The following is a 72089-nucleotide window of genomic DNA, read 5'->3' on the forward strand; positions in this document are numbered from 1 at the left end:
TTATTTCTTTTAAACTGATCTCAGTCTCAGCAGTGCACACATGCAAGTGAAGAAAAGGACTGCTGGCCTCTAAACTGCCATGCGCTATTATATGCTAGTTCGTTTTAATCCCCTGCCTTATTATGTACTAGGGCCTAACAGGGGAGGTCATGCCAACCACAGGGGTATCCCAACCCATAGTATACCCTAGTGTATGTAGGTGTTTTCACTGTATTCTAACTGTATTTCAGCATGGCACTGACTCCAGGCATGGTTAGGCAGAGCCCAGGGTCAGTCAGAGTCAGTTACCACCAGTACCAGTCAGCAAAAAGTTGGGGAGTGCCCAGGGCATAGGATGACTTTGCAACAAGGCCTATTTATGCACCTCTGTTGGTTCTTTCTACACATCTCTTCCTTCTTTCTGAACCTTTCTTACTTTTTGTGGACTTCTGTTGCTTCTTTCTGCATTTCTATCGCTTCTTTCTGCACCTTTCTTCCTCTTTCTGCACATGTCCTATCTATGTAGGCATAGTTGGAAATTAGTATTTAAAAAACTATTGAAATTCACTGTAAAAAACATAGGTTTCAGGGACGTTATAGTAAATTGGACATTTCACTCGGACAAAACCAGAGAAATTCAGTTGTTATAGTTAGTTGAGCTAACTATAACTCACACCCCTGCAATGCACTGCTGATGACGTCACATATCATATCACTCATAACATGGTCAGTGGCATTACTGATTACATCACTGATGACATCTCAAATGACATACTGATAACATCATTAACGTCATAATCTGATGCACCTCCTCAAACCCTAATATAACCTTTGATACACCTACTCTAAAACATAGACTACCATTTTCGAAACTAAAGACACACCATTACCAGTTACTATATACCCATTCACTGATTCCTAGGTCTACACACACATCTACTCAATTACCCATACAGTCACTCATATTCACTCATACACCTTTACAGACACTCACACACCACCACTCAGCCATAGAGTTACTCACACACATAGTCAGTCATACAAAGAATCAATCGCACTCCCATTTACTCACCTACACAAATATACACACACACCACCTCACTTATTCATACCAATACTAACACATACTTACTCTCTTATACAATCACTGCCACAAGCACACACTCATCCATACAGCCAGTCTCACAATCACTCACTCTCACATATAGTCATTTATATAGTCCAACACTCACATATACTGCCTTTCACATATGTACTTACTCACACATGTACCACTGAGACATCTAAACACTCACCAACACACCCATCCACACGCTCACCCACCCATACAGCCCTTCACAGATGCACTCTTGAGCCCATACACCCAGTGAATCACTCACACACATCTACGCACAAATTCACTCACCTACACCCACACACAGACACTCAGACAACCAATCAATAACCCATGTAGATACTCATGTAGCTACTCACCTACCTATGCAGTTGCTTACACACCAACTGACAGACTGATACAGACATTCACCCAGTTTAGTCACTAAACCATGCATTCAGTAAGACACATTTAATCACTCACTTATACAGTCAGTCACACACCTACTAAATCATCCATACAGACACTCATACACCCACTCATTCTTCAATGCATCTTGGCATATATATATATATATATATATATGTATATAAAAATATTTAAACTTTTTAGAAACACTCAGTCACTGTATAATGTCATCAATGATGTCATCAGTGATATCATTTGAGATGCCATCAGTGATGTCACTGACCATGTCATGAGTAATATAATATGTGACGTCATCAGCAGTGCATTGCGGGGGCCTGAGTTATAGTTAGCTCAATTAACTATAACGGCTGAATTGCTCTTGTTTTGTACAAGTGAAATATCCAACTAACTATAGGGTCCCTGAAACCTGCGTTTTTTTCAGTGAATTTCTAAGGTTTTTTAAATGCTAGTTTCTAACTATAACATTCATGAAATCTATGTTTTTTTCAGTGAATATATATAGGTATATGTATAAAAATTCAGTTTCCTCCTGGACACCCTGGCTATAGTGCACATTAGAGTAGACATTAACATCATTCATTTGTGTAATTATGATGATTATTCAATTCCCCCTGAACCACATTGACTACCATAAGTGCACATAATCTCCATTTTTTAAATGTCTACTATTCCGTTCACCCATTCAGTTCCCCAAGTGCCACATGTGTCTCCTCTAGAATATAAACAAGCACACGAGGTTCGGAAGATTTTCAAAAAACATTGGCATGTCCTACAAACCGACAGCCATCTCAAGAAATACCTTAGTGATAATCCCCAACTTACATTTCGGAAAGGGAGATCACTAAGAGATGAACTTAGTCATAATCATGTAACCTCCAAAATTAGCTCAATTAAGGAAGACGATATGGGTTTTAAATGTTGACGGAAGTGTAAGGCTTGTAAATTCAGCAAAGATTGTAAAACACTGATGGTTCCCAACAGTAAGAGAGTGTTCACAATTCGAAAGCGACTGACATGCAATACTCCATATAGCATATACATATTGATTTGTCCCTGCAACAAATGGTACGTGGGTAGCACCAAACACACAGCAAAAAAAAGGGTGTTAGAACACTTACGTGCTATACATAACAACAACAGGCAATATCCAGTTGCGAGACATTTCTCTGCTATGCATATGCAAAATGAAAAATTGGTGCAGTTGGTTGTAATTGACAGTGTTGATCTTGGAGTAAGAGGTGGCAACAGGGAATTGTCCCTCAGAAAGTTGGAGTCCAAATATATTGTAGAATTTGAATGTTTAACACCAATTGGTCTAAATATTACTGAAAAATTATCAATTCACTTATATGAATGAAAATTGACTGATATGAATATCCGCGGTTTCTTGATTTTAATGTAACTCAATTTATTTTAAGATTTCACACATCACGAGGTGGCGGAAGAACTTGGATTTGTAAACATTGTCTTTTACGTTTAGAGTTCGTCCAATGAAAAGTATATATTCAATCTTTGTAGTTCATGATGACTCAGAAATCCATTTGGACAATTGTAAAACTTATAGACACTTAGCCCACTGGGGCAATAGTACCTTTTGGCAACTTAACATGGTGACATTGCGTGATAAAAGCATGCACAATCGCCCACTGGGGCAAGACTGACTAATGATCAAAAATGGGACAATGATCAAAAATGGGACAATATCATGAACTTCAACATGTTCCTTGCTATATACAAACGGATCAGTTACGTGATTATTATTATGTACGTTTCCCAGCAACGAGACGGCAACCAATCAAATTAAAGCCGGGTCGCAACATCCAATGGAAGAGCGACATTACGTACAATGACGTTTCTTTTATATTTCATTGTTATGGAAATATCATCACTTTATATATTAGTGTGAGCCTAATGATATGCACAATTAATTGTGTTTTAACATTTGACATCACATGATGTAATTGCGGATATTTCCGAAAACGAACTGAAAAAATGGTGATCTATTTGATGAATGTAATATTACTAGACAGACAAGTCTTCCTGAGCATTTGATATAATTGGATGTATAATTGTACTATATCATCTAAGTTCATGAATTGTCATAAGAACCAACATGTTATAATATGGCCGCCACCATTACCGTGATAGAAACTAAGTGCACTTGGGCGTTGTGTTTAAAAAATGGCAACCAATACCACTAGATGAGCGTGACCAAGCCGTAATGGCGAAAGGCGTCGTGGAGATTTTTTCATCTGCCTAATAAATCTTCAAAATTGGAGCTCTGGGTGTCTTGTTTTCATCATAATTTTGATGTTTTTTGGAGCGAATATATATATATGTGAACAAGGCTCCGTTGAGCCGAAACGTCTGTGACACTTTCTGCTTGAATAAAGTTTGAAGTACCTCGAGGTCCGTGTCCGGTGTCCTGTTTTGCCGGCTGGAAAAGCAGCGTGTGCTGGAGTGATACGGAGTTCACGATATATATATATATATATATATATAAAAATATTTAAACTTTTTAGAAACACTCAGTCACTGTATAATGTCATCAATGATGTCATCAGTGATATCATTTGAGATGTCATCAGTGATGTCACTGACCATGTCATGAGTAATATACTATGTGACATCATCAGCAGTGCATTGCGGGGGCCTGAGTTATAGTTAGCTCAATTAACTATAACGGCTGAATTGCTCTTGTTTTGTACAAGTGAAATATCCAACTAACTATAGGGTCCCTGAAACCTGCGTTTTTTGCAGTGAATTTCTAAGGTTTTTTAAATGCTAATTTCTAACTATAACATCCATGAAATCTATGGTTTTTTCAGTGAATATATATAGGTATATGTATAAAAATGTAGTTTCCTCCTGGACACCCTGGCTATAGTGTACATTAGAGTAGACATTAACATCATTCATTTGTGTAATTATGATGATTATTCAATTCCCCCTGAACCAAATTGGCTACCATAAGTGCACATAATCTCCATTTTTTAAATGTCTACTATTCCGTTCACCCATTCAGTTCCCCAAGTGCCACATGTGTCTCCTCTAGAATATTTGGACATAAAGGAAAGAGCTCTATCATTCTGTATATTGTATGTTATTATGATTGGGAATTATGGTATGGTGGTGTGGTTTGACTTTAAGGTGGTTACCTAAATTAACAAAACAACCACATCAATATTGCCCTTGTCTGTAGTAATTCAAACTGTAAACAGTGCCACATTTCACACTAAATGTTTTTCTTGCTTGTTTGCTTTCTAGGTGTACCAGAGAAGAGACATCACTTGATGTACTGCCAAACAGAAGGCCTGTGCAGTCACACGTCAGTCGTCCAATGTCTTCCGATTGCAGCTTAGTGCAACTGCCAACTGAGAGCTTTAAGATATCCCCAAAGAAAGATGATTCCAAGAAAATGGTCAGTGCGAAGAAGCAACTTCAGACCAGTAGCATGTCGCCCTAAATCTAAGGGGCTCATTAGGATGGCGCACGGAAGTGCCTCCGCAGCCCCGGAGCATGCGGAACATGCCTATTCTGCGTCCGTCCATCGCGGACACTCCGTCCTCCAGATCAGGATAGGAAATATGGGCCAAAATCCATCCGCGGCGGAAGATCACGCTCCGCCGCCCAACTACACCCGACCACGTGGCATACGTAACCAATCCATAGACTCCGCCGTACGGACTGACGTCCAGGACCGGCCTCCAAATCAAGATGGCGGAAAATACACATAAAAGCGCTGCGGAAAAACAACCTGCCTGAACACTGCGGATGCCCCACAGCGACCATACCCACCACGAGCCACTCGCCGACATGGACCCAGCACTACACGCTTACCCGATACTCTTCGCGATCCACCATGTCCTAGTCTTGGCCCACCATCGAGGACGACGCAGGTAGGCTACAAACCATTCGCTGTCTGGAGAGGAGTACCTGCAAGGGCCGTGACGTAGGGAGGGGGGAGTGACATGTACCTGAAACCACTGATTCGTGTGGAGGGGAGCACCTGCAAGGGTCGTGACGTAGGGAGGGGGGAGTGACATGTATCTGAACCCACTGACTTGAAGTACATACAAATACACACCAGCATCACACACGCAAGAATGACTCCGACAACCCACAACACATGATTGACAAGTTTATTCACACATAATCGGGGTAACATCACAGTGTAGGCTTGAGCATGGGCATAGTGGACACCAGAGCAGGTACATCAGAGGCAGCACATGAGAGGGCATACAGCAGTATCAGAACATCAACAGGGCATTGTGGACACCAGAGCAGGTACATCAGAGGCAGCACATGAGAGGGGCTAAGTGCACCAACAGTCCATGGCAAGGCAGAGGTCCATCAGAGGCAGCACATGAGAGGGGCTAAGTGCACCAACAGTCCATGGCAAGGCAGAGGTCCATCAGAGGCAGCACATGAGAGGGGCTAAGTGCACCAACAGTCCATGGCAAGGCAGAGGTCCATCAGAGGCAGCACATGAGAGGGGCTAAGTGCACCAACAGTCCATGGCAAGGCAGAGGTCCATCAGAGGCAGCACATGAGAGGGGCTAAGTGCACCAACAGTCCATGGCAAGGCAGAGGTCCATCAGAGGCAGCACATGAGAGGGGCTAAGTGCACCAACAGTCCATGGCAAGGCAGAGGTCCATCAGAGGTAGCACATGAGAGGGGCTAAGTGCACCAACAGTCCATGGCAAGGCAGAGGTCCATCAGAGGCAGCACATGAGCGGGGCTAAGTGCACCAACAGTCCATGGCAAGGCAGAGGTCCATCAGAGGCAGCACATGAGAGGGGCTAAGTGCACCAACAGTCCATGGCAAGGCAGAGGTCCATCAGAGGCAGCACATGAGAGGGGCTAAGTGCACCAACAGTCCATGGCAAGGCAGAGGTCCATCAGAGGCAGCACATGAGATGGGCTAAGTGCACCAACAGTCCATGGCAAGGCAGAGGTCCATCAGAGGCAGCACATGAGAGGGCATACAGCAGTATCAGAACATCAACAGGGCATTGTGGACACCAGAGCAGGTACATCAGAGGCAGCACATGAGAGGGCATACAGCAGTATCAGAACATCAACAGGGCATTGTGGACACCAGAGCAGGTAAATCAGAGGCAGCACATGAGAGGGCATACAGCAGCATCAGAACAGCAACAGGGCATTGTGGACACCAGAGCAGGTAAATCAGAGGCAGCACATGAGAGGGCATACAGCAGTATCAGAACATCAACAGAGCATTGTGGACACCAGAGCAGGTACATCAGAGGCAGCACATGAGAGGGCATACAGCAGTATCAGAACATCAACAGGGCATTGTGGACACCAGAGCAGGTAAATCAGAGGCAGCACATGAGAGGGCATACAGCAGTATCAGAACATCAACAGGGCATTGTGGACACCAGAGCAGGTACATCAGAGGCAGCACATGAGAGGGCATACAGCAGTATCAGAACATCAACAGGGCATTGTGGACACCAGAGCAGGTACATCAGAGGCAGCACATGAGAGGGCATACAGCAGTATCAGAACATTAACAGGGCATTGTGGACACCAGAGCAGGTACATCAGAGGCAGTACATGAGAGGGCACAATGCAGTATCTGAGGCACCACAAGTACCAATCACAATGAACCCGTCCCAAGGACCACAGCAGTGGAAGACTGTTTACAATGGACAATGTACACACCATGTCCAATGACATGTGAGTGAAGTCAACAGCACCTTACATCACACTATCAGGTGGATTGCGTGAAGTACCCGCATCGGACAGACTGCCAGCACCAGAAACTGGAGTATGAGACACAGCCACGGCTCGAGTTACTGCCACATGTGCCACAGACCCAGACACACTGCCAGCACCAGAAACTGGAGTATGAGACACAGCCACGGCTCGAGTTACTGACACATGCGCCACAGACCCAGACACACTGCCAGCACCAGAAACAGGAGTGTGACACACAGCTACAGATGTAGTGACTGACACGTGAGCCACAGACCCAGACACACTGCCAGCACCTGATACAGGAGTGTGAGACACAGCCACAGCCCGAGTGACTGACACATGGGCCACAGAACCAGATACACTGCCAGCACCACAAACAGGAGTGTGAGACACAGTCACAGCCCGAGTGACCGACACATGGGCCACAAACCAAGACACACTGCCAGCACCAGTAACAGGAGAGGGCACAACTGATACAGTGCCACTACATGATGCATGACAGCAAACAACAGACACAGTGCCACTATCTGACACATGCGAGTCAACTGCAGCAGCGCCACTGGGACCACTGAAATGATGAGCCACAGGGCTGTATGGGCCAGGAGGCAGGGTGGCTCTAGGAGCGGGGGATAGTTGCAATTGACCGACATCGGGGTGGGCATGTGTCAATGCTGTGTGTCTACGTTTCTTGGGGACATGTGACTGCACCCTGGACAGGACAGGACTGGCAAGTGTGCCGGACTGAAAAGAAATATCACCCACCATGGGAGGTGCATCTGCTGGCGGGGGAATGCTCTCTGGGGATGTGCTGGAGCCTGCTTGTCGTTTGCTGTGTGGCTGCCTTCTGGCCTCTGCAACATGTGTCGTGGGGGATGCTACTACAGGGTCCACCTGCATCCGCTCCTGACGGGCCCTGATGGGAGTGGAGGTAAGGGGTGACTCCACCGCGGAGACATCTGTATTCCGTTCCCTCAACAACAGCAGCCTCAGTGCATCAAGGGGTGATGTATGCCTGTCCTTGATAGCGCCACTGTCCATGGGAGATGACTTGTCCCTTGGATGTACCATTTCCGTAGGAGGAATGTTGTCTGTGGACCTTCCCTGTTCCCTGGATGGTGCCCTGTTCCAGGCAGCAGACTTGTCGTCTGTGGTGTACCTATCCCCAGAACGCACCTTCTCCCTGTGTGTGTCCGTGCCCCTGGGAGTGTCCGTGCTCTTCTTAGGTGCGTTTGTCTTTTGGCTGTCCTTGTCCCTGCCCTTGGTAGTGGCTCCTTCCTTCCTAGTCTCCCTGCCCTTGGGAGTGCCTCCTTCCTTCCTAGTCTCCGTGCCCTTGGGAGTGCCTCCTTCCTTCCTAGTCTCCCTGCCCTTGGGAGTGGCACCTTCCTTCCTAGTCTCCGTGCCCTTGGGAGTGGGTCCTTCCTTCCTAGTCTCCCTGCCCTTGGGAGTGCCTCCTTCCTTCCTAGTCTCCCTGCCCTTGGGAGTGGCACCTTCCTTCCTAGTCTCCCTGCCCTTGGGAGTGCCTCCTTCCTTCATAGTCTCCGTGCCCTTGGGTGTGGGTCCTTCCTTCCTAGTCTCCCTGTCCTTGGGAGTGCCACCTTCCTTCCTAGTGTCCCTGCCCTTGGGAGTGGGTCCTTCCTTCCCAGTGTCCCTGTCCCTGGGAGTGTCCCTGCTCTCATGAGGTGCCTTCGTCTTCTGACTGTCCTTGTCTAAGGTAGTGTCCATGGAAGTGGGAGTGAGGCTTGCCTTGGGAGTACCTTTTGTGTGGGATTCCTGTGCAGCATGTGTAGCCATTACACCCAACCCCTCTTGTGGATCCCGTGTGTGTACTCCAGTGTGTCTGACGTTGTTTTTTTGAACAGATTTTGCTGACCTAGGGGATGGTGTCTGAGCCCTCCGTGCCTTGACGTGCTGGCTGACGCTGCTTCTAGTGCAATAACCTGTATTTGAGTCCTGGTCAGAATATTCACTCCCCCCTGAGACATCCAGTGTTATAGATGGTGGAACAGAAGTAGCACCCAGTCCATGTGACTGTACAATGGCAGACGACACACTGTTAGCCAATGACTGCACTGTCCTGTGTAGACCAGCCAGATCGCCATGCATCCCTTCCATGAAAGCCACCACCTGCCCCAACTTCCTATCGTGGTCTTGGAAAGCATTTACCATATTGGTCTGGCCCACACACAGCTGTCGCAGCAGATCAACAGCCTCTGCACAAAGAGCATTTTGGCTCACCGCCGCTGGGGCAGCGGTGCCGACACCGAACGCCACTCTGCTCCCCCTACTCCTGCGTGCACGAACAGTACATGGTGCAGTTGGCGCCAGGGTGGGCCCTGTGTGCTGTGTCCCGACCGAAGGTGTTGATTGCCCACTCCCAGTCTGTGACAACAGTGCTGACTCACCAACACTGTCGGAAGATGATGACGATGTTGTCTCCACATGCGAGTCCTCCGGGACGGTCCTGTCCCCCTCTCCGGCGCTGGCCTCTTCTGTGTCAGTCTGCGTGTGCGCGACGTCTGATCCGGATGCATTGCCTTCAATCATCTCCTCCGTCTGTGGCTGAGTGCCCTCTGCCAATGCTGAAATGCACAGGAAAAGGGTGTAAGTCATGGGCACACTCACGTACAGTACTGCTACGGAACCCCTAATGCCATTGCTGACAAAGTACATCGATCCCCCAACCTGCACACGGGCCACCCCTACCAGTCATCCTCACAGGAAATAAGTGGTGTTGGCCGTGCAACATGTACAGCATGCGGACAGGGCATGAGCACGTACATCTGCACACCAGTCTTGCCATGGGGTGACGGAGCACTACAGCATGTGCATCAACACTCAACTGCTTAGCGAGTGGCGTGTCAACATGCCGGACTTGGACGTGACTTATCACTGCGCCAATGTCACCAACATGCCATTGCAACGAGACACACGCTACACGGAAGTCATTAATGTGTCTGGGCAACAATACATGTATTGCACCCACAAGCAACATACACTGACAGTATGCTTACCGCCACGTTGCTGTTCATCCACACGCAGGCGCTCGGACAGGTCAGGATGCGTCACAGCAATTATACGGTGCATAAGAGGGGTCATTGAGCGTCGGGCCAGACGTGGCGTTCTTGGAATCATCCCTAGTGTCACTTCCGCTACATTCTTGCTCAGCCTGGAAATGTCGTCCCAGCGTTTGTGGCAGTGTGTATGTCGTCTATTGTACACCCCCCACTGCCCGTACATCACGTGCAATGCTCCTCCACACGTCCTTGCAAAGGTGCGGCTTGACCTACCATGATGGGAGACAAAAGGGTGCAAGTCAGTGGACAGTTGGCCAGTCACACAGATAGGGGCAACACGTATCTCTCAGCAGCCATGCACATTTCAACTAATGTGTTATTCCCACATAACACCGCAAAGATTACTGAGCCCAGGTGTCATGGACCACCTCATGCACACCAACATGTCCCCCACTGCACTTACCACCTGTCCGGGTGCGCCGTACAGCCGTCCGAAGTTGCGGAGCACACCGTCCACGAGGACATCCAGCTCTGCGGCGGTGAAGGGACGAGACCGGATCTCTTTGACTCTCGACATGGCAAGTTCACGGAGTATGGCACTAGAGCGGCAGTCGGTGGTCAGCTCCGCAGCAGCAGGTGGAGGTGATGGTCACAGGCAGCAGTCGGTGGTCAGCTCCGCAGCAGCAGGTGGAGGTGATGGTCACAGGCAGCAGTCGGTGGTCAGCTCCGCAGCAGCAGGTGGAGGTGATGGTCACAGGCAGCAGTCGGTGGTCATCGTAGAATGTGTGCTTTTGCACATCACACATATATAGGGCCCTGAGGCCATGTCAGTGGCATACGGCGCCAGCCATTGGTCAGCCCTGGATGCGTGTTTGGAAAAGGGCCAATGACTGGCCCTGATGTTGCAGTGCACAGCATACGCTACATTCTATTGGGCATACGTGGGCCTTGTTCACACTTCCCATTGGCTGCACGTGCACAGACCGTCACAGTCACACACCGGCACCCGCTTGTGGAAGCTTCACTTGCAACAATGTTCAATCACTGGCGCCAACATGGCGGGGCACGTATTCGGCGGGGGGGGGGTGCAGGCCAACACATCCATTAGCTGATGTCAATGGACATGGCAGGTCATGACCCCCCTTACAGTGACATTGCATCATCCACCCTACACCGGCCGGCCCAGCCCTGCCCAGGACCGCCATGCCGGCCATGTCAACTACCGCAGTGCCGGCCATGTCAACTACCGCCGTGCCAGGCCCCGTCCACTACCGCCGTGCCAGCCATGTCAACTACGGCCGTGCCAGGCCCCGTCCACTACCGGCGTGCCAGGCCCCATCCACTACCGCCGTGCCGGCCATGTCAACTACCGCCGTGCCAGGCCCCGTCCACTACCGGCGCGCCAGGCCCCATGGAATTGACTTCCATTCCATCTACTCCCACACAGGAGGGCTCCAAATGTCCATCGCCCATACACTGTGCTGGAGGATATGGTTGACGAGGAGGTGATCAGGAAATTCCGGCTGGATCGACGTCGATTGATGGAGCTTGTGAACCAATTGTCTCCTCACCTGCAGCCGCAAAGAACCTATCCAGGTTCCATTACACCCACGGCAAAGGTGATGGCGGCACTCCACTTTTTTGCTACAGGCACATTTCAGTACACAGTTGGACATGCCGGGGGGATGTCACAGTCCATGTTCAGCATAGTACTCCGGGATGTACTGAGAGCCATGATGCTGTACAAGGATGACTACATCCATTTCCCACAGGCGGCAGAGTTGGCAGTGGTCAAAGCAGACTTCTATGCACTGGGTCGGATACCACACGTTGTGGGTTCCATTGATAACACGCATATCGCTATCATTCCACCACGGGCACGTGAGCAGGTGTATAGGAATCGGAAGCACTTCCATTCCCTCAACGTGCAGGTGGTGTGCCAGGCCGACAACATAATATCACATGTGTGTGCAAGATTTCCAGGCTCTGCACATGACGCCCACATCATGCGGAGCAGCATTGTCCCCCAACTGATGGCAAATCTGCGTCCGGCACAAGCGTGGCTTGTTGGTGAGTATGCTGTTGTGACAGGAGTGATATCTGTGTGGCATGGTGTGCCCACCAATTCTGGTAGTGATGTTTCTGTCTCTCTCTCTCTTCCACCAACATAGGCGGCTCGGCTTACCCAAACAGGCCTTGGCTGTTGAGTCCCATTCGCAATCCAACTACAGCGGGAGAAATGTGATACAATGATACCCATGGAAGGACACGCTGAGTGGTTGAACGTACATTTGGCCTGCTTAAGTCTAGGTTTCGGTGCCTGGATAAGACTGGAGGGGCCCTGCCTTACTCACCAGGCAAAGTATGCAGGATCGTGATTGCCTGCTGCATGCTCCACAACCTGGCTGTGCACAATAACATTGAACTGCTCTTGGACCCTGATGAACTGCAAGTTCCTCGACCTCCCGACCCACCCATGTCGACTGATGAGGATAGTGGCGAGGAGGAAGGTGTGGACCAGAGGCGCCAGCTCATTGATCGCTACTTCCCTTGAATGTGAGTGTGCTCCTCTTGTGCTGGTTGTGTGTGCCCTGTGTATGTTTGCTGGTGTTGTGTCATTGTGTTGTGCATCATCTGTGTGTTCTGCAATGTGATGTATGCATGTGTGTGTATGTGTATGTATTTCGACATTCAAGTCTCCATGATGTGTGTACTCTCATCCAATAATGTTGTGATGAGTGTGGTTTGTGGAATGTTGCACTGCAGTGTGTTGTGATGAGTGTGAATCTGTTTCCTGACGTGTCTTTGCGGTTTCTATATTTCCCTAGGTCACTCCCGCTGCTGCATGATTCTGTACGACTTGGATCCCTGAATCTGGTAACGTCTGTTTCTGATGCAATCATGTGAATAAACATGGAGGCAACACATCATTGAGTGAGTAAGTGGTATTTATTTACAGATTGTGCATTGGTGTTGGTGCATATTTACAGATGAGTGAAGGGGTGGGGGAGTGTGAGTTAAAGGTAATGGCAGATGTAATGTCCGTGCTGACATCACATAGGGTGGTGTCTGCCTAGTGCAGCAGGCCTGTGCCAATGATTGGCTAGGTGGGACAGGATAGTTGGCAGGGTGAATGGCTGGCTCAGGTAGTGTGACAGTCATTGGCGGCTCCTCTTGGAGCGTGTGGAATGAGCATCCACACTGCTCTCGCCCACTTCCAGCCTCGGACGGCCCCTCCGTCTCTGAGTCGGGACGGAGTCAGCTGGGGGCACAGGCTGATCTGGTACCACATCCGTCGCCAGGGGCACAGGTGGCGGTGGCGGTGGCAGTGGCGGTGTTGTTCCTGCCCGTGGCGTTGTTTGAGGGGGTGTGGGGAGGGTGGTGTTGGCGGCTATCCATCCCGTCCACATGGTAGTGTTCTGGGACATGATGTCCACTATTTGGCCAAGCCGCCTCTCAATGGCCCCCAACATTTCGGTGTTCTCAACAGAGTCCTGGTGGGCACGATCTGCCTGTGCCTGGCCACGTTCATAGGTTTCCTGGACCCTGGCTAGGGCTTCCAATGACTGTGCCACGGCATTGGGTTGGTGTCCTTCCTCAGATCGTCTTTGCGCTGTGCTCCTGCCTGCCGGATGTGGCCTTGCGTCTCTGGTTTGCCGCACACTCTCCCTGCGTGGCTGGGCTGGCGCAGGCCCGGCGTCGTGCGGTGGGTCAGGCAGGGTGGCAGGGGCAGGAGTGGTGGTACTGGTGGTGGTGGAGGTGGTGATGGTGGTGGTGGCTGTGCAGGTCACAGTGGCCGGTGTGGTGGGAATAGCAGAGGCCGTAGTATTCAGTGCTGGTATCACCTGGGAGCCAGATGGCCCTGGCTGCCTGCTTGTGCCAGCACCATCCTCCGCACCGGAGCTGGCTGTGCAATCGTCCCCAGAAAGTCCTGAGTGAGGCGAGTCTGGAGGCCGGGTGGTGGTTCCACGTGTGAGATTACGATCACCTGCAAAACAAAAATGTGAGTACTGTGGGCATTACGGGTTATTTACATTTTGTTGACTAATCAGACGCCACTCGCACTCACCCCAACCACCACCACCGCCATCCCTATGGACATGGGGGCCTGGTGGGAGTTGTAGTGCCGTCCTCTCACACACCCCACCCACCACCACCGCCATCCCTATGGACATGGGGGCCTGGTGGGAGTTGTAGTGCCGTCCTCTCACACACCCCACCCACCACCACCGCCATCCCTATGGACATGGGGGCCTGGTGGGAGTTGTAGTGCCGTCCTCTCACACACCCCACCCACCACCACCGCCATCCCTATGGACATGGGGGCCTGTTTGGGAGTTGTAGTGCCGTCCTCTCACACACCCCACCCACCACCACCGCCATCCCTATGGACATGGGGGCCTGTTGGGAGATGTAGTGCCGTCCTCTCACACACCCCACCCACCACCACCGCCATCCCTATGGACATGGGGGCCTGTTGGGAGTTGTAGTGCCATCCTCTCACACACCCCACACACCACCACCGCAATCCCTATGGACATGGGGGCCTGTTGGGAGTTGTAGTGCCGTCCTCTCACACACCCCACACACCACCACTGCCATCCCTATGGACATGGGGGCCTGGTGGAGTTGTTTAGACGTTGGTGAGTATGTGGACTGCATGCATGGGTTGGGGTCTGGGAGATGTGTCTTCTGAGTTGTGTGAGGCACACCATGTTGTTGTGCTCGTGGTGCTTGGTTTGTACTTACCAGCCTCTTCTCCATCCTCAATCCGTCAAGGGTCTCTGGGTGCAGGATGGTCAACACTTTGTCCTCCCAGTCGGTGTAGGGTAAGGGCTCCGGGGGGGTTCCACCGCCTGTGTGATTTGCCCGGAGATAGTTTTTTGCACGGATGGATTTGACTCGGGTTTTTAGGTCATGCCACCGCCTCTGGATATCCTGCTTGGTCCTCGGCACGGTCCCAGACGCATTCACCCTGGTGACTATCCGGTCCCACATGTTGTTTTTCCTGGCTACGCTGGTCTGCTGCACTAGGGTCCCGAATAAGTGGGGTTCTACACATATTATTTCATCTACCATGACCTTTAACTCGGTGTCTGTGAATTTGGGGTTCTTTTTTGGTGCCATGGTGTGTGGTGCTCGGGGTGTGGGTTTGAGTGAATTGGGAGGTGCAGGTGTGTGGTGTGTAGGAATGGTGTGGTGGGTCTTTGTGTAGTGGGTGTGTTTGGGTGTTGGTTATGTGTAATATATAGTTGTTTGCTGTATGTTCTTTGGTGTCTCTTGCTAGCAGCTATGCTGTGATGCAGAGGATTTCGGGAGTGGGTGGGAGTTATTTTATAGTCTGTGTCTTGGTCCTGTCTGAATGGTTATTGGCAGTCAGATGCTAGGTGGGTGTGTTGCCTGGTGTGCAGTATGTGGTACTTGGGGGTGGGTCATTGTGTCTTCTGATTGGTTTTGATGTTTCAAGTGGTTGGTCGTTCATTTTCCTGTGTTTGGTATTAACTTCCGTCGCACTGTATGGCATTGGTTTGCCGGTAGGGATGTTTTTCGTGTTTGCCTTCCGCTATGGAGCACGGTTTCTCGTTGCATTGGTACCGCAGCGGACGTGGATCGCGGTGGCTACCGGGGTACTTGCGGAGTTATCCTAATTGCGGACACGGACACTCGCAGGTATAGCGGGAGAAGTGGAAGTTCTCGCGGTCATGTGCGTACGCGGCGGTCGGTGTTCTTTCGGTTCCGTCCGCTTGCGGCGGTCTCAGATGTACTCCGGCCGCCGCGCACGGGGTTTGGTGTGCTCCGTCCGCCGCGGTCGGTGTTTCATTCATATATTATCCTAATCGCTATTGCGGTTTATCCGCGGACCGGTCCGGAGTATGTGGCCACCTTCCTCGGCGGATGGGACACGTTTCCGTCCGCAATCCTAATCCACCCCATAATCTTTTTTGGACCTCCACGTCGTGTGTCTGCCCCACCGGCCTCTGGGGAGCAAAATGAGAGCAGCACTCCTGTATCCACTGCACCACCGCAACCTAAGTTCAGGACCATGTCTGTCAGTGTGGCAGCCACTGCAATCATGTCAACGCCAACAAGTAGTGATGTTGAATTGGATTTGTCCCTTTCACAATGTTTCAGGAAACACAGCAAAGTGGACAGCAGCCTCAACCAGCAATGTTACATTTTCATGAAGTTGGAACACAACAAGAGGTTGAGCTTCCTTCCGAGCAAGAATCTCTTCCTTTAGAATCATCGGCTCTCGGATTGCCAGTAAGGAAAAGGAAGGGTATACCTGCCATCATCTTCTCCAAGCACCACTTCTAATGATGATGGTAGGGATATGGACTGGCCCCTGGCAGAGTCCAGGGGACAACAGGAGTGGCAAGGGAAAAGAAAAGTTCCTGAAAGACTTATACTTATGGAAGGAGCTGATGAGGAGGATGACACTGATGAGGCAGTCATTGTGGAAGAATACATAGAGGAGTCTGACATTGCTATTAAACCTGCTCCAATGGATGTGGCAAAGGCAGCACCACCAGCTCCTATATTTTCAAAGCCCCAGCTGAAACCTGCACCAACCACTTCCTCAGGAAAAGTATTCACTGCAGAGGGGCGATCAACAACATGCCAACCTACCTCCAGATCTTCTTCAGGCATTGGCAGTGGCATAGTAAAAAAGTATTTCTCTCCAGTTTTGGACTTTTTTGCTACTTAGCAAAGAGGGGGAGCACATTGCAGTATGCAGCATTTGCAACTCTCATGTTTATCAAGGTAAGCCTGGTATATATAATGGTACTGGAGACCAAATTACCCATATGAAAAAACACCGCACAATCAAGTGGGAGGAGCAGCTTTAAAAAATGGTTTAACGTCGTCATGGTGGTGTGTGGAGCTGGGGAACATCAGTTACAAGTCCAATCATGGTGGGAGGTGATGATGAGGAAGAAGAGGGTGACATCTTCATACAAAGAAACCCAGTCCTCAGAAGTGCACTAGCAGAATTACCCACCTCAGCGACTTCACAATGGCACAAAACTCGGAGTGAGATAGAGACACCACAGCATTCAGTGACTGCTCCACCATGATGCACCTTGAGTCTACCACCACCATCTACTTCTCGAAAGACTCCTGTGACAGTTGCACCAGAAAAGAAGAAAATCCAGGCTACTATTACAGGCATATTAAGGCAGGAGCGAGCCTACCCAAACGCACATTTGTACAATGAGAAACTGGCAACAATCTTAGCGCTAGACATCCTCCCTCTTTCTTTTGTGGAAGGAGTTAGATTCTTAGAATTTGTGCCAGCCATCAACCTGAAATGGAAGGTACTAAGTCGGACCAATTTGTCAGAGTTGCTGTTTCAGTGCTGCATCACGATGTGCTGCAGGTGGGTGGACAAGCTTTGCAGCAAAGGGTTGTTTACACTATCCATATGATGACCGACATGTGGACCAGTTGTCAGGTGACTGATTACATTTGAATCACTGCACACTGGGTCTCTTTTGCGGGGGTGAAGCAAAAGATATCTACAAATCTTGGCCCTGAAGAAAGTTTAAAGAGCGTTCGGCGGCATGTAACAGTGGCCATGTTCGCCATAGAGAAAACACATGCAGCTGTAAACATCTTGGACAAATTTAACAGCAAGGTGTATGAATGGCTGAGACCCAGACGTCTCAGAATTGGATTTGTTGCCACAGACAATGGCAGAAACATAGACAAGCTATGAGTTCACTGGGAATGAGGTTCACACCCTCCTCCCGCCCCGCCCAAAGTATGTATAAAAACAACAGTACTGCCCGTCCGCGCAGCGGGCGGGCGCAGCGGGAGCGCCGGCGGCGCGCCGGAGGCGCGCCAGAGGCAAGCCCGTCTGCGCCCGTCCGCGCCGGGCCTAGGGCCACAACCCCTGGCCCTCCTCTTTCATACAACCGGAGCACTCTGCTGGAGATTGGTCCCTCCTACGCTCCTCTCTGTACTAAATACGATCTCTCCATAATGTCACCAGAGATGCAAATACAATGCCAACATTGTAATACTACACTCGCGTTTACGAATCCAACCAGCCCAGTTCAAAACCTAGGATCTGATAAAGACACTCAAGTGACCATGGCGCTTATTAATGCGCGTTCCCTGAGCAAGCACTGCCAGGAAATAGCCGATCTCATCAATGATCTCAATTTAGATGTTCTTTACATCACAGAGACCTGGTCAGATGAGGCATCTGCCCCAGACTATGTTACGGCGGTTCCCTCAGGCTTTAGTGCCTATCGCCAGGACAGGCCCAAAGGGAAAGGTGGTGGGCTAGCCATCATTGCGCGAGACCATTTGGAAGTTTGCTTCGCGCCTATACCCACTACCTCATGCGAAGCCATGCATTTTAATATAAAGCTGTCCCCGACTTACAACTTCAAGGGAGTGCTCCTCTATAGGCCCCCTGGGAACAGAACTGCGTTCCTTGATAATCTTAGTAATTTCACTGAGTCTATAGTGACAGAAGAGTCTACCACAATCTTAGGGGACTTCAACTTCTATCTGGAGCAAAGCAGCGATAAGGACACTATCTCCCTTATATCCGACCTAGAAATAATGGGCCTCAGCCAATTGGTCACGACCCCCACCCATCAAGCAGGCCATACGCTAGATGGAATTTTTTCTAACGTGGAAGGTTTGTGCATAGCCTCAGTTCTCCCCATGACATGGACTGATCACTCAGTCATTCTTAGCCACCTTACTATTAAAGCCTCGTCGAGAAAAAAGGCTGCTCACATGAATAGTGGCACTTTTAAAGCATGGAAGGACATCAACTCCAATGACCTTACGATGCTGTTAAACAACACCATCCCGGATCTATCCACTGATCCCAATACTGCCACCAACCAATTTCAGACATGGTTGGCTGAAGCCACCACTCAGCTGGCACCTACCAAATCTCTGTCAAAAAACAGAAATTTGCCTAAAGCTCAGTGGTATACTAAAGAACTGAAAATTCAAAAACAATTAACTAGGAATAGAGAACGGCATTGGCGAAGAACTTATGATAGCGAAAATAAGGAAAAATATAAACAAGCTCTTGCTTCCTATAAAGCTATGATAGTAGCTGCAAAAAAACACTATTTCACCACCAATATAGAGACTGCGAAAAATTCCAGCAGACAGCTATATAATATTGCTAAAACCCTTTCTGGAAATACCCCAGATCTCAACCCCCCCCCATCACAAGTACTATGTGATGCCTTATCTAAGTTCTTTTTCACGAAGGTCAATGACATTTACCAAGCTTTTAATTCAGACCCCGCCAGCAGTCCTGCCACGTCCTCAATGATCACACCGAAAAACACCATGACCAATTTTAAACCCCTCACCACCGACCAAATTAAGGGTATAGTAAAATCGATCAAAGCTGGGTCAGCTCTGGATCCCTGCCCAACCTCGGTAATTGCAACCGTACCAGACACAGTCATTCCCATTATCACACATGTCTGTAATACTATACTGACATCTGGAATCTATCCTGCTTCATTAAAAAACACACTGATAAAACCCCTGCTAAAAAAGCCTGGTCTAGATAAAGGTGAATTAAAAAACTATCGCCCTATCGCAAGCCTCCCTTTTCTAGCAAAAGTCACCGAAAAGGCCATGAACCAGCAACTCTCGGAATTCATTGAGAGTCACAATCTGCTGGATGATACACAGTTCGGTTTCCGCAAACACCACGGAACGGAAACCGCTCTCATCAAGGCAGCTGACGACATAAGAACCATCCGTGATCAGGGAGGTACAGCATTGCTTGTCCTTCTGGATCTTTCAGCTGCCTTCGACACGGTCGACCATAAGATCTTGGTCGACCGTGTCGAAAGGATGGGTATTCAGCTAACTGCCAAGGATCTTCTTGCCTCTTTTCTGGCCAACAGAACCCAGGCAGTCACCATGGGCCTTTTCCAATCAGCGGAACTGTCGTTGCCGTGTGGGGTCCCTCAAGGCTCATCCCTCAGCCCGACACTATTTAATATCTATGTGTCGGACCTTGCTAGTGTCATCAAAGCACACGGGATGAGCCTCACCTCATACGCTGACGACACCCAGCTGGTCTTGGCCATAAAGGGCGATGGACAGGAGGTAGCAGAAAGATTCCAAAGGGGGATGATTGCTATCGGTGAGTGGATGGCAAGAAATTGCCTGAAGCTCAATTCCGATAAAACGGAAGTGGTCATCTTTGGTAACCTTCAGCCAGCCTGGTCGGCAGCTTGGTGGCCATCGGTTCTTGGTGTCCCTCCTACCCCCACCGCTAAGGTTAGAAACCTAGGAGTGACATTTGATGACAAGCTATGTTTCATGGCCCATGCAAACAAGGTGGCAGCTAACGCCCATTTTAAGCTCAAAGTAATAAAAAAGATCATTCCTTACTTACCAGATTCAGCAGCCAAGACGTTAGTCACCTCCTTGGTCCTGACATCGTTGGACTACTGCAACGGTCTTCTGCTTAATGCACAAAGCAGAGTCACGAAAAAGCTTCAGACTGTGCAGAACGCAGCGGCACGCGTGCTATCCAAAAAACCCAAGTTTACTCCCATCTCGGACACCCTGAAAGATTACCACTGGCTAACCATTCAAAATAGGGCTAAATTCAAAGCATTATGCATAGTTTATAAGACCCTGCAAGATCAAGGACCGCGCTTCCTCAAAAAACTACTAATTCCTTATAACCCGTCTAGAACACTTCGGTCCTCCTCACTGAACCAACTTGTGGTTCAACGAAGTAGAACAGTCTCATGGGGTGATCGCCGCTTTTCTATCGCAGCCCCTAAAATCTGGAACTCCTTACCGAACCACATTAAAATAAGTTCCACGCTCCTCCAGTTCAGAAAGAAACTGAAGACGTGGTTATTCAACCAGTAAACCCAGATACCAATCTGCTGATCAGGGATACACAGCATTGCATACCAGCGCCGAGACGCCTACGGGTATTTGCACGCGCTCTATAAATATCATTAAATAAATAAATAAATAAATAAAACACCTACGTAATCTTGTTTTTCAATTAATTTCCTCCAATTTGTCCATTCAAACATTTCGGGAAGCAAAACTTTCTCCGCGCTTCGTCTCATTGCGCTGCAACAATAACTACATCACGAAGGGACCGATTTCGGTCCCACAAAGCTGCACAGCGACCTCTTGGCTTGAATCCAATGAATTAAATTTCTATTAATTATTTTACTTGCTCATGTATTCCTTTTTCCTTTCATTCTTATCCTTGTTTAATCTTCTGTTCAATTCATTTTATCCACTATGTTGTACCATTCAAATTCCACAAAATCTCAAAGGCATGGGATTGATTCCATGTCATGTTTTATTGCGTACGCCCAATGCATTTAAGGAGTAACACTCCCTTCGTCGGGGCATCTAGAAATACAAATCAATAAATACATTTAATCACATTATGTCGATAAGTTCATTGTGATGTGGTTTTACGTGATAGTTTTAAAAAAACAGATTGACTGGTCTCTACATCATGGGTTGCTAATAATACATTTTAACATTCATCTCTCGATTTAAAAACTTGCGGTATTCACTTAAACTACATGTCTCTTGCAATAAAACATGACATGGAATCAATCCCATGCCTTTGAGATGTTGTGGAATTTGAATGGTACAACATATTGGATAAAATGAATTGAACAGAAGATTAAACAAGGATGAAAATGAAAGGAAAAAGGAATACATGAGCAAGTAAAAGAATTAATAAAAATTTAATTCATTGGATTCAAGCCAAGAGGTGGCTGTGCAGCTTTGTGGGACCGAAATCGGTCCCTTCGTGATGTAGAAACATAGACAAGGCCATGTCAGGCAAAGGCTATTTCAGGGCCCTGTGTTTAGCCCATTGCATCAACATGGCGGTGCAAGAGTTACTCAAAAAAGACAACATAGTCAGCAACATGCTGATCACCTTCAGAAGAATCTGCACTAATTTCAGCCATTCTTTTAAAACCCAGAAGCATTTGTGGAATATTCAGCATAATAATAGAGCACCAGTTAAAGCCCTGATACAGGAGATGCTAACACGTTGGAAATTAACCTTTTAAATGTTGCAACATCTGTTTGAGCAGTACAACAGATCAATGACTATGCCATTCAAAGAGGAGGGGATTCAGTTGACAAAGCTATGACCATGGATGCGGACAAATGGGGCCTAGTCAATCTCCTAACACAGATGCTGCTCCCTTTTGTGGTTTTGACATGGGAGGCTAGGAAGGAGGACAGTATGATGGGCCAAGTATCCCGTTGTTGCATGTCCTGCAGGACCATATAAAGAAAGTGTCTGAAAGGTTGCCCCCACAGGTGTTAATGAAAACACAGAAGTGAACGCCATGGTTGAGACTTTAATCCTTATCTTGGCTTGTAATACAAGGCTGCAACATGACATCATCACATCCAAAGAGTGCATCTGTGACACACTACTTGATCCACGGTATAAAACTAAATCTGCCCACTTTCATTCTTTTTCTGAAGGGGATGTTTCTAAATACAAATGTGGATTGCTGAGTAAGCCAGTGACCTGGAAGAAGAATGGCAGGAACTTAGAGTCCCACCCCGCATTTTTGGGGTGCCACCATCAACTTCCACACAAGGCAGTCTTGTCTAATAACAGCCAACAACACCATCAACCAGAACACTGGCAGAAACAGCAACATAAGGACTAGACCCAATCTCTGCATTGTATTGGTTTCAATTGACAGGATGAAAACCCATTGATGTATTGGTATGGGACATGCACCAATGAATGGTCAGAGCTTGGCAAGAAATTATCTGGCTTGTCCTGTAGCCAGAGTGTCAGCTGAGTGTGTGTTCTGTGCTGCTGATGAGGTTGCTACAGTCAGAAGGACCAGTCTCTCGCCTCAATATGTGGGGCGATTGACTATGATCAAAATGAACCAACATTTCATACCACAGAATTACGCCATTCCTGAAACAGCACAGGAGAAGGAGGAGGATTAGTCAGAATCAAGTGTATTAGCTGACCAACTTCTGAGTCGAACTCTACTTCCCGGTCTAAGTACGCCAGTGCCCTCATAGAACTTTTTAATTATTGCTTGTTGAACTTCTATCTTTGCAAAAAAGAAAAAAAAGTAGCTAGTAGAACATTACTATTTTGTGTTAGATTTATGCTGCTCACAATTTTTTAGTCACATATATTGCTGGATGGCAGTAGGGCCAGTGTGCATTGAAGAAGCCTTCATAATTCCTTCATAACATTGGAGACAATGCATGCCCCCCTCATATGCCTATTGCCTATCCTTTTTTGCATCACTTAGCACTAGCAGGTCTGCCCCAGAAAATTGATTTACAAGAGTGCCATGCCAAATTCCAATGTGTTGCCCGCTGAAAAGATGAATATCTAATACCTAAACTACCCTTGCTTGGATTGGAAGAGGTATCTATAACTATGGCAATGGTAAGTGAGTGAATGTGTGAGTGGTGATGATTGATGATTCATGTGGTGGCAGACAATGAGGGAGAGTGTTAAACTGTAATTCGGGAACTTGCTTGAGATGATTGATTTGCAATGTTTAGGGCCTGAGTGATGGGCTATATTTTTTCCCTGGAGGTGATTGCCTTTACAAACCTACTTTGTGAAAATGAATTAACCTGTATGGTCCACTCCTATAATCCTTCTGGTTTTTTCATCATATAGGATAGCTGCCCCAGAAGATTGTTTGATTTACAAGACTGCCAAATTCCAATCTATTGCTTGCATCAAAGGGGAGATAGTGTACCTACCACTGTGCTTGGAATGGAACAGGTAACTATTGCACCAATGAGTGATCTGATTATTGAGTGATTGTGAGTGATGATTCATGTGGTGACAAGCAGGAAGGGAAGGTGTTGAACTATAATATGGGAACTTGCTTGAGATGATCGATTTCCAAAGTTTAGAGCCTGAGGGATGGGCAATCATTTTTTCCCTGATGTTGATTTCAAAGTTAGCCAGATTTACTCGTAGGATCCTCTACTTTTCTCTGGTTCGTCAAAGACCAGAACAGTCACTTTAGTTGAGAAAACCAAAAACTATATAAAATACTACAATTCTGTTTCTCTTCTTGTTCTTCAACAGCAGTGTACTACACATCTATCTTGCTAAGGTCACGTGACTGGTTTGGGATGGAGTTACTCGGAAACAAGAGAAGGATGGAAGAACTCAGGGTGGGACCTGCAGGACTACCTCATCAACAGCTAGAAGCAAGAAGTTATTGACTTCAAATATAAACCAAGAGTCTGAGGCTCAGTACTCAGCTATGTGGAATGGAGAGAGGTGTGTTTATTTGTGAAATGCTGCTGTGTGTGTCTGTGTTTTGCACTGGTAGCAAAAGTGAAACTCTAAGCCCCATCTTGTTTTTTAGCTCTGCCTCTAAGACTTCTTGATACACTCCTCATGTAACTTACCTCCCACCTGTCCTTCTCCTTGACTCTAAAATACAGTTTCTGTTTTACAATCTGTAGGCCTTCCAGTATCCTGAACAAACAAAAGGCAATGGCTGAGCCCCTCACTCCTGCTTACCTACGGGACCAGTGCAGACAGGGACCCAAAAGTGATGGACATTCACAAGGAGAATGCAGATGCACCACCTTATTTTGCAATACAGTATCATTTTTCTTTTAACAATCATATTTGTAGAACTGGGTCGATGGGTTCACTCTCAACCTAGAAGATAGAACATTTAGATATCTGATAACTTGGGTCTCTGGGGCAGAAGGACTGTTTGCAATGCATTTAACTGTACTGTGTCATATTCAGTCCTTTGTTTCCTCCCACAACAGATTGATGACAAATGATGTGATGCTCATTACCCAGATGAATGTTTTCCATATGTAGTGTTTGTCCTTGTCAAACCTTTCCCCAAATCCCCTTTCCCATCCATTCATCAAACCCCTAGCCCACTTCCCCTGGGTTGTGCAAGCTGTGCTTAATTTAAACAATCAATGGATCTCACACTTGGTGAAATGGATGTGATGAAAGCTACACCAACTCACTGCAGGATCTTCTAAGCAATAGCCCACACTGAACCCATTTTCCCACCAGCGCATAAAAAGTGATCTATATTTAAGATATAAAATGAAGAACATCACTCGTCACTTGTCAGCAACATCATTCATGCCTTGATTTGCGTAACCATAAACACCTAACCACTTTTTATGACTCAAGGATTTTGTAAGTTACTAGGAGCTCCCCAATGCCCAAGTTACTACTATTGTTATGTTTTGTTATTATTTTATCACTATCAAGAATTCTTGTTTTGTCGTTATGTAGTAGTCTGATGTCAATTCTTTCTAAAGCATTGATAGAACCAACTAACTCACCCGGGTGGAGGTGGGACCTCACTTGTGAAGTTAAGATGCCTTCCCTGTTATTCCTTCATCAATATTCATGTCTATGGAGTGAAGTGAACTAGATAAGTAAGTTAATAAGTCAGTAACTAACTGCTACTACAAGTAATCATTTATCTAGGTTGTTTTAGATATTATAGGTCATGGCAGCACCCCCACTAATAGTCAAGATAGTTAGAGAGATAAAACTTCATAACTAATCTGTGCACTTTTACAATAAACAATTGCGTACAAACTGAAGCCAGAATTGCAAAGTAAAAGTATAACTACTTCAGGCATAAACTTCAATAACATATAATTTCCCCTTTATTTTTTTACAAACTCACCCTCTCCACAACACAACATGCCCACCCCTACAACATGCTCACCCCCCTCCCCAAACTGACCCAACCCTAAATTCCCAAAATCTGAAATGTCCAAAGAATAAAACCAGCTCCCAAATACCTTTCCACCCTCTCCATCCACAACAAGTCCCTCCCACCAAAACAACATTTTTTTAAAAGGGCTAAAAGAGAGCATTCTATATTTGGATCCAGAGCTGGTCCAGGCTCTGCTCCATCGTGGCAAGCTGGCTCTCTATGGTCACCAGTCGTTGCAGGATGCACTGCAATAATGGCCTGCTGTTGTCAGTGTGGAAGGGGATGGCATCCATTGATGTCAGCTAGTGATGGCACCGGCGAAGGGATGACTGGGAGTCTGGAGGCTGAAAGTGACTGGCTGCCCTGGGGCCCAGCTGAGAGGCATCATGTAGTGTTTGTCCTTGTCAAACCTTTCTCCAAATCCCCTTTCGCATCCATTCATCAAACCCCTAGCCCACTTCCCCTGGGTTGTGTGATCTATTGAGCTGTGCTTAATTGAAACAATCAATGGATCTCACACTTTGTGAAATGGATGTGATGAAAGCTACAACAACTCACTGCAGGATCTTCTAAGCAATAGCCCACACTGAACCCATTTTCCTACCAGCGCATAAAAAGTGATCCATATTTTAGATATAGAATGAATAACATCACTCGTCAGCAACATCATTCATGCCTTGATTTGCGTAACCATAAACACCTAACCACTTTTTATGACTCAAGGATTTTGTAAGTTACTAGTAGCTCCCCAATGCTCAAGTTAGTACTATTGTTATTTTTTGTTATTGTTTTACCACTATCAGGAATTCTTGTTTTGTCAATATGTTGTAGTCTGATGTCAATTCTTTGTAAAGCATTGATAGAACCCACTAACTTACCCGGGAGGAAGTGGGACCTCACTTGTGACGTTAAGATGCCTTCCCTGTTTTTCCTTCATCAATATTCATGTCTATGGAGTGAAGTGAACTAGATAAGTAAGTTAATAAGTCAGTAACTAACTGCTACTACAAGCAATCATTTATATAGGTTGTTTTAGATATTATAGGTCATAGCAGCATCCCCACTAATAGTCAAGATAGTTAGAGAGATAAAACTTCATAACTAATCTGTGCACTTTTACAATAAACGATTGCGTACAAACTGAAGCCAGAATTTCAAAGTAAAAGTATAACTATTTCAGGCATAAATTTCAATAACTTATAATTTCCCCTTTATTTTTTTACAAACTCACCCTCTCCACCAACACAACATGCCCTCCCCTACAACATGCTCACTCCCCTCCCCAAACTGACCCAACCCCCAAATTCCCAAAATCTGAAATGTCCAAAGAATAAAACCAGCTCCCAAATACCTTTCCACCCCCTCCATCCACAACAAGTCCCTCCCACCAAAACAACATTTTTTTAAAAGGGCTAAAAGAGAGCATTCTATATTTGGATCCAGAGCTGGTCCAGGCTCTGCTCCACCGTGGCAAGCTGGCTCTCTATGGTCACCAGTCGTTGCAGGATGCACTGCAGTAATGGCCTGCTGTTGTCAGTGTGGGAGGGGATGGCATCCGTTGATGTCAGCTAGTGATGGCACCGGCGATGGGATGACTGGGAGTCTGGAGGCTGAAAGGGACTGGCTGCTCTGGGGCCCAGCTGAGAGGCATATCCTTAATCCTCCTCTTCCATGACCACCAGCCACCAGTATTCCTCTAATATGTGGTCCAGCCTTTTCCGCCCCAGATGGGCCGCTATCTCCAGCCTGTTGGTGTTGGGGGCTATGGGTAGACAAGCAGGAGCAGCAATATTGAGAAAAAGAAAAAGAAAAAAAGACATATTTTAAATAATGCTTTGTGCAGACAATTATTTGAAAGTAGTGAGTGGCACAGTAGCAGTACATTGCTGGCCCCCTAGTTGCCATTGGAATTTGATGTGATTATGATTAGGAGAGTGCCAAGGCCAATTTTAATTGTTTACACACAGTGGCCTTGCATAAAAAGCACTGAAGTATCAAGGCAGAATAACACCGGATTAAAAAAACTGTGATTTGATTTTTTTTTTCTAAATGCTTTTAAAGTAACTATAAACAGACACTTTGAGCAAAAAATAAATTGCCTCTCATTAATGAGTATGGCATTTTGCACTATTGAGTACAAGTTGTGTCTTATGCTAAAATAATGGAGCCATGCTCTTTGCTAGCCAGCGCATTGGGTATGTTGCTGCTGTCTGCAGCTGGGACAGTTGTAGTTGACAATTATCTAGTCTTAATTCCAGTAGCCTTGCTCTTTTCCAAATGCACTTCTCTTTCTATCCTGGCTCCAAAGAGGCAGGGGTATAATAAATAAGATACTATGTCACACACCTCAAATATGAAATGCAGATATTATCCTGTCTGCTATAAGTAGACTTTGGGAAAAATGAATGATGCACTGCACTACAGTGAAAATAGAGTGTATTTGGCATACTTATCACAGTGTATCCCATATGCCAAACTTGACCTCATGCAGTTACTCCCACTTTGCTCACTAGCCTCTCCCACCACCACATGCTGTTTCCAACAAATTAATTTGCTGGGCAGTAAGTAAGGAAAGGAAACTTGACTTATTCTACTGCAGGGTAGGGTAGCGGGATTAGGCAGGTATTTGTGTGTCTGCTGCTGGATGATGCGCTGAATCTTACTGGTGTACCTTACTCACTGGCGTACCCTCCCCCAGTGCAGTCAATGCTTCTGTAGGGGGTAATCTCTGCCTCTCCTGCCAGCATGAAGGGGAGGTGGTGCTGCACAAAAAAAACTAGTGATGCTACCTCTTCCTCACTAAAAACTGCCAGGGGTTTCCAAACATGGGCGGCAGCACCACCCGCAAGGTAGACAATCGACTGCATGGCGCTGGGTTGGATAAAGAAAGATGGGAAAAGAAGGAAAACAAAGGAAAGGAAAGAAGAAATAAGGAAGTAAGGGGAAAATAAACAAGATACAGAAAGTCACAAAAACCCTCCCTAAAAATTACAAAAAAACATAAAATAAGCAATCAAAAAGACACACATTAATATAATAATTAAAAATGAGGGCTAGATACGTTTGATAGAGGGAGGATTAAAGAGGGATTGAAAATTAGGCCCATGAACCATAACAGAAAGTAGAAAAGCAATATGGCTGTGCCCAGGCAAACTGCGTGGTGCCATTACAAAGTGAGCATGCATATGAGAACCTCGTTTTGTTGTTCGCGTGTGATTTGCAACCCAAGGATGCACTGCATTTTGCATGTGCCAACACAAACAGGCGCAGGGTAAACTTTGCTCGCACACTCCATGTAGTGCAGTTGAGTTTTTTAGACACTCCGCAGAATTCCACATAATCCAACTCAGCGACTTCACCGAGGCCTACATCTGGACCCTGGATGACTTCAACTGGGAAAACTAACTTGGAGATCATTACTGGCAAGATAGTGTTCAAGGATCTATAAGCGCTTTTAGTTACTTTAACAGATTTGTCCATGCTGCCAACCTTGGCAATCTGAAATGTGATTAAATGGCGGTCAGTCCAAATTAGAGGAAGAGGAAATTCACTCTCTAGGAGTAAAGAATTTGTCAAATGTAAGTCTAAGGTATGACCAGCCACTTGTGTGGGGCCGACTATGCTATGGCGATGGCCCAGCATTTCCAAGGAGTTGGCCAACTTCGGGCATTGCACCCTCTTTCCCATGAAAATTGAAGTCCCCCAGTAAGAGGAAATTGTTAAATGACAATACATAAGGGGTAATGCAATCAGCTGAGAGTCGACTAAAATCTTTCTTAGTGCTTGGCTAGTGATAAATGAGTTCTCCCCTTCCAGTGGACTCCAGCCCCCGGCTCAATTTTAAAGATGCACATTTCCACCCAGTCCACTAAAAATGATTCTCTATCCAGTCTAAATACTTGTTAGTTATCTGGCAGACCAAGAGGAAAACAGGGAGGGCCATGGTGTTAAGCCAGGTTTCGGGTAACAAAACCTAAAATATAGTGAAAGGGAAGATCGAAAATCCCAGATTTTGGTTGAGTGTTTGGGCGATTACCTGATGCCTCTGAGGTTCTGGGCGGGGTGTGATCCTTAAAGTATTAACTGAGGACAAAGCATGTCATGCCGATGGGGAGGAAGTTGTCAGAAGGATGGGGAGGAAGTTGGCATGCAAGTGGAGCCCTCCCTTCTAATTGGTGGAAGAGGAGAGAACGGGCTCTTGATGCCCTCGGCTGTCATAGGAGGAGGCAGGCAAGAAAGACTACATATTTTACATGCAACTGGACCCTCCAAACTCAAATTGGGGAAATATCTGAAAAATTACCCAAGTCTGCCTAGTTGAGCATGGTTGTCACCAACTTTTAAGAGTTTTGTGGCAGTAGGGATAGTTTTTTTTAACCAGAGAGTTAGGGGTCCTGGCTACTGGCAATGCTCAGGTGCGGACGAGCGCAAACAAGCTTATGTTTGGCACACCAGTGGCGTGTCTGAACGGGCATGAGCCTAATACGGGCATTGCCTAGAGTGCATCTAGGCCCCCAACCTCCAAAATGCCAGTGCAGTGAGGCACAAAAGTCAACCAGGAAATGGGGCAGTACAGACAGCTAGATTAACACTAATGATGCTCTCTCTGCACAAACAGCACAGGATACAGCGGACCAAAAGCCGGTGAAACAATACGCAGCACAACATCAGACAAAGTGTATTCCTTCCCTTCAAACACAGCCCACTGATAAAATGCAAAATAAAGGAATCACCTTAAAATACAAGAATGTGGTAAGCCTGTGTAAGGCTGGGCGTTTGCACTGGCATTAGCCTAATATAGGCGTTACCTAGATGGCAACTAGACCACCAACCACAAAGACAGAACAGCGGTAGTGGACCAAAGGCCGGTAAAACAATATGCAGCACAATGTCAGACAAAGTGTATTCCCACCCTCCAAATACAGTCCCACTAATAAAATGCAAAATAAAAGCAGCTGCTTAAAATACCAGGATGCTTCAAACTGGTGTATGGCTGCACATGCGTGCTGGCATTAGCCTAATATAGGATTTACCTAGAGTGCAACAAGACTGCAAACCTCCAAAATGATGGTGCGGTGCGAAAATCAACCAGGAAGTGGGTAGCCGTCAGCCAGATTGTAGACCTGGCATCCTTGGAGTGGTTTCCCTTAACTTTTTGCCTCCCAACCTCCTGTTTTGCTGATTTTATTTTTGCTGGATTTAGAATGCTGGGCACTTTACCACTGCTAACCCGAGCTAAAGTGAATATGCTATGTATTCTAAACATTGTAACATTGGCTTATCCATCATTTTCCTATTTAATTTACTATTATGTTCCTAGTGTGTGCAGTTTTAAACTGCCTTTTCGACCTGACAAGTTAACCTACTTATGAGGTCCAAATCTTCCCTTTTATTACATATAAATCACCCCTAATGTACGCCCTGGGTGGCTCCAAGGGCAGGGTGCAGTATATTTAAAAGGCAGGACATGCACTTTTCAGTTTTACATGTCCTGGTAGTGAAAAACTGATAAAAGCGTTTTTTACTACTGTAGGGCCTATCTCGCCCCATGGGTTAACTTAGGCTTTGCCTTAAAACAGTGTAATTTCCCATTGGAGCAGAAGCAGATAGAAAATTTGCATCTGGCGTCTCTGGACTCAACATTTAATAACACATATTTTAGTAAAGTTGTATTTTAAATTGCAGGTCTGAAAATTGCACTTTTAGAAAGTAGGCTTTATCTTACTTCAACCATTGTGTGCCTGTCTCTGAATACCCGTCTGAGGCAGGTTTAAGGCTGGGTTTTGTGAAGTCACACTAAGTGAGCTGGGGTGTGACATTTGCATATTGATAGTCCATCACCAGGCTGAGGAGCCTTCCTGAGGTAGATTGGGAGGGAGAAGCTGACACTTGCACCTGAATAGGGCTGTTCCTGTCCCCACACAGAGAGCCACATATTCCCCTGTAGTTCGTCTGGAATCAGAGAAGGAGAGGCAGGGACCTCTGCCAAAAATAGAAGCTGCGCTGCCAGGAGAGACTGCCACGTTGTTTCTTGCTCTGCTCTGTTGGCCTGCAGCCTGCTATTTGCTGTGCTATCAGGAGGTACTTCCACTTTGTGATGTGCCCTGCTGTGCTGGCTTGCTGCCTCTTGCATTGAGAAGAAATGACCGTACTCTACAACCTCTGCACCTCAAGTAACTCCAAGAGCTTGTTGGCTTGCCCCCTGTTCTGAAATCAAAGGACCAAAAAAGACGTAAATCCCCCCAAACTGGCAAAAGGGGGTTACAAGGGTGGAACAATCTGCTGTGTGACCTACAAGTATCAAACCAAGGACGATCACGCCAAAGCGCTGATCGAAATCACTGTCCCTGTGAGCCCAAAGATGCTGCAGCGCTGAGGAAAGCCCGACGGTGCGGCCGCAGTGTTGCCTTGGAGATCCTGGGCTTCCCCTGTGATGTAGTGACCAGCCGCGTCATGTGATCCTGTACTGTGTACCGACCTTGGTGTTCCCAATCCTCTCCAAAGGCAGGACTGGCTGAAAAGAAGAGACAGCTCCACCCAAAACACCCTAAGTGCTGCTGCAGCCGTTCCTACCTCTGGCCAGTAACCCAGCACGGATGCCACAGGCCCCCTTCGGGAAGCCCTGTGTTTGCGAGCTTCAAACCAAGAGAGCGACTGCCATGCTCATGTACAGGGATCAACAGAGGCCTGAATTGGTGACTGGTGCAGTTTCTTTGAGCTCCCGGTCCCGAGTACGCTACACTCAAACAATCGTAGTTTGAATCGCAAACACTGTGTTGCGGTGCCATAGCGCAAAGAAGCATTTTACCTATCACTGGACACGCACTAGTGTTACTAGCACTGGACTCACTGCTTTAACTGACAATGTGCATAACTTGTAAAGAAGTGGCAGAAATCTTATCAGTTGTGCTAATTTTACATGCGTAAGCACTGCTAGCACTGGACTTACTGCTTTTACTGACAAACTTATGAAGGAGAGGCTAAATTCTTATTATTTTTATTGGTTAACTGAGAAGTATTAATTGGATTTTTGTTGTGCTGGTCTTACTTTAACAGATAAAGATACTTTTTTTCTACACTTATGTGGAGTCTTTTTGTGGTGTTTTCACTGTGTTACTGTAATTATTGTGTTGCACAAATACTTTACACATTACCTCTTAAGTTAAGCCTGACTGCTCTGTGCCAAGCTACCAGAGGGCGAGCACAGGTTAATTTAGGTTGTGTATCTGACTCACCCTGACTAGAGTGGTGGCCCCTACTTGGACAGGGTCCATAACTCTGCCAATTAGAGACCCCATTTCTAACGCGGTCCGCTCCACACAAACAGCACAGACTGCAGAGGACCAAAGGGCGTCAAGCAATATGCAGCACATCAGACATAGTGACTAAATTAGTTTGGACCAATGAGATCCATTTTGGGTGAGCTCTTGTGTATTGTGGCAAAAGATCGAGGGTAGATATTGCTTTCCTGGACAAGAGAGGTGTATTGATTGCATTGACAAGGGATGACTGAGTTAAAGTACAAGCTCAAGCTTTTAGATTGCTTTTAAAATATGGCCTGGAGACTCCAGGAAGATGTACAAACACTAGATTATAAACAAAGTCAAGAATTGTTGTATATCGAGAGGAAAAGATGTGCATTTTAATGCATACGTCGTATACCCGATATTAGAATCTCGTGGGCTAGTAGCCAAGGAAATTGTAGCCCATGCAGCCTTTTTGTTGCTCTATGCACGTACGCACACGTCTCATACAATGCTTCCCTCGACGATGCAATTCTCAAATTACCTTCCTCTCTATATTAACGAGTAAAAGCAAAGCATCACAACCCAACGCATTAAATAAATAATAAAATCGGATTTGTGAGGCATTCTCCTATTTGTTAATTGTTTTGTGGAGCATTTTGGCAATGTCGCAAAAAACACACACAGAAACAAATTCTAACTGTTTATTAATCAATCAGATGAGTTCTTTAAATAAATACACAAACCCTGCTCCTTCTGAACTGTCTTCAACGTATTCGCCTAATCATATGATTTCACCCGGGTTCCTACGCTAAAGCCAGTTAAAGGTATCTGACAGGTTATATCTGCAATATTTTTACACATCTTGCCAGGGATATGCACGAATCCAGGCCTGGACGACTCGACCTTCCATATTTGTGAGGTTGGTTAAAAGGTGTGCCGTTGAGATGGATAATAAAAAATACATATTAATTGGAGCGATATGATGCAGTCAGATTATTTTTCTTAATCCAACAACAGTTTACCTTTAGGGCATGCAACATCCGTTTGAATAGCAGATATGGCAGCTATTGAACCTGATTTGAGTATCTTGTCGTTAAAGGGAACGCATCAACAGATGCGGTGCAGCAGCACTTCTACATGTCCTTTCTGGGTATATGTTTATGACATCATCAAAACATCCATTTTATGCATCGCGTCCTGGCCTCCTCTATTCTAAGGCTCTCTAACGTATTCTGTCCCTCGGGGCTTCCATTACTACTTGCTGTTCCGTCCAATCACAAGCCAGTATGTATAAAGTGTTTAATTATAGCTCCAAAAATTTAATCTTTGTCAGCCTGCGAGGCACGAGGAGTTTTACGATAATAAATACTGCAATCAAATCGATAGATACCATCAGTGGGCACTGCTGTCGTTGGCAGTAGACACGAGATAATGCCACTGCATAAAAAGCTACGTTAACCCATTCAAGCATCTGAAGAGGTCAGGTGCATTTTCGTTACAATTTTTGGTATAATAATAAGTTACAGTGCCCTTTTGCTCTTCTCTCTTTTAATACGATGTCCAATTGTCTGTCCTAATTTACAGACGATGGAAGTGTTTTCAAATGTATTCTCGTAAAACGGGTCCAGTAAATTCAGGCGCCAATGATAGGGCTCGCTTTTCATGCTGCGACAAAATAGCTCGCCTTGCTATGTGTCCCCGATGGACTGGATTGCGTAATAAGGTGATAATTAAGCTGTCACGGCATGAATGTGATAAATCGCAGAGGTTAGCAGGGCCTGCCTGAGGTCCATTGTGCATTGGTCTCTGTGGACAGCAGCAGAAGCAGAGCCTGCTGTGCTAAGGCTGCTACCTTACAGCATGCCCATAGCCTGCGGCATCCTGCTTTCTGTCTACAGTTCACCTTCTCCCATCAGAGCCGTGGGAAAGGAGGACACCCCATTAAGTAAGGAGCATCCCTCTTGGGCTGGCGTCTGCTCAGTTACCATGGCTATCATTACGATACCACGCGCCAGGCGTGAGCTCGGCAGCCTGCAGACCTCTGCACCGGGGGACCCCTCACTCTTCACGTGCTCGTGTAAACTGGGCCTATCACATTCTGCAGCATTCGCACCTCCAGAGCCCGGCTTTTTCATGCAGGCTCGTGGCTGTTCAGGCCTCTCTTCCCAAACCGATAACACGCGGCGAAAGGGTTTGCCATTCAGTTCCGCAGTGGGACGAGGACAGCAGACAATATCGCTCACTTTAAACAGATGATGAATGATAGCAGTATAATAAAAATAGCCTGTATTATTTAAAATGGCAAGAGAATGTACAGCATCATAACTATTAAAACAATAACACTGATAATATTAACCAATAGCGTCGATAAAAGTGTCTAACGCGTTACAATGTCCGGGCCAACAGTTCTCATCCAGACAAGGTCAAGCCTGACTTTCATCTTTCCAATGTCGATAGAGCGAGTACCATTACATTAGGCATTAAATAAACCGGTTATGTAAAGCGCTTAGAAATGTCAGAAGGGCAGTATGAAGTGATGTGTGTGTGCATAACGGCGCGCACGCATTACCGTATAACAGTAATCTATCTATCTATCTATCTATCTATCTATCTATCTATCTATCTATCTATCTATCTATCTATCTATCTATCTATCTATCTATCTATCTATCTATCTATCTATCTATCTATCAATCATTAATATTATTGTTATTAATTTTATTAGTAGTATTTGTATTATTATTATACAATAATAATATATGTTATAATAGATGCACAAATTATGTATACTTAACATATGTGTAATTGTAATATGTATGTATGTATATATGTATATATGTTACGTATACATATTTTGTGTATATAGTATAACATATAATATTACTGTATAATATTAACACAAATACTACTAGTAATAACAATATTATTAATAACAATAATACTAATAATATCATATTGTAATATTGCAGCAAATTTAGTCCGACCCCCCAACATACTCCCATTTCATAAAAACAATGCCACTACTATCCCTGAAGAAAGTGCATGTTATTAATGAATTGCCAGTAGTCAGTAATCAGACTGCAATGCAGCATTGGCAGCTTTGGATTCCGAAACGAGCGCGTGCTACTAAATGAAGACGTCGCCGAGCATGCACGTGCCGTGGTGCAGCGAGCCGGGGTGTGGGGGGGGGGGGGGGGGGGGGGGGTGTCTTACTCGCTGTATGGCATGTGCCAATGTTAGCATGCTCAGCTTGTCAGTAGTTGCACAGATGGCTCAAAGGGCCAGACATAAAAAAGATGCAGTGTCGCTGACTCTTTCTGTGCCATCCAGACCCCGTCAATCAAGCACATCTAATTGTGATGAATAGGACATCAGTAGCTGTGTCAGTTTTCATGTTAGATTTATATCAGCGTCTCCTACATTTTCTGCGCTGCACACATTTAGTGTCAGAGGCAATATTTCATTTTTTTATTTAAGTTGTCTTGACTATGTATTCTGAAAACGTGTGCAGATCAACTTCACAGAGACTTTGTGATGCTGCTGTACACCAATATGATTAATTGGAGGAGAGACCAGAGCTGCCACTCGGGAGTTGGTATTGGAGTGGCGTCTCTGTGTCCGCGCAACATCTTGTGATTGGGGCAAATCACTTAATCTTCCTGTGCCCATGGGCAGCACCTGGATGCACTCAAGGGTGGTAAGCACAGGCTATATAAATATTCAAAATTAACTCAGAAATGTGTGCACTTATGGTTATACTTCCCATGTCGTAAGTACCATGCACAATTCAAAAAGCTAATAAAAACATGGCTCTTTAATGTTTCTCCCTAAATTTCTGGTGATCACTCATGCCAACCTGCTCTGCCCAGCACCGAGATGCTCCTCTGGGAGTGAGTTGTGTGTGATACCAAGTTTAAATAACAACACATAGCATAACATATTGACGACGCTGCACAAAAATAAAACCTTTACCACAGCAAAACAATAGGCACTATGCAAAAAGAAATGATCTGTGGTAAACGTATGTTTACTGCCTAAAATGCCCTGTAAACCTGCCAGTATTAGGATACCTAGTAGGGTTCAATGGATTTACTTCCATTCTTGTGTTTGTTTTGTGAAGGTCCGCTCTTATAGCCGCCAGCTCAAGCTGCATGTTCTCCACCTTGAGTTTCGTCTCTTTCGCCACTTCATTGCCCTCATTTATTCTTCTTAGGATGGTCTCTAAGGTGACTGTTTCGCCTTTAGTTTTCGAGGGGGATCCTTGATTGTCTATTTTGGGCCTTTTTTGCTCCTCCTCTTTCTTCCCCTCGTTGCCGGTCATTGTTCCAATGCCTCTTCTAGATAAGATGTTGCCTAGCGGCCCTTCTGCCAGGACCCCCTTTGGTACGCTTATTGCCCTTGACGCCGGCACGTGGATCCCTTGAGATCTGTATCTGCTGGGCTCTCTGATGTGCCTTGTCCTGGTCTTTGCTTTTGGTCCTGTCAGCGTGTGCTTTGTTTTGTTCGCGGCTGTTCAGGCCACTCGCTCCTTGATTTAGCGGCCCTATGCGTCTTGCGTCCAGAAGATGTTGGGGCTGTTGTGGGGCTGTTGCGGTTTGTGGTCTTATTGAGCACTTGTTGGTGTGTCCATCTGAATTGGCGTTGTGCCTCTATGCGCTCTCTTGGTTTGGGCGGCTTCCACTTTACTTATTGCCAGTGTGCCCTCTTTGCTTCTGTTTGCCGTCTTTACGCTTACTCGGGTTTCCGCGTCTTGTGTTACTTTGTTTCTGTGTATTTTTTGGTCCTGCATGTGTCTTTTGTTGCCGCCACTCGCCCTTCGCTCTGGCGTTGTCCTAGTAACTTTCGGGCCCTTGGATTGCTTCCTAGACGAGGCCTGAATGCTGCTTTGCTGTTTAAGTGTAAGTTCGCACGTTATCAGGTGCTGGCGGTCGCGTGATTTAGTTGCGTTGCTCAGCTCTTGTGTGTAGAGCGATGCTATGCGCTTCTTTCCCCCCAGGCGGTGCAGGTTCGATTTTGGCGGTAGATCCCAGTGTGCACCATGCGGCGGTCACTGACCGGCCCTGCGTGTCTAGGGTCTTACTTGCGGTTTCCAGCGCCCGCCCGGCTTCCTTGTGGAGTTGTTGCCCTCTGACCTCACCCCTTCCGGACTTCCGGTTACTGCCTCTGGCTCTCGTACCCCTTTCCTGCACTATGGCCTCTCGCTATCCTGCCCCAGGCGTGATCCTTCCTCCTCCGATCTGCCGGGTTGGACGCTGCTGGGTTCGCGCTCTCTCCGCCTGCTTCCCGCCTGTGGGGGGATCCTGCGCGCTTGCCTCCGGTGCTGATTCCCGCACGCTTTCTTGTTCGTGCGAGAGCTTCCGGTGAAGCTGCTCTTTCGTTTTGTTCTGTCCGGTCTCCTGCTTCTGCCTTCCGCCTGGGGTTGGTGAAGACTTCCGGCAATGGCGCCCTCTCCTGCAGCTACTTCCGGTTTGGCGCCTTACCCAGTCGGTAGCTCACCCCATGGTTGGCTCGGTGGGTCACTGGGTCGCTGGGTCGCTGGGTCGCTGGGTCGCTGGGTCGCCGGGCAGTCTCCTGTGTTGCAGCTTGTCTCCCTCGCTGTACCCACGTCGATCACCGGCTCTGGACACCCTGCTGCTTCGCGGATATCGGATATCGGAGTGGTGTGAGTTTGGCACGTTTGGTGCGGGTCACCGCTTTCGATTGACGAGGAGTGATGGCACGGTGCTGTAGTGTCTCCTCTCTTCGCTCTCCGTTGCTTTTCCTGTCGATGGCTCCCACTAGCCTCAGGGCGCCATCTTGTACTTCTTGTTGTTGTTGTCCGTGGTGGGTGTAAGGGCTGATTTCTTGGTGTTGTGGCTTCTCTTCCTTCTTCTTCCGTCCGTTTTCCTTCAGTGCAGATCTTCCCCTGCCCGTTTTTGTGCTTTATGGCAGGATCTGGCTAGTTTGGCTGGTTGGTTTTCCCTCAGGGATACGGAGCCGACGGACTCAGACGACCGTCCACATTGCCGTCCAAGCCATGCCCCAGGTTCAATGGATTTACTATTGCATATTTCTCCACCAGGAGTACAGAGATATTTGCTCTTGTACACCCTTGGTCAGGGGTGGATATTTGGCATTAATGTACAAGGTAAGGCCTGCCTTGAAAGTTTGAGAATCCCCATATAGTGCACATTTCTGGGAAATCACAAACTCTTATCCATCCTAATTCCACCTTTGAAGTAATAGGATGATCCATTCCCCTCCTAGGATGAGAAGGAGAATGTATCACCTCCAGATTTGATGGCGGTATTAGGGAAAGGATTGTCCTGTTGAAAAAGCGGTTTTCCTTGCAGAGGAAAACAATGAAAAAAGTGCATATGCCCAGCGAGCTCCATTCCTCCTGTGCTGATATCTATGTGTAGTGCCGATACGGAAAAATGACCGAAACCACAGGCTAAAAATTAATTAAGCTGAGTGTATTCTTGATAAGAAGAATCAGCGCTGATAACTAGCGCGAGTTAGATGATACTCTTCTCCTGAGGCGGAAGCCGGGAGACTTTCTTCGTTTTAAAGCTTTTAATATTTTAATATTTACACTGTGATACTGTGACTCACTTACCCAAACTGTCTCCCTTGGGCACTTCTCTCTTACTATCTCGTTTCTGGGGATCTCCACACAGCGGATTTTAGCGCTGTTGCTGGATACAAACAAAGTTGCTGGCCGCCATTCCCAGAGAACCCTCAAGCCACGCCCACTACCTCTGGCCACGCCCCCCCAAATCTGCCCCTATAAATCATGTGCAAGGCCAGGACGCGCAGCGGACGAGCGAAGCGGGCGCGCCAAAGGCAAGCCCGTCTGCGCCCGTCCGCGCCAGACCGGCGACCGGGGCCAGATATGCTGCCGGCGGTCTACCAAAAACAATCTACACCAGGGAAGAGTTACTCAGTCTTAACCCTCAGACAAAAATCCTCCCTCTCATTACTTCCAGTGATGCGAAAAATCCATCCCAAACAGGTAACAAAATCAATACTACTGATGTCATGGACTTGGACCATGGGAGTAACCCTACAAAACAACTTAAATCCAAAACCCGGCAAAATTACATAGTATGTGCGCTTATTAATGTCAGGTCCCTTGCCAAACACGCGACACAGATATATGACCTGCTCGTTGACAACCTCTTTGATTGTTTGTTTATCACGGAAACATGGTTGTCCGAGAGTCCTATCCCGGATCTAGCACAAGCACTCCCACTGGGATATACTATATCCAGATTAGACAGAACAGGAAAAATAGGGGGGGGGGTGCAATCATTTACAAAGAACATCTAAAATGTACCATATTACCTGCCTCTGAACTGAAGGACGCAGAAAGCCTCTACTTCAATATCAAAATAAATAATCAAAACACCTTCGCGGGAGTACTGGTGTACAGACCCCCTGGCCCTTTGGGCCATTTCTTAGACACTCTTGGTGACTTTCTAAGTCCCATGGTGATACGTTATGCCAATTTTACTGTTCTAGGTGACTTCAACCTGCACCTGGAAATGGATAACTGCCCAAACACAAGAAATTTCAGGGAAATTACCAACTCCCTTGGTTTAAAAATTCATAACAAAGGTCCCACTCACCAAGCTGGGCATACCCTAGACGGGATATGCTCCAATGCTACTAACATAGTACCACCTCCCCGTCCACCCTTGCCTGGACTGACCACAAACTGGTGCCTTTTAATATATACTATGAAAACGGACCTATAATAGGGCATGATATCACCACCCCGCCTGTCCGCAACTGGAAAAATCTGCTATCTAGCCCCGACCTACTACATTTAGCAGAATCCACTAAACCCACCCTTACTAATGATCCAGATACAGACAATAATCTGTTTAATACATGGATGCTATCAATAGCTAACACGCTAGCACCATGGAAGAAGGGCAAGAACACTAAACGTAAGTCAGCCCCCTGGTTCACACCCCAATTAAAAATCATGAAAGATAAATGTAGGACCCTAGAGAAAATATGGAGAAAGCACTACAAAACAGAAGATTTGAAATCCTTTAGATTAGGATTAAATTCCTACCATCTACGTATAAAGGTGGAAAAAAAAGAAGTACTATACGCACCTCATTGAAAAGGCAGACGACAACCAAAAGTCTATTTTTAAAATAGTTAAATCTTTCACCCATCCAGCTAGCTTAGACTCTGAAATACCCCCTCACAAGAACTCTGTAATGATATCGAAGAGTACTTCTAAAATAAAATCAGCGAGCTAAAAAATAATTTCTCTGATTGTATAGCCCAAGACCCCCCAGCCCCAAACCCAGGTCCTAGAATAAAACTCAAATGCTTTAAAAAACATTAGCTTAGATGAATCTAAGATGGCTATTCTTTCATGTAAATCAGGGTCCCCTTTCAACCCCTGCCCACCAAAGATTCTCCACGTACTAATCGAGGCTGTGAACCCAAACATAAATCAAATTATCAACTCGACCTTTGAAACAGCAAAAATCCCTGAGCTGTGGAAAATAGCCGCGGTCAAACATCTCCAAAAAAAGAAACTATCTGACCCCACCATACTTTCCAATCTCAGACCCATATCCCTTCTCCCATGTCTAAGTAAAATAGCGGAAAAACTGGTGAACACTCAGTTGAACGAGTTCCTGGAAAACCACAATTGCCTTCACCCCAAGCAATCTGGTTTCAAAGCAGGGCATTCAACAGAATCAGCACTGCTCCACACCACAGACACCCTGAAATGGGCAATAGATCAAGGCACGGACGCGGTGCTGATTCTGTTGGACCTCTCTGCGGCCTTTGATACGGTCTCCCATAACATTTTGATAAATAGACTGAAACACATTGGTTTAAATGACAAAGCCCATGAATGGCTAACCGCTTTTCTCAGAAACAGGAACCAGGTTGTCACTTTAGGTAGATATAAGTCCACAGGGAAACAACTGTCCTCAGGCGTCCCACGGGGATCTTCCCGGAGTCCGACCCTTTTTAACTTATACATGTCCCCTCTGCTCACACTGATTGATTCCTTCGATATTGAAGCAATCAGCTACGCAGACAACATCCAATTGATTCTGACCCTGGATAAAAACTGCACAGCGGCAGAAGAAAGATTTCATCACTGCCTCACCTCAGTCATGAAATGGATGGAGTCAAACCATCTTAGGTGTAACAGCTCCAAGACAGAGATTATGCTGTTTGGGAAAGCTAACAACTTTAACCCAACCCTATGGTGGCCCAATAACTCAGATCCACCGCCCACCACAGTAGACACAGCCAAAAACGTAGGTTTTAAATTCGACCCTTCGCTGTCCTTTAACAAACAGGCCCTCACAGTTGCAGGTACTTGTTTTCAAATAATAAGAATGTTGAAGAAATTCTTTGATCTGCCTCCCCTGCATGCCAGAAAAACTGTTGCAGTCGCCTTAATTTTGTCTTGCCTCGATTATGGCAATGGACTATATGCTGGAACAAAAAAAATGGTGATAAAATGACTTCAAGTAATCCAAAATGCCGCTGCCAGGCTGGTACTGGGGCTCCCCAAACGGTCATCTTCGACCGATGCCCTAAAAACCCTCCACTGGCTACTAATCCATAAAAGGATCTTGTTTAAGATCCTAACCATCACCTATAAAGCCATCAGTGGAAGTGGGCCAATATATCTGAGAAATCATCTTAGACCCTACCAAACCAAACGAACTCTGCGGTCCTCCAACCAGAATTTGCTTGCCAGTCCCCATTTCGAAATGAAAACCCGAGGAGGGAAAACACTGGCCACACTGGGAGCAAAAGCTTGGAATCTCCTGCCCACCCAACTAAGACACACCAACAACGAGTCCATGTTCAGGAAGTCATTAAAAACGTGGATCTTTAGCACTTCAGACCAGGAAACCCTAGCACTCATTTAATCCCTTTGCAACCATCTTTCTCTGTACTGTTTCCACTCCTGTTTCCCCTCAGCCTTCTGTCATCTAGCGCCAAGATGCTCCTTGGAGTGAACGCTGCACTCTACAAAAACCTGTTTCATTCATTCATTCACTCAATATCTCTCTCTGACTTGCCCAGGCTCTGCAGTCAGTAACTGAAGAGTTTGGAACACAGAAGGATAGAACATCATAAATAAAATATTCCACTACTTAAAGAGAACGCCACAAGAGAAGCCCACAAAACATCTTCCATTTCTCAATACAAAGAAACTAAGCAAAATAAAATGGTTAGACAACAAAAGTAAATAGAAAACAGTTGTCTTCATGTAAAAGATAATACATCAACCGGTGTGTGTGCTTTTAGGACAACACATATGGAACAGTACAATTTAGACTCCACCTTTATATGTCATGAAAATGCAATTATATACTTGCACTTGACAATATATTCACTGTGTGCCTTAACGTCATTAATGTGTGTGAAACATTTAAATGTATTATTAAAATATAATTATTGTAAGGATTAAAGATTTATACACATAGGTACTAATGTTCAGTTAAAATATGTAAGCATGTATTCTTTATTCATGTTTTTACACTTACACTTCAAGTTATTCTTGCCGTGTAAACATGTACTCCTTTACTGATATTTTATATTCATGCTTCAAGGTACACATGTGCGTGTATCACCATGTATTTAAAGTGCATACAGTAGCGGCTCCTGGTGGGAGTGCTACCGGGCGGTGACGTGGGGCGGGGGAGGGGCAGGATGGGGGGTAGTAAACACTGGAATATGGATGAATGCAGGTAAACACTGGAATATGGATGAATGCAGGTAAATTGACAATTAAATCAATAAAACGAATTTCGTTGTGCACGCTGCATCACATTTGGCGATGCAGTGAGCGCAACGGAATTCATTTTATTGATTTAATTGTCAACTTACCTGCATTCATCCGTATTCCGGTGTTTACTACCCCCCACCCTGCCCCTCCCCCTCCACACGTCACCGCCCGGTAGCACTCCCACCAGGATCCGCTACTGAGTGCATATTAAATGCTTAGTTAAGCTTAGCCTGACTACAGGCCTCAATCGAAATGCATTCTGCTTTGTCAGCATATTCTTTCTTTCCTTGTAGGTGTATTATCATGATTCTCACTAACTAAAGAAGGGTTTATCATTTGTATTAGACTGCTGATATAGAGTCTTGGAGGTAAGAATTTGGCAGTGAATGTGGAGAATTAATGGTCGAAAGAGGCCTTCTGTTCAACATGTACCAGGATGGAAAGATGTTCAAGGTTGAGAACTGAAGTCCTAGTTCGATGTGATGGGAAATGGAAGTGATGTTGCAGGCGCATTCAACCAACAATTTGGTCGGCTCCTGGTGGTGTGAAAAGAGATAGGAGGGCTCTGAACTCCTGTTACTTCTAAATTGGTGTCTCACAATTGGAGAGTGCGTAGATTCCCTTTAGATTTAGAGAGGTGCAGACCACTCTGCTTGCCTTATTCTAACAATTGTGAAGCTTTATGCTAAACACTTAGGGGCAGATTTATGTTAACTGGCGCATCCCCAGGGATGCGCCAGTTAACATGCTCCACAGTGCGCCACAGCTCCGCCAGCCATGGTGCAAAAACGGCTCAGATGCGTGACGCATCTGTGCCGGAAATATGCCGCATTGCTGGAGTTGCGTCGCAAGCGCGACGCAGCTCCAGGAAGGCTCGGGGGTGCCCCATTTTAACAATGCTGTGTCAAGACCTACGCCTGCTTCAAGCAGGCGCAGGCTTTTGATGCAGCATTGGCTTAAAAGTGACTGAGTGAAATCTCATAGATTTCACTCAGCCACTTTTGCGAGGCGCACCTGCCCCGGAACGCCCACCCTGTGCCGGAACGCCCACAAGCGGCGCAGGGCTTTACAACGTGACGCATCTGCCTAGATGCTTCACGTTGTAAATCGTTCGTAGGGATTCACCACGTTTACGCCGCCTTGCGTGACGCAACAGCGGCGTAAACGTGGCGCAAGGGCCTCATAAATCTGCCCCTTATTTCCTTTTCCGAAGACTTCTGCTGACGTCTGATTATGCTGATGCCTTCTATGCTCCTGAATTAGAGACCCTGGATGGAACATTTTATATTCAACTTATGTTTACAAAAGAGTAGGGGCGTTTCTTTATGGAACACCTGTTTGTTTCTACCTGTTTATTCACTATTGTGCCTGTCACAATTCTGTCTCATTCTATTGTGTCTCATCCTACTGAGATATTTCAGCTTACCTATTATATTGCTGTACTTATTGAACTCACTTTTGATTTGCATATACAGTGGATTGATTGGTAACAGAAAACAAAACGCTCTTAAAACCTTTAATTATAGTTGACGATTTCTGGTCCTTATTGTGGAGTAACATTGTCTTCACAAGTTAGAAATGTATTGTGGATGTCTTCTCCCTTTCAATGCTTCACGTCAACCAACAAAGGTCTATCTGACCAATGGGGAAACATTTTTTAATGATTTGACTAAGTGGTTACCTTATAAGGCCCAGCACTCTTTCAGATAAGCATTTAGATCTTTGGTTATGCCCATCTTTCTCTTGCACCTGGTACGCACCCTAACCTCTACAGGCATGCTAACACCAACAGCACTCTTATCTACAGCAGATTGTGGCAGCATAGAGTCAGTATTATTAGAGTGCTGTAAGGGAGGGCTTCAACACCAACAGTAGGGCACACACCATCAAAAGGTCGAGCACCACCAGAGCATGGATCACCCCCAACGAGCCAAGTGTCTTCCACACGGTCTGTATCATCACAATGTCACCACCTTCCACCATCCTGTCAAGCATTGGTGTAACATCATCACCATGCACATAACTGGATGAGCCATAATGACTGGGGGCAGTAGATTCATCTATCCCATACTTTGGCCACATTTCTCATACTCCACCATTTCCATTTTGGCCACATTTCTCTTACTCCACCATTTCCCAATGTCAACCCTGTCAATGTGTCAGAGACCTGAACAATAGTCATCCTCGGATAAAATATGGAAATCAACTTCGTTGTTTTTTTTTGGTATCTTGGTTCTAACTTTCTCACCCACAAGAAACTCAAAATATGAAAATTTTTTAGAAACATCAGATCTGACTTTGATTTTTCATGGGTCTTTTCAACATTGGCCCTCACCTGGTCAAGACTAGGAGTACTGTATTTAATCTATGTTTTACCTAGTACCATTTAGGGAATAACTCGCTAGTCAAATTCCTACCATGCACCAAAACAAAGGGAGCCACCACAGTGGTCGAGTTGTGCGTGTTATGGCAACACCAAAGCCTGTCAACTGCTTCTAGCACATTCAATTATGCAGAGGTAGCCAGTTGAATAGTTTCTTTGCGCATGAGGTTCACTGTCTCTACCATCCTATTACCCAGAGGGCTGTTCAAAGCAGTGGTTACATGTCTAATACACAATTTCTTTATGAATGCATCCATCTTGTGTAAACCAAACTGGACACCATTGTTGTTGACCAGCAATGTTAGAACCCCTTCATTATAGAATAGCACTTTCAGGAATGCAATTACATGAGACATGTTAGGCTCTCTCATAAACGTATAATAGATTCACTTGGAGTGATAATCAACCACTACCAAGACAAACCTCTTATCTTCATTCATGCCACACATAGTGCAAATAAAAAGAATCCCCAACTTCTCCCAAGTATAATCAGGATACTCCACCGAACATAGTGGCACGGTCCACAGGGACCATTCTGCTTTTATGCACTCCACACATCTACTCACCAGAATTTCAGCTTTAACATCCATACCGGTTTACCAGTAGTATAATCACAACCTTTGTTTTGTACCTATAGCACCCACATGGCCTTGATGAGCTATCTTCACCAATCCGGACCTCAAATCAGCTGGAGGAATCAAGGAATTACCTCTCATAATCAGATAAAATTCAATGCCTTATTCATCCATGACTTTATAAAACACTTTCAATTCACTAGCAATTAATGCTTCTGAGCCAACCTTGGCTGATCATTCTCTTACGTATATTTTTACAACTGTAATTTTTCACTCAGTCTATCCAGTCTTGTTGTATAATGACACATTCAGACGCTGCCACACCATCAACCAACCACATCACAGATTCCTCTTCACCACACAATCCTGAGCTGATACTGACATGCATCTGCACGAAAAATCAGCAGCACAATTCTCCTTCCAGGCATATGCTTCACTTTAAAATGAAACTCAAACTTCTTGGAAAGTAACCTAATCAAACTTGGACTATAGTTTCTCAACCCTTTATCGTTCAAGAGAAACTCAAGCGGTTTGTGATCAGAGACCAATACAAATTCTCTTCCCCAGACATATGTGGCAACATGATGTACACCCCCAAACACAAGGCAACTCTTCTCTCTCTATTGTAATATATTTGTGTTCACCTGCTGATAGCCTATAGGATATTCTGGAAGCAAAAGCACTTATGTTTTTTTTCCTATTGACCATCTGGCTAAGTACAGCACTAAAACCCAACCCATAGCATCTACTGTCACTATGAATGGTATTTAATCCATTAATGGTTATAGAGCTGGTGCCTTGATGATAAGAGAAGTCAATACAGCAAAAGCCTCAACTTGTTTGTATCCCAAAACAAGTTTTGTTACACTCCTCTGAAATGTCCTCAAAGGTTCAGTTTGAAACACAAACGTCTCTACAAAAATTGAATAGTACTCACACAGAACAAGGAACAATCTTAATTGTTCTTTTTGTGCATATGAGGGGCTCCTCTCAATTGCCTGAATGTGATGTTTCTTGGGTGCAATTCCCTGCACAGAGATTTTGTGCCCCAGGTTCTCAATTTCTTCTACCATACTTCTATAGTTTTATTGTTCACCATGACACCATGATCTTCCAGTATGCCCAACACTCTATTAAGTTTCTTTGAATGAGAATGCATAGAATAAGAACAAACCAAGATGCAATTTTGATAAGCTAATACTTGATTCTGTTTGCCCAGAAGCTGATTTATCAATTTGTGAGAAACCAATGCGGCCAAATGGTGTGTTCAGGAAACGGAAAGCACCAAATGTTGTGTTAAAGGCAGTCAGGTACCAAGATTCTTCAGTAAGCACAACCTTATTCCAGAGAGCAGAAACAAGTCTAGCTCTCTCCAACTGTGCCAGCACCTGTTGAATTTTTGGTGAGAGGAAACACTCCACCAGAATGTTCTCATTTAAAGACCTGAGATCAGCACAGATCCTGAGATCACTGGATTTCTTCAAAGTGACTATTTTCGGTGAAATCCACTGTGAAGAGTCAGCTGACTTGATAACCCTTTTCTTACATAACTTATCCAAATGTTGCTTCGTTCTATTGCTAATACTCAAGTGTGTGTTGTGAACCTCCTGAACCACTGGAAAAGCCTTTGGTTACCACTCCCAATTTGCCCTAAAAAATGTTCATATGTTTGTTCAATTCCTCTGGTAACAAGGTCACTGCCACATCACTCATATTAACTAGAGACATTGGATGCTCCATTCCTGACCAAAGAACCATATCAATGTGCCTTGATCCCTCATTCTAGAATGTTGTAACCTATTTTAGCTACATACAGTCTAATGTTAATCAATCTATCCTTGTACTTAACTTCTTCATAAAAATACCCTATCATATTGAACTCTTGCCCCCCAAAAGTCGTAGTATGAATGTTTGTTGATGTGTTCCCATTCTTGAAAATGCAACTTATCAGAGGCAAAAGAGACAGATGAACCAGAATCCACTGTAACACCTATGTCCACATTACCAAATCTTATCTCACAAATAGGATCTTCCTTTTTAACAACCTTGTCCCCAGATGATAGCTTGTTGACTGAGAATACCACTCGTTTTTTTCCTCGGCTTCTTCTTGGCTCTTGACAGAGAGTGAGTCATCCTGTCTACCCACATACTTAACTTTCTGCAAGTTCTTACAAACCTGCTTAAAGAGACCTGTTTCGCTACACTTCAAGCATATCTTCACTATTGCAGGACAATAATTGGACTTAGCGATGTGGCCGTTAAACCCACATCTTTAACAAACCCCACCAGACATGCATGCTCCTTTGTCAGTTTTCCTGTATTCTACTAAAGTATTCTATGGTGTTTGTTAGAAATTTGATTTCTGGTTGACTAAAGCTTGCACAAAAGGCAGGCAGAAACAACCACTCTAGTCAGGGCAAGGGAGTTACACGCCAAAAATAACAACTGCTCACCCCCTTGGTAGCTTGGAAAGAGCAGTCAGGCTTATCCCAGAGGCAATGTATAAAGCATTTGTGCACGCACACAGCAACAACATCCCAGGCACACTACAAAAGGAACTCCACACAAGGTTATATAAAAATAGCCTTTACATTCTCATAACACCGTAGAATAATAAACACTTAATATACACTGTGCCAACTGGCACAGGCAATATTCACAAGGGTTTATTTACACATGACAGGGCCACGTGGGCCACTGTCAGGATCAGCACTTAGTAGAAATTGGTAAAAGTAAAATAGATCATAAACATACAACCAGTAACCACTGGCAATCACTGTACTCCACTTCAACCTGTAACATAAACTACATTATGCACAGTCACATCAGGCGCGAATTACATTCTGCGCCAACCTCACCAGCATAAACACATTATGCAATCTTCTCAGTAGTCTAAGCACATTAGGCCCAACCTCCTAAGTATAACTCACATTAGCAGCGTACCTCACACAGTGAAACATAATCTCACAAGCATAACCACATGAAATGCAAAATAACCTCGCAATCATAAACCATATGTAGTGGTATCAAAACAGGTTGCATAAAACATACTAAATACATTATATTTCCTAGCACCACAGTGCATGAGCACATCAATCACATTAGGGTCTTGCGCCATATACCTCTGCCAGTCCCCCTGGCCAACTGACAATCTCCAAAAAGGAGCTCAAATGCCCTGTGTCCAGAATGTCAGGGTGCGCTGCCAATGCAGAGAAGGTCAAGGGTGCGCTATCTGCACCAACCTTAACATTGTAGCTGCCCACTAATTGCTGGGCAGCTGAGAACCATCACATGGGGCCTAAACGATGCAGCTGGCACTAAGTGCTGCACAGCTGGGGAAGGCCTGCCACCTCTGGGATTCTCTCACAAATTGTGCCTCACGGGGAGCCATCTGTCTCTGAAATAGTGGGGCCACACTTTGGAGCCACCTGGCTCTTCAAGATAAACATGTGGAGCGTTGGAGCCCTCTTCCTCTGAAATCAACTGTGCTCCAGGAGCCCATTGGCTCCTTAAATAATCAAAGATGCCCCCAAACGTTGGAGCGCACTGGCTCTGAAAACATGACCCCTCTGGGCCCTCCAAGAAAAAATTGTCCCTCGTTGGAGCCTGCAGGCTCAGAAAATCACTGTGTCCCGGGAGCCAGATGGACTATGCATACAACTGGGGCAACCACGGGCCTCTCTGGCCCAGGAAACAATTCTCACCATGTTGGAGCTGCCCACTGAGCACACAGGGCCACTCTGACTCCATTTCCCCCCGGCACCACTACCACACTTACCAGGCTCTCCAGCCGCAGGTACCAGTCTCCGCTTGGCAGGGCAGTAGCGTCGCGCGGCATTCTCTTCTCTCCCCCCGCGGTGGGGGCAGCCACTGGCCGTGTGCCTCATGCCCCCTCCGCCTTAGCGCACCATAGCTGCGGGTCTCCCCCAGGCTCACGGGAGCCCCGCACTGGCCGCACATCGCTTCCTGAGCGCGGGGCTCTCTCCATCACAAGAGCCCCGTAGACCGGCAGCACCTCTTCACTCCTCTTCATATGCGGTGGGGGCAGGCACCGGCAATGTGCCTCGGGCCCCCTCCGCCGCCATCACCATACCTGTGGGGCTCTCCCTGGCTCACGGGATCCCCGCACCCACCTCCGACTGCACTTCGCTTCCTGTCCTGCCGCGGCCCTGCCCACTTCACTGGCCAGCTTGCATGACTTCGGGGCGGCCGTGGCTGGGCAGTTTTGGGCATAATTAGGGGTAGGCTCCCTCCGTAATTGAAAATGTACAGCGGGGTGGGCACCCGCTGTACTATTAAATAAACACAAGGGCAAAGTCGCGGGGTGGGCACCCGCGCACTATTAAATCAACCAAGCTGCCATAATGCAGGGTGGGCACCTGCTCTCGAAATACATGAGGCAAATCAGCGGGGTGGGCAACCGCTCTTTCACGGCCGTGGAGCGGTGTGAAGCGGACATGCTCCTCTTCTTAGCCAAACTAAAAATAATGCGCTCCCAGGGCACTAGGCAACAAGCCTTGGCAAAAGTAACAACAAAGGGAACCAGGTCCAGGAAGTCCATCAGGCATCCAGGGGCAGGGCAGGGCCCAGGGAGGCAAGCCTTCCCCTGGGCCCCAGCAGCAGCACGCCCCTGGTTGTTTCAAGTAGCAAGACAAGAATATTTTACATGGGGTCACAGCCCCTTTTTATACACACATTTCCTTTGTTTAAAAGGGTGCAGGCAATGGGCGAACCAGCTACAACTAGTTCAGGGGAACTCCTCAGCACGTTGTTTTGCTCAGCCCCTCTCTCCCTTTCACTAGCCAGGCTAGGGATATCAGACGCACCACAGGGGGTGGAGCCAGCATTGTGGAGGGAAGGCGCAGCCCTATTCAGGTCCCAGGTGCAACTCCGCTGTCCCATCTACATGCAGATCTCTCCATCAACCACCAGACAGACCGTCAATTCACATTCACTGCACACAGAAATGCCAACTTCTAAAAGTGGCACTTCTACACTAGTCACATTAAATCTGAGCACACAGTCGCGCAGCATTTAATCTCACAAGTTCGCACATACCAAACTCACCCCTGCACTCCCCACACATCAGGAACTACCATGGAAACACATATCCCCATACATTTCTATGGGAGGGCAGGCCACTCTGACCAGACATAGACAGAGAGCGCACACGCTTTACACTGGTCTACAGTGAAAAAGTGCGTAGAGGCCTAAAATCACCAACACTAGGTTACAGAAACAGGCTAGGAAAATGCAAAAAGTTTCGGGGTGAACCTGCCAAAAGGGCCAAGTCCAACAGTGTTTTAGGTAAAGAATATTAAATTCACATCTTTAGCTGAGATCTGTCTGGACTTTCCTAGTTGCTTTGATGCCAAAACAGAACTCTCTATTCCTCTAGCGATCTCCAAAGTCTCCTCTAGCATAGGATTCCTACATCACAACATTCTTTCCTGCGTCCTTCGTCAAAGCAATTAACTACCAGTTTTTCTCTCAAATATTGCTTGTGTGGACCAATGAACTCACATGAAAGAAGCTAAGATTCTTAGTTCTGCAAGTGAAGAACTTGGGGGCATGTTATCAAGGAACTGAGTTAAAATTATCGCCACTTTAGCAACAGAAAACTTCAGCTAAAGCAGCGATAATGGGCTTGATAATGCGCCCGTAAGAATTCCAATAGAAGCCCATGTTCACAGCAGAACATGGGCTTCTATTGGAATTCTCAAGGGCGTATTATCAAGACCATTATCGTCGCTTTAGCGGCAGTTTTCTACCGCTAAAGTGGCGATATTTGTAATGCCGTTCCTTGATAATATGCCCCTTAGACCTTACAACAATCACACTGGAATCGTTTTTAAAGTGCTTTTCCAACCTTTTTACAGCTTTTGTAAACACATACCACCCAACAGATGGACGAGGAACGCGTTGGGGGTTAATGATCAAAAATCCTTTGACTTTCCATTCCAAAACAATTATTAGGATAGTCTTTTTTCTCACAACAGCAACATTTACACCATAAATGGCCAATAAATAACTCTCAAAATAGATCTACCATTGTTGCTACTTCTCTGTTGCAGTTCAAGGTTCCAGGAAAAATAATACAGGCAAATTAGCATTTTGCATCTTGAAGAGACGCTGTGGAAGATGTCAGAAAATGAAATAAGTGGAAATGCTGCTGATATACTGTAACATGTCCCCATAAAGCATTCAAATGAAGCTAAAGCAGAAATGCACTGTGTAAAATCATCAAAGTCAAAACCAATTAAACAAATGAAAACTTGCCAGCCAATAACATGGCAGAGATGCAACAGCCAATCCCGCAGAAGAACAAATTCTGTCCATGCTGCCCTTGAACAAAATTCGAGGAACAGAGGGGCATATTACCAACAACTAGTGATAATTATCGCTATGTTGGTTTAGCTGTGATACTTTTGATCGCCAAGCTGCGGCGATTTTTATCGCTTAGTAACCTTGCTATTATCAAGGTTTATCTCCTAAGCGATAAAAATCGGCCAAAATGCATGAATATCGCTGAAAAGTCAGCGATATTCATGCATTACCGAGCTAATGCTCTTAGCCATGTTATCCACCTACCATTGGATAACATGGCTAAGAACTACTCAGGGGCAGGTGTTAGCTTTTGGAGATATTCGCGCTTAGCGCGAATATCTCCAAAAGTTGGTAATAGGAGATAGCGATGTTAGCGACTGTTTCCAGTCGCTAACATCTTGGCACGCCCACTTTGCATGTCATTAGTGATAAATATCACTGACATGCAAAGCGGGGCCCAAGATGGTCACTATCTCCTACTAGCTGTCGCTAACTGGTGTTAGCGACAGCTAGGTAATAGAGAGATCATTTTATCTCCGCTTTCTTGGCTTTTAAAGCCAAAAAAGCGGAGATAAACCCCCTTGATAATATGCCTCAGAGAGTGATCATGGAACTTCTTAAACTGCTACCAATCAGTGACAGTTTTGGCACCGCCCACCTGAAAGTCCCTCTACTGGAGCTCCAGGAAAAGGGAATCAGGCGATAGCTGAGCCTGCATTTGGAAGATTATGAGGATTCTCACAAGAGTTGTGGAGTGCGTGCTGGTCCTGCAACACACTGAGCAGACACGGATTGGAGTGGCTCCTGCACAGACCCACAACACTCTAATCTTAGTGATCTGAGGCAGATTGGTTTGTGCACTTAGTGCACCAGCTGCTAAAATGTAGGTAAAAATATCCTACCCTAGGATTGGTATGAAGATAGGATCTGTCAAGACAGAATGCAGGCAGAAAACAGATTCAGGTGGGTATCACTGAGAAGGATGCATGATGAACCTGACAAGGCGTGAAAGCCTCTGTGGATAGCCAATGTCCTGACTCTCCAACAAAACTCGTTGCCAAAATATGTAGTGCTGATATGGAGAAATAGTCGGAAGCACAGGTTGAAGATGAATAAAGTTGAGTTTATTCTCCATGAGAAGAATCAGCACACAATGGGGCATATTTACAGAAGAATGGCGAATCGTGGCGTTAAGCAAATATTGCTAACGCCACGCTTCTCTATTCCGAAAACGCAGGGATGTGCCATATTTACAAGAATGCGGCGCACCCCTGCATTCCCCCCTGGCTCTGGTGCGGTGTTCAACTGCCTAGCGCTTATGTAGACATGCTTGCACCATAGTGCAAGGGTGTCCGCATTGGAGGGAAGATTGTTTGTGTGCAGGGAGAACCCCCCTTCCTGCACATAAATACCGTTTTGCAATTTCTATGTGTGCTGCTTAAGGCAGCACATATAGAAGTTGCAAAACAGCGTTTTAAAAAATATACATTGTTTATGTGCATGAAGGGGGACCTTCCTGCACATAAACAATCATGGCCAATTTGCTGTTTCTATGTGTGCTGCCCAAGTCAGCACACATGAAAACAGCAAAAATGAGGAGAAATAAAGCATTTCTCCTCATTTCGCCTGTTTAAGACCAGGTTTTCACTGGCCTTAATTTTGGCGCTGCCTCCTATTTTAGGTTGCCCTTGTAAATAGGGGGCAACATCAAAATCAATGGGTGTTGTGGTGGAACGCCCACTGCAACACCCATTGCCCTCCCCTTTCACGCTAAATACAGCGTGAAAGGGTGCCCTATTTACAAAGTAGCGTTAAGCTACAGTAAGTGGCTTAACGCTGCCTTATAAATAAGGTGAGGACTCTATCGCCATCACAACGTCACTGAAAGTGACGGTGTAGTGTTTATAGGGCCTTGTCAATATACCACAATGTCTCGCTGTGACTGGCCACACGCCACAGTCAGTAACTGAAGAGTCTGGAACACCCACAAAAGAAAGATAGAACATCACAAATAAACATTCCATCACTTAAAGAAAAGGCCCAAAAGAGAAGCCCATGACACTATGCTTTATTTGCACAGGGAAGAAGGAGCTCACAGGAGATGTCACATGACATTTCCAGTGTAAAGCTTGGAAATCTACACTGGTGTAGCTTTACAGGTGTACTTCAAGGACTGTAAGTGAATTGAAAAAAAATACAAACGTACTCTCTGATGGGGGAGGTAAATCCTCCCCTGTATTTTACTTTTTTCATTGCACGCCATTCCTAGTAAAAATTTGCAGCAAATGCTCCATTTGTGCATCAATAAAGCGCAAGCGGCTGTTGCTCGTGGTGTTTTTGCTAGTTATGTCCTTGTGCCCCAATTTGAGGCGATGATGCATTTCACGACACAATATAGGTATAGGACAGCTTTGCATTTTGCCTAGTTACGTGTAATTATGCAGACATTTCCCATAATAGCGTAAAGGGAAAGTAAGTGAACTTCGCTCCACTAATATTGCAGGTTCAGGAATGTCCAATGACGACGAATTGAGTAACACCGACTCTGGGCATGACAGTGAGAGACTACAGATTCTCGCACAGTAAAAAAATTATAATCTTAATGGGCAGTGATCGATTGTTCACAGCAGCAGCCTTAATTTGGAGGTCTATCCTGCAACAACAATTTCAGTATGTAAGGGGCACCAACATGAACTACTTATTAAAGAAAAATGAGGAAAATAAGAAGTATACTAAGGATCTAGACCCACCTGAGTATGTAGCCATAATAATCCTAAAGTATTGACATGTGAAATTTTCAGTATAACTAAAGATTTGCAAGGTGATACTACACTGCCTACTTTTGGGTCTCGCCTAGCGATGCAGCACATGCGCTGCCTTCTCCTGGTGAGATCTATTGTTGTCAGTTTGCCTTGCGAAGCAAGGGTGGAAGCTCCACCCACGCTTCTCACCGGCGCACTTGCCAAATCCGTGCTTTCTATTGGGAGCGAAGCATGTTTGGTTCCCTCTCTGTCTTCCTTCGGCATGCTTTCCCTGACAGGACATGTGCACGCCCCTTGGCTCCTCTTTGCCTTCTCCTCTTTGCCATGCCTCCACGCCACCGGACAAGAGATGTGCACATGTTTGCTGTGCAGGCACAGCGCTTCAGAGCGCTTTCACTTTCTTTACGGCATTTCAGCAGCTGGTGTTGGTCTGGTGGCCTCATTTCCGGTCTGCCCCTGAAACAAAAAGCATTTTTTTTAAATGTAAGTATGCTATATTATCTTTTTTGTTAGTACATTACATAACGCCCTATCCCTTTGCTTTTTAAAAATCTTTAATATATATATAGTGTGTGTGTGTGTGCATGAAATGTTTTGTGTGTTGTACTCGGTGTGTCCCTTGAGAGTGCTTGTGTACATGTGATGTGCAGATGTATCTGTATTGTATCACTTTCTTTACAGAGGGAGGGTGAACAGGAGCAAGCAACAGAAGAGCTCGCCCCCAACCCTCCCGAGAGCCGTAGCAGAGTCCCTGTAGATTATTGAGAGCTTGTTCTGCTGCACACCATCTCTGGGAAGGTTGCACGCCACAGGCATGAACATCATTGGAGCTGACCCAGCCTCTCGACCTTCTGGAGTCGGCAAGATGAGGACCACAGAACTGCCCGGTGATAGCACACCTGTTACAGAAGCGTGCAAGTCAGCACCGCAGTTTGTGGGATATGTGGTGTGAACGCTCAATGTGACGAGAGCAGGTGACGCCTGGTTCACTAGCCGGAGACACGACACGCGCTTTTGATACACAGAAGGTCATGGATGACTGCTGTTCGCACATTGAAACAGCATTTTATTTTCTTTGAAGTATTTCTGAAGAGTATTATGCATTTTAGGAATCTCGATCTACACCAGCAACCTAAATTCTAATGAGTTGGATAGAAGAAATCGCAAGGTAAATGTCAAACGTAATTTAAAGTCATGTTTCTTTGTGAATAACAATTCTGCTGCAGCAGGGATAACGTTTATGCAGAGTTAAACAATGACTCTATGGCTTGTACTGATGGCATGCAGAAATGTTATCGGGTTGAATAAGATATGCGTCTAAGCGCCTAAAATACGGTGGCTTTGCAGCGCTACAATTCTAATCAAATATAGCACTTTACCCTCATGACGACCATTTCACACTGGCTCTGAAATGCTGCTCGCAGCTGGGTCACTTCATACAACACAGCAGGACACACTGACATGCGATGTAAGCATTGTCATGTTACAGGCCACCAATTTGGAAACAAAGCACAGTGACAGTGGCTCAAAAGGGGTGCAGAAAGGGGTCAGAAGGGCGCTCTTCGTCTCCGATGGCCGATATGAAAAGAAGCTTCTTTGCCCCAACCAAGATTTGTATTGAGATGAGTGGTCTGTTTGGACCTAAGATGTGTCACTCACAGTCAAGGGGCGGGTGTAGAGATCATTGGTGCAGCAGGTACAGTGGCACCGGGTCAAGATGAGCAGTCTGGCCAAAGCTGTGTCTCTCACAGTCAGGGGGCATAGATATCAATGGCGCTACCGGTGCAGTGGCACCGGGCCGAGATGAGTAGTTTAGGCCGAAGTTGTATCTCTCACAGCCAGGGGGCGTAGATATCATTGGTGCAGCCGGAGCAGTGGCACAGGGCCGAGATGAGTTGTCTGTTTGGGTTGAAGCTGTGTCACTTACAGCCAGGGGGTGCAGATATCATTGGTGCAGCAGGTGCAGTGGCACCGGGCAACGATCAGCAGTCTGGGCCGGAGCTTGTCTGTTTGGTTCGAAGCTGTGTCTCTCACAGTCAGGGGGCGTAGATATCATTGGTGCAACAGGAGCAGTGGCACCGGGCCGAGATGAGTAGTTTAGGCCGAAGTTTTATCTCTCACAGCCATGGGGGCTTAGATATCATTGGTGCAGCAAGAGCAGTGGCACAGGGCCGAGATGAGTTGTCTGTTTGGGTCGAAGCTGTGTCATTTACAGCCAGGGTTTGCAGATATCATTGGTGCAGCTGGTGCAGTAGCACCGGGCAGCGATCAGCAGTCTGGGCCAGAGCTGTGTCTATCGCATTCACCTTGCGCAGACATCATTGGTGCAGCAGGTGCAGTAACACCAGGCAGCGATCAGCAGTCTGGGCCGGAGCTGTGTCTCTCACAGTCAGGAGGCGTGGATATAATTGGTGCTGCAGGTGCAGTGGCACTGGGTCGATATGAGTTGAGTGTTTGGGTCGAATGTGCGTCACTCAAAGTCAGGGGCGTAGAGATCAATGGTGCAGCAGGAGCAGTGGCACCGGTCCTGGATGAGTTGTCTGTTTGGGTCGAAGATGCGTCACTCACAGTGAAGGGCGGGCATAGATATCAATAGTGCTGCTGGTGCAGTGGCACCGGGCCAGTATGAGTTGTCTGTTTGGATCGAAGGTGCGTCACTCACAGCCAGGGTTGTAGTTATCATTGGTGCAGCAGGTGCAGTGGCACAGGTCCGAGATCATCAGTCTGGCCCGAAGATGTCTCACTCAAATCAGGGGGAGTAGCTACCAGTGTTGCAGCAGGAGCAGTTTAATGTCCTTTGGTAGCAGGGACCGACCCGAAGGCTACAGTCAAGAAGTGGATTGGAGGAAACAAGAAGCATAATGCGAAACACATGACAATTTCAGGACCAGACAGTGCTGATGTTACATATACTAAAATGTCTTTATCAAACACTACTAAATGGGAAAACCTGAAATTGGTGTTGGCAGGCTACACATGAAAGAACCCTTCCAATCAAAACTAGGCAACAATCCAAAATAAACAGTCCTTTAAAAAAAAAAGGGAGATTCATCAGGGTTTAAAAAAACAACCAAATGTATTTAATGAGGCCTCAGATCTGATGCTCAATTAAAAATGAGATATGTGAAACAAAGTGATTTGCATAGGATCACACAATTTGGGTAAGCGGGGAAGATAGCATATGAACTCAGTTTTCTTGGTTAGGCCTGGTGGTATTCAGCCACTGTATGAGTGTCTCGTTCTCTGTGCTTTTACCACCAAAGGACAATACTTTGAGTGAATTTATTTCTTGACCTAAGTTAGTACACTCTTTAATGAACAAAAGTTTCACACGTTAATTCAGTCTGGCTCCATGCATGCGCGCACCATCTTTGAACTGGGATAAGCGTACGAGAAGAGGGGAGTCTGTTTTTAGGTCGAGGCTGGAGAGCGCATGCCCTATTGTGCGAGGATTGCTGTATTCAGGTATGCTTGAAACTCCGCCCACTCTCTGTCCATATTTTTCATTGGCTTGTGTCATCGTCCTTTGTAAAGTGTGGATTTTCATTAGTTAGTAGGCTTAGTAGTCCTTCCTTAGTACCGCCTTGTCTCATTTTGTAACCCCCCATGAGGACACCCATATTACTCAGAAGGCTTTAATTACAGCCTTCGAGTACTATTTTGTCAAAAGGTTTACAACTACCTGCTGTTTCAGGCAGAACACGCTCTTCTGCAATGCTTTTTTCTTTTTTTCATAGCGCGGCACGCCATGCTGATACAGTGGCGGCTCAACTTCTGTTTATTTGCGGCACCGAACACCTCCAGAAGTTTTTATTTTTATATTTCTTCACTTTTTTTTGTTTACAAGGGCCCCATGCTCGCTTTCACATTACTGAAGGCTTCGCCCCTTTCTTTAGACAAGCCGCGTCTAAAGAAAGATGCACTATTAAAGTGAAACAGCGGCATGACGGGCTTTATGACGGGCGGGGAGGGGGAAGGGCAGGGTGGAGGTTGCTAAAAACCGGCATATGGATAATTGCAGGTAAGTAAACAATTTAATTAATAAAATGAATTTCGTAGCGCGCCTTGCATCGCAAAATGCAATGCAGTGCGAGCTACGAAATTCCTTTTATTAATTAAATTGTTTACTTACCTGCAATTATCCATATGCCGGTTTTTAGCAACCTCCACCCTGCCCTTCCCCCTCCCCGCCCTCCTGCCCCACCGTAACTACCTCCACGGGCCGTCGCTGTGCAAGAGTGTAAGCGATTGGCATTGTAAATTACAATGCCATTTATTTATCTGTTTTAAAAACAACACACAAATAAACGGCATTGCAATTTACAATGTCAATAGATCAAACTCTCGTAAATGCGAGACCTATTGCATTGCAAATGCTTGGTTTTTTTGCCGGAGTTTTATATAGCGAAAACTTGACCCGAAGGTATCAGAGCACTTTACATGAGCACCAGGTCCGTTACAGATGGACACATTCATTTTTTTTTGTTAGGCACAAGAAGATAAGTGATTTGCTCAGAATCACAGGATGTTCGAGCATGGTTGCGAAGGCTCGAACCCGGTTTCCCAGAGTCGAGGTGGACTGCCCTAGCCGTTAGGCCACATCCTCTCGCCTATAGTATTTTTACTTTGAGAAGTAGAGCTGATCTTCAAATAATAACTGTGGGGCATATTACCAAGGGCATTATCACCGCATTAGCGGGACTTTTTCCCGCTAATGCGGCGATAATTTTATTGCCCTATTACCAAGCTGTCGCTAACACCAGTTAGCGACAGCTTGTAGGCGATAGCGGGCATTTAGGGGCCCACTTTGCATGTCAGCGATAATTATCGCTAATGACATGCAAAGTGGGCGTGCCAAGATGTTAGCGACTGAAAACAGTTGCTAACATCTCTAACTCCTATTAACAACTTTTGGAAATATTCGCGCTAAGCGCGACTATCTCCAAAAGCTAACGCCTGCTAAAAGCAGTTCTTAACCATGTTATCCAATGGAAGGTGGATAACATGGCTAAGAGCATTGTCACGAAAATGCATGAATATCGCTGATTTTTCAGCGATATTCATGCATTTCGCAGGATTTTTACCGCTTTTGAGATAAACCTTGATAATATCAAGGTATCTCAGCGGTAAAAATCCTCGGTGCTCGGCGATATTTTTTTCCCGCTAACCAAACAATAGTGATAATTATCGCTATTGCTTGGTAATATGCCCCAAGGTATCTCAGCGGTAAAAATCCTCGGTGCTCGGCGATATTTTTTTCTCGCTAACCAAGCAATAGCGATAAAAATATGCCCCTGTGATCCTCATTTATAGTGCATGGGACGCACAACCAAAATGTGGATAGAGCTAGAAAAAGTCAGGGCAACAGACGAGAGGTTACAAGTAGGATGGCACTATAGCAGCCGCCATTCAATGCTGCTGTCATAACGAGGCAACTGTGATTTCCAAAGATAGAAGATGAACATCACAACACGTCAGGCAGTTTGTGAATTCCATCAGAATTGGAAGTGCATATCACAGGCAGCATTTGCTTTCAGTTATTAATATTTAAGATACCGCAAGGCAGGCCTTGGTGCAAAACCCGCTGTCTGGCCTCAACACACCAGATAACTAAAATGGACGGCCGCACTAATGACCCAATTAATTTAAAGTAAGTAACGGCCATAAAACACCGATCTGCAGAAGTTATTGAACACCTTTCATGTTTCTACATGCTCAACAAGCGCTGCCAGATTCTCCAGGTTAAATGCCAAGCGATGAGATTAACGTATGAAATTCAGATTTATAAGCTCTGCTCCTTCAGATGTTGGCACCAGTGAAGCTACAATTAACCCTGGGAGGAGCGAGCACAAATCCTGAAGGCTGGAACACTGTCAATTCCTACATCGTAGAATGAGGTAAAGCATTAGATGTATCTTTTTTCAAAACGTGGACCTAATTCATTCCAAATACATTTTACTGAAGCAAAAACGCTTCACCAGGTGCAGAACTGGCAAACATTATGTCTGCTGGTTTATTGTTAAAACAACTGACATTCTGTCTGACCAAAATAAGCATTATAGTATGAAAACGAATGGGTCAAAGCTACATTTGTAAATATAACCAACTGTGGCAATGTGTGCAAGGTCTACCTCCATAATAAATGTGAACTTCAACGAGCAAATGATTACACTTTGTGAAGGACAAAACTGACAAAGTTAAAAAGCAGAAAAGAAAAAAGAGAGAAGAAAGTGTGATGACTGCAACGCATTGCCACGGATGCGGAGAGCTGTTTCACGCTCCACCTCAGCCTCACCAACAATCATCTTTAGTTCATCTTGGTGCACAGCTGGCCTGAAGCATTCCAACTTATGAGAGGTCCAACTTGTTGTGGAAGCACTGTCTGTGGGTGGAAAATGATTGATGCTTTTATTCAGGTCTAATGACAGTTCTGAGTGGTAACAGCAAACATTGAACTGTACGTCCCTGCTTTACCCCCCCCCCCCCCCCCCAAGGTAGGAGATCCAGATGGAACCAGGTTTAACTTTTCCACGTTCAATTTGTGTGAAGGCGAAAGCTGCAGTAACATTTGGCAAACTGAGAGGCTTTCTGAATTTGCTTAATGTTAATACATAACCACTTGAAATGAAGTGGTTGTAATATTTATGTCTTCAACTCTACCTTGTCAGTGGAGAGGATGTAAATAACATGTCCTCTGATGGAGTGATTAAACTTCTGGTGCTTGTACTGGAGGCTTCCCCATTTATGTCACTTCTGGAGGCTGACATGAAAGCACTTCCATGTCAGGCCCTGGCCCCTTCCACAGCCTGTTTATGAAGTCTACCCAAGGGTGGCATTGACACCATCAATGTTTGGACTATTTGGTCACTGGAGACTGGTAAGCCTTGTATTCTGCATCAGGAAGTTTACTCATCTTGCAACTCTAAAGCACATGAGAGGCACCATCATAAATTGGAGATGTTGCCCTTTTTCAAAAGGCACATCTCCTTGAATGACTCTAGCTCTAAGATTGCTGTCGGGCTGCAATCCTCAATCAGGATTTTCATTACTAGGTCACAGGAGATTTTTTTTAGGAGATCAACTCCCACTGGAATTGGGGCCAACCCCCTTGGAAAGGCAATTACATTAACTTTTGCCCTTGTCCCTTCTCTGAGGGGCCAGTTTGTCCTTGGCCCTTGTTGCAGCCGAAGCGTTTTTTCTTTATTTTCTCTGTTGCTGTTTCTGGGCCCATATCATTACTACACTACTTAGTCACTTCACTCAGATTCTATACTTTACCCACAGAAGCATTGGTCCTTCGATGGACCGTGCTTCATCGCAGTGAGGGGTGAGAAATCAGGGTGTCAATCTGTTGGCCAACCAATGAGGACCAATAGTTGGTAGTCAACTCATAAGATCTGGTTCAAGAACACTACACTCAGACTGTGAATCTCTCTATCATGCATTAGAAATCAATAATTATAAGCACTGTTTCAACGGAAAGAAAATTAAGACACAATAAAAGACAGACAAATTTAGATAATTTGGTTATTGCATTAAAAATCCAAAATCAATGCATATAAGTAACATTTTAAGCAGTTCAATCATGAGTCTTCCAGCACGTAGTGTAAAACCACACATTTAGCTAAAGTAAATCTATTGCTAAATATAAGAATAAAAAAGAGGATAGGGTATCCTACCACCAACAAAAGAAGGAGAATGGTTCAATATTGTTCTCTTAGCAAGGGCAAAGGGATCAAGTTAGAGTCCACTAAAGAAAAGTCAATTGGCATGGGCAAGGGGATTGGAGCAATAATCAGGAAAGTCTAGGTCTGGTCTCTCACCAGACAGGTCTAAATCACCCTGAAGGTAAGTTAATCATCATAAGAAAAAGCAAGTGGCATGAGAAGTCCGATTCTGTGGTTGGTAAGTAAGCTGTCAAGAGATATTCCAATCTGCCATCCCTCCTCCTTGCGAAGTCAATTTTTATACTACAAATTGCCCATTTATGGCATCAGCTGTCACCATACAATGGCCTGATCGTCACGTGACCATTCTTCCGCTCATCAGGTACAAAGCTGATACTCCAACATATTTTCCCATGTTGCTCATGAGAAACAACTGCCCATTCTGTGCTCACAAGTTAATTGACAAAGAGCCCATTTACTTTGTTGCTCTTCATGTATCAAGTCGGGGGGTCAAGTTCCCGTCAGTTCACTCACAATGAAGTAAGAATGTAGCATGAACAGAACAGACAAAGCAACATTTGAGGAAAGGTAGCAAAAGTCAATTTGACCAGGCTATGAAATAATGCCTATAGATTTCACTACGCGAGAAGGACAGAACCCAACTACTAAGATAGAGAGCTGGGAACCTACCAATCAAGAAAAAATTGAGGGGGGGTGGAAAGGAACAAATGAAATCTACTGGGAAACCGAAAAGTTTGTTAAGAATGCCCTCACCCACTATGTAGTGGCACACTTCATCATAGGGCCGCTAACACACCCTGGTGCAGTCCAACACTTAGAGTAGAACATTTGTTTTTTATATTGAAACAAAATGAATGTTTTCATAAGAGGAATCACTATTTCATAAAGAATTGTATTTAAAAAAATATCTAAGTGGGTGCCTATATAATTATTTATTGTTGGCACCCCTTGGCAGGAATAAAAATAAAGAATGGGTATATAGGAGGAGCTACATCTCCATTTACCCATCTGCCTGTACCAACAGCCATTTCCAAACGCTCTACTGGGTCACTGGCCTTCCTCAGGATACTGATCCCGCATTCCAATCCTAATCACTCTGAGTTTAATTAACCGGATGGTAAGGATAGATATGTGGCATTACTTTCCTGTGAGTAGACACACTCGAGATGAGTACCTGCGTCTCATAATTGCTTCTCCAAACTGGGGCCACCCTATAGACACACTTTCGTCAAGTTGCTGCGTCTTCTTTCAGACTACTCTACGGCTTCCGATGTTGTGTGTATGTATGAAATAATGCAGCCTAAGGAAACAGGCAATTCAATTAATTTAAAGTTAGCATTTCTTATTTAATCAAATAAACTCATAATTAGGTTCAAGCATAATGAAATAACTCAAACATATAAATAGAAATAATTGTAACGTTTGGCAGTGATTATTGCATAAATATGTTCAACTCTGATTATGGCCTACTACTACAATATTTAAAGTACCTACGTGCAAACTATACTTAAAAATCAATATATTAAAATCAATTTAGGAAATCTATGTCTCCAAATATGTCAAGGATTTATGCTGAAAGTGTCATTCATATACAATGTAACATGAATACATAGCACTATTTGTTCATTTTGCTATGGTGCATTGCAATGAAAGCAATAGAGAGGCTAAGTCTCATCATTAATATTTGTACAATTATATGTAAAACTCCTTTTGTAACATAGATATACTAGTTCATATTAATAATGTGTGTTATTTTTGCATCTTAGAAAGCTTATCCATCAAGAATCTTTCATAACGACTTTGTTAAAAATATATGGTAATCAGTTAAGAAGCATGTTAAATTCATTATTCTATTCATTCTGCTATTTCTACAACTCCAAGCACACTTTTACAGTGCTGGTACTTCTGCTTTTTTCAGTTTCAATGTAATGTTTAGAAACGTGTGTAAAGTGCACATTAGAGTTTTATTGTCATAATCTATTTTTATGTCTTTTAAAGAATGATCAGCTTTTACGCTGCATCACCCTCTACAATCGGGTACCTTAGGGAAGAAAAAATGGAACTACCATTTTGTTGAATTGTTGTTTTGCTCCCAAGGCTTTGCACCACCCTCCGGGCACATATATAATGCGAACAGGGTCACCTTTGGAAAGGGGAGTGTCTCTCTTATCTAAAGGTGGCCATCTATAAAGTATTCCTAGCTTGGATTACATGTGGGTCTGCGATCCTTGAGCAGGAATCTACCACTAGGGATCAGTTTTTTGCTGGGAGGGCACCTTTCCTGGATGTGATCCCCTTGGGTCAAATTTATTTTGAACATTTTCCTATATCATAGGGGGCTGATGAGGCCTTAATTCTCCCTGATAGTGCCCACATGGAAGTAGAAATGGAGCTGTCATTATGCTGAATGGTTGTTTTGCACCAGTGGCCTGGAACAATCCCCTGGGCACATATAGTGCAATAATCTCCCCTTTCCAAATGTGTCCCCCTACAAAGATTCCTGCCCAGGTGTTGTGCCTTGGCCTTGCATTCCGAGCAGGAATCCACCACGAAACACCAGGGACCACTTTTTTTTTTAGTGGGGCGGACTCTTGTCACAGGAACTGATCCCTTGGGGACAAATTTGTTTTGAGCCTTTGCTTTCTCCATAGGGGTTATTTCGGGCCTTGGACCTCCGTGATTCACCCCTCCACACACACCCCACAGAAAAGGGAAATATTTGCCCACCATTTTACAGTCAGATTCTCTGTACCCATGGGACTTGCACCCCACCCATGTACATATAAAGTCAATACTAACGATTCTTTTAGTCGATGTTTGGCCTTGCATTATAATCTTATTCTGAAAGTACATGAAAGTTTGCCCCTAATTGGTTTTTGCTGTCTGATCACTAACATCATCTGTACGGATTTATTTTGCTGCAGCTTTCAGTATTTTTAATTTAATTTCACTTTGCCTTATTAATGTGCGTGTTGCCTTTCTAAGTTTTATATTTTCATTACTGCCCCATGCCTTTCCCGTTTTATGATGCCTGCTTTTTTTAAGTGGTTTTATATTAACTGAATCCAGTGTTTTTCTTTGATTGCATGTTTCTGCTTATTAATACTTGTTTACGTCATTCCTACTTACAATGCACTACATTTTCTGCCCATTTCACACACACACTTATCGGCATTCCCAGCGCATAAACATTTCTACTAACACCTCTGCATTCTACCTAGCACTGAGTATTTGAGCAGTAACATTTTCGATAAGAAAAAACCTGGCCTCTTGTTGGATGACTAATGCCTAGCCTTAAGTCAAATAATGGAGGAGAGTTCTGAGGTTAGTGGCATCCGAGGGAGAGGAGCATCAATGAAAATCTGGAAGCAGTTTTTCATTTGGTGGACCTCCATCAGATGACAACTCCTCTGCAAATAATCTTGAAGCCCATGGCCACCAGCAAAGCAAGGCCTTTTGCCTGAGACAAGAACATGTCAAATCAGTGATCATACGAGACCACATTGTTAGTACGGCGAGCAGCCTTTACAACGTGGGTATTACCACTCTCTGCCATTACTACGCTGCTTTTACAACGCACGTCATTACAACGACTTGCGCTGAGGGGCGCTGTTGGATAGGGAATAGTTTAATTTTCTATTCCAACACCTTCCCTACTGTAACGTGGGCTGGAGTTGGAATAGAAAATTAAACTATTCCACTATCCAGCGCTTACAGTGCAAATCATTGTAACGGCTTGCGCTGTAAAAACAGCGTTGTAATGGCACGCGTGGTAATAGCCCGCGTTGTAGTGACATACAACCTGTTAGTACATTGACTGCAGGTAGTCTTAGTTTTCATCTGTTCCAATCTGCTATAATAGCCCCATCCACACAAGTAGGGAAAAGTTTATTTCGTGAGATGATTGGGAACGCTGGGGGGTAGGACATTTTTGGAACCCAATAGATTCTGGAATTGTCTTAAGTAGAAATCTGTAACTTTAGCCATAGTTTGAAGTTTTTTGGGTATTCTGGTTTGGCATCTATGTAAGCCACAACAACCTAGATGCTTGCCTGATGTTTTATTTTCAGTAATGTCCAAGGTTGGTATGCTTCCCTGGGTGCTAGTTAACTCTGAGCCCAAATACTGCAGCTATCCTCATCACTAGAAAAACTGAAATTCCAAGGAAAATTATCTCCATGTTGCATTTGGTGGCTTTTCCTGTTGTAGTGATTAGCTCAACCAGATAAGTTTAGTTCTGATTTTGTTGGAAGAAGTGTGGAAATATTAGGTAGTAGAGCTTTAGTGGGTTCCTACGAATTCTAGGAATTTTTCTTTCTCAAATGTGAGTCAAACCTGTAACGTTAGCTAAAGTTTGATGTTTGTAGTGCATTCGGGGTAAAAAAAAAGCAGAGGTATCTAAGCCAACCCATTCTGACACGTCAAGGTGTCTAATTTCCAGAAATGCACCTAATACTGAAGGGCATTCTGGGTATGATAAAGAAGTGGGATTCTTGTAAGCCCCAGCTCCACCACCCTTGATGGCTCCTAGTGTCCAGTTTTCAGAAATGTCTGAGATTGGTATGTTCCTTGGGCCAGGCCAAGCACTGCAACTACCCACACAACCAGAAAGATTTAAATTAGAAGGAAAAATCATGTCACAGGTGCTTAGACCACCCACATAAGAGTGTACCGGCTGAATCCGGCCCTTTCTGAAGTGTCATGGCAGATTTTTGCCTTCCTTTGTGGAACCAATTTTTGTTGGCTTTTAGGACTCTGTGTACTTTACTCCTGCTAACCAGTGGTAAAGTGCTTGTGATCTCTCTTCATTACATAATATAATTGGTATACACCTGATTGGTCCAATCAGTTTACTTATAAGTCTCTAGTAAAGCATATTACATGTACCTAGGGCTAGCAATTTAAATGTGATAAGTGGGCTACACCACCCACTAAAGTAGCCCTGCAAAACATGTCTCCAGACCTGACTGTGCAGCCCATGTGTGCAGTTTTAAACTGCAATTCCGAACTGGCAAAATTAACCTTTTTCCAGGTCTGAGCCTTCCATTTTAATATTTATAGGTCACCTCTATGGTAGGCCCTAAATTCTTACAGGCCAAACTGCATTGTATATAAAAAGTAGGGCATGTGTACTAATGTTTTACTTGTGCTGGTAGTGAAAAAACTCACAAAGTCGTTTTTCACTGTAGCAAGGCTAGCCCTCCCTCAGATTAACACTGTGTTACCTTATTAAACTTAATAAGTGATAACTTCATTTTGGAAGCAGATAGAGAAATACTTCTTCCAATCATTAGAATTTTTATTTAAAATCCTTATTAATGGAAAAGTCGGATTTTAAATTTACCATTCTGACAATGTCACTTTAGAGAGTTTTAATTCTTCTGCCTAAACCAAAATATGCCTTTCTACCAGTGTCCAGGGTCTCATGATTGTTAATGGTTCTTCTGGTGTGTGACGTTTATTCCTTACAGACATGGTATAAAAGCAGTCAGTGTAAAGTGAGTGGGTGTTTCTAGCACAATGGCTGGGGAGCAGTAGTGCCCTGTTCTGATTACACTTCAGTGAAACTTGTAACCAGACACAAGGCCTGACCTTGCTTTTGACCTCCTAGCCAGGTTAGAACCAAACTGAGGGAATAGGGAAAATCTGTCCAGAACTAGTTTGGTAGCAGGTCAGCGGGAGACCGGCAAGCAAAGTCTGGCACTAGGTATAATAGTGGCACCCTCAGAGGCTAAGAACAGAGCACTCCTGGACCTGTGGAGACATATAAGAAGCACTGACTTGCTAGAACAAGACTGGACATGCTTACCTTGAACTCACAACCCCAGAAGTGACTCCAAGGATCAGTTTGCTGACCTGTTTGAGCTACAGGAACACAACAAGCTTTCATATTCCCTTCCCTGCAATGACCCAGCTGAGCAGTACCAAATGACCTGCCTGAACCCTGCTGCTGGCCTCCACTAGAGTGAGTCCTGACCCACTAGATGTGCCCCTCAAGGTACTTGACCTGTGGATGGGGTGGAGTGTACTCTTCCAACACTAAGAATTAGGCTTGAGGTGAGAAACCAGAGGTTGTTGGCTCTTCATCTAAAAAAATGACAGACCCTGGTCTCCTTATGAACACAAGTGGACTTCACTGAGGCCAGTGCAGGACCTACCTCTGACCTGATCTTCCTTGTTACAGACCCCAGATTCACGACCAGGAGCTACCAGAGGGTTAAGCACAGGTTTATTAAGTAACTTTTGTGGCTCACACTAATGAGGATTGTGATTATTATTCGAGGTTGCTTCTCACCCCCATCAACTAATACGCCAATTTCTTACAGTACCCTTCTAATCCGGCAAATTGCAGGAACACAGAATATTAGAACATTCGAATGTTGGGACCGGCATCGAAGACAATGAAGTCAGGGCCGGACTGGGAACCAGAACCGGCCCTGGCAAAGTGCTCGGCCGGCGCCCCTCCGGGAGGAGAGGGGAGGGGGAAGAGGTGCGACCGCGCTCTGTGACAGGGCCGGTTTTCGGCCGTTTTTGTTACAGGGCCGTTTTTGCAGCATAACGGCCCTGTAACAAAAACGGCCCCAGGGGCCCAAAACCGGCCCCCAACCATGCGGCCCACCGGGTGATTGCCCGGTGCCCTCAACGGCCAGTCCGGGCCTGAATGAAGTGCTCAAGGCTTCTATTGGCTGGTAAAAGCCTGGAGCTCCAACATTTCAATTTTTGTCATTTCCCCACTCTTGCTGTGAACAAAGTTCTCATGGAGCCTGATGGGATACAATAGCTGGCCTGGACGGCCATTAAAGGCCCACTCCCTTGTTAACAGGGGCAGGCCTTTAATAGCTGGTATAGCCCGCTACAGCGGGCTTTAAGGCTATAGTGGAACACTTGCTACTATCTTTTTAATGTTCATCGAATTTTGGCTTCGAAATGTGAGTCACTGTGAAAGTAGGAAAACATTTTTCAAACTGCCTATTGAACTCAAGTTATTTTGGGCAAACCCTACATTCAGGGTCATACAAATAACCACTGTTTCTAAACTCAGATTTTTTTTTTAAGATGAATCATTTTATTGACATTATATTGGGAAACACACAGAAAATCTAATCATGCATCAGCATGTTTGACAACGCGAATAACATCTCAACATAGATCAGTAGTAGCATTCACACCTCCCTTGCCCACTGCATTGAAGATAGTTGGATTCAATCCCAACTTTTCAGACAAAGATCATTCACCAGTATCCAGAGCAAAAGAGTCACAGATAAACCTCAATATTCATTTCAGTATCCTCAAATGTTTGTCCATTTCTGGGGGCATCCACAGCCCTCGCACACCACCTTCTCTGCTAACATACACTTCACACCAGACAACATGCTGCTCCACAACCAAAACTCACTTTTTTTCTTCAGTGGTTATTGGAATTAATCTTGTGCTCATAAGGAAACCCTTCCATGCATTTACTCCACTTTCTATGTGGTAGATAAAATGAATAGGAGTTAGGTATCTAAATTCATACAAATGGTTGGAAGTATTAATTGGTGAGCTACAGGAGATTAGGTATTGTTAAGTTGAGAAGAAGAGTGGGCTGAAATGAGGTGTGGGCAAATTGCAGAAATATAATAATGGGGATTAAGGAGAGGGAACAATAGGCAGTTTGAAGTGAAGATTAGCTTTTATGGCGGCGTGTTGAGTTTTGTGGATGCAAAACTGTACAACAAAACAACATTATTTGTTTGTGCGATAGTGCTATTTTACGTACTTTTGATAAGCATTAGAATCAGGTACATTATATCTCTTAAAAGGCTACAGGTACACTGCTGCTTCAGCATGAAAGCTGATTAGCTAAACGTCTGAAAGCATAAAATAATGGACACATATTTATAGAGATATTGATAGGGCTGTGCTCAAAGGCAACAGTGACAGAGAGTGTACGAGGTAAATAATTCAAACATTGAAATGGAGATTCTGCATATGCTTGAGAGGAGGTCTATTGATGTTCACCCTTAACGTTTGGCTCACAGTATTAATTAAGAAAGGAAGTGGGATCCATTTTGGATGACACTTATTGTGAAATTGCACAAGATGTGGGTGAGGATAGTGTAGCTAGTAGTAAAACAGTATTGCCTGCATGGAGGATGGAGGGCTCGGAAGTGAGGAGGACGAAGGCAAGGCTACTTTTAGCAATTCCGTGATTCTTATCAAAATTGAGGATCTGTTTAGTTCTTCCTGAACACTGTTATTTGGTTGATGGTATGGATGAAGAGTAAGATTGTAGTTTTTGCTGCTCAAGGTGAGGCCAGGATGCTTGTTTTCGGTTCAGGAAAGACCTGTATTGGCAGTTCGGGCTTGACTGTTCCCATGA

Source organism: Lissotriton vulgaris, chromosome 3_1, assembly GCF_964263255.1.
Source record: "Lissotriton vulgaris chromosome 3_1, aLisVul1.2, whole genome shotgun sequence".
In the NCBI taxonomy this organism is placed as follows: domain Eukaryota; kingdom Metazoa; phylum Chordata; class Amphibia; order Caudata; family Salamandridae; genus Lissotriton; species Lissotriton vulgaris.